This window comes from Achroia grisella, unplaced genomic scaffold, assembly GCF_030625045.1.
Source record: "Achroia grisella isolate CSIRO2021 unplaced genomic scaffold, CSIRO_AGI_Agris_v1 utg676, whole genome shotgun sequence".
In the NCBI taxonomy this organism is placed as follows: domain Eukaryota; kingdom Metazoa; phylum Arthropoda; class Insecta; order Lepidoptera; family Pyralidae; genus Achroia; species Achroia grisella.
Genome location: NW_026712992.1, coordinates 546914 through 619002, shown reverse-complemented (window position 1 = coordinate 619002; position 72089 = coordinate 546914). Strand labels below are relative to the sequence as shown.

At 35.9% G+C, this 72089-nt stretch overlaps 4 protein-coding genes across 4 annotated transcripts; 3 read left to right on the top strand and 1 right to left on the bottom strand.

Moving 5' to 3' along the window:
- Window positions 1-16505: 16505 nt before the first annotated feature.
- On the bottom strand, window positions 16506-35774 carry LOC131849981 (uncharacterized). The gene is made up of 11 exons (XM_059200118.1): window positions 35720-35774; window positions 33295-33419; window positions 32787-32838; window positions 30310-32470; window positions 29311-29470; window positions 27962-28052; window positions 27250-27411; window positions 26112-26320; window positions 25439-25590; window positions 24601-24820; window positions 16506-23168 (listed from the first exon to the last, which is right to left on the bottom strand). The coding sequence occupies exons 1-11, from the start codon at window positions 35772-35774 to the stop codon at window positions 22836-22838; spliced, it is 3720 nt and encodes a 1239-aa protein (XP_059056101.1). The 3' UTR covers window positions 16506-22835.
- A 549-nt stretch (window positions 35775-36323) lies between these two features.
- LOC131850034 (uncharacterized) lies at window positions 36324-38054 on the top strand. The gene is made up of 3 exons (XM_059200185.1): window positions 36324-36430; window positions 36730-36944; window positions 37972-38054. Exons 1-3 carry the CDS (start codon window positions 36324-36326, stop codon window positions 38052-38054), a joined length of 405 nt encoding a protein of 134 aa, XP_059056168.1.
- A 7593-nt stretch (window positions 38055-45647) lies between these two features.
- On the top strand, window positions 45648-48917 carry LOC131850011 (uncharacterized). The gene is made up of 2 exons (XM_059200157.1): window positions 45648-45909; window positions 47831-48917. Exons 1-2 carry the CDS (start codon window positions 45694-45696, stop codon window positions 47969-47971), a joined length of 357 nt encoding a protein of 118 aa, XP_059056140.1. The 5' UTR covers window positions 45648-45693; the 3' UTR covers window positions 47972-48917.
- Window positions 48918-63124: 14207 nt separating this feature from the next.
- LOC131850018 (uncharacterized) lies at window positions 63125-70935 on the top strand. Its single transcript, XM_059200165.1, has 2 exons — window positions 63125-68503; window positions 70798-70935. Exons 1-2 carry the CDS (start codon window positions 63125-63127, stop codon window positions 70933-70935), a joined length of 5517 nt encoding a protein of 1838 aa, XP_059056148.1.
- The last annotated feature ends 1154 nt before the right edge of the window (window positions 70936-72089 follow it).

Genomic DNA, 72089 nt, shown 5'->3' with positions numbered 1-72089 from the left:
TTCGCTCGACGTCGAACAAATCACGCTGCCCAGGAAGCGAGGGTTGCAAGCGGAAAAAATACAGACACATTCCCATACAGTTATAAATGTCACTTAAATATAATTAACTTATATTTACAATATTTTTGAAATTATTCTACAACAATATACATATAAGATGTGCTACAGGTGCTACACATCTGACAATAGCCCAAACAACCCAATAAAAAAAAAAATACATATAAGATAATAGATCGTTATAACAGTCTGATGAATAAAGTAAATTAATTTAGTAACTATCAATCGAAACCTAAATCTAAACAAATAAATATTTCTTCACTAAAGTACATATTGTACTTATATCAATTTTTTTCTGTCTGTTTGTTCTTGCTAATTTCTTAAAGGGTTGAACAGATTTTGACATTTACTCGCTCATAGCTAATGTTGTGAAGAGTAACATGGCTACATTTACATTTTATTTATTTACTTATTTGAACAAAACGTATATTAATTCTTATTTTATAGGTAACTTCGCCCGGCTTCGCCCGGGTGTGCATGTACTATGCATATAAACCTTCCTCTTGAATTACTCTATCTATTAAAAAAAACCGCTTCAAAATCCGTTGCGTAGCTTTAAAGATTTAAGCATACATAGGGACGAACAGACAGCGACAACGACTTTGTTTTGTATTATGTAATGATGAAAGTTCGGTTTTGTGCCGTAGGAATCGAACCCGCGACCTTCGAAAGTAAGGCGGCGTATCAGCCACTAGATTACAGAGACCTTCAATCGTTCAATTACAACCTACATTATAAGAAGTCAATTATATTTATTTGCATTAAAAAAATATCCGCGGTCTAACAGTTTAACAAAAACAGACAATTTCCTGGTTCCTAGCGGTGTATTGGGGGAATTAACGCGTTGGAAATCCCACGGGATCGTATTCACTAACTACAGGCGGAGTCGTTTTGTTTAATTACGTTAATTTAACCTGATTAGTAGTTCTATTTCCAAAACCGTAAATTGTTTTACTGTAAATTAATGTTGACTAGCTCTTACTCGCGACTTCATCTGTACAAAGTTTCATCCTTCATTTCAACCCCTTTTTACATATTTTATTTGACTGGAGACAAAGTCGTGACAGATTTTTTATAAATAATGCAGATCTCAGAGCTGTCTCACAAACCGGCACAACTTAAAAAATATAGGAAAGTCAAGTAATAGGTAAACGTATTTCTATAACTTTTTGCTTCCATAAACAAACATTGATGTTGGTATAAGTTATATAAGAATCGTTTAGGTATCCTTATAGATTGACCTCTTCATTATATGTAGTCATGTAAAACGTAGAGATCTTCATTAATTGGTTTATATACAGATTATAAACACACATTTTTTTTAAGAATGCAGGTACCTTGAACATTTCCTTTCATAAAAAAATAATAACCTAAGGAAACTCCCCTATATTCAGCAAAGGACAAGAAATTACTGGATTGGACTTTATAAAAATACCAGCTGAAACCGTAAATGTTGTTTTGCATATAGGTTAAAATCGCTATTAAAAAATAGGGGTTGGTGGAAAGGAGGGCGAAAAAAAAATTGTATAAAAAAAAGTTAGGGCAGGACAACCCTTATCACTTAGGTTAGGGGTATGAAAAATATATATTTTACATACTACCTACATATCCGTATAAAATTTCATAAGAATCTGTCAAGCCGTTTTGGAGGAGTATGGCAACTAACATTGTGACACGTGAATTTTATATACTAGCTACTCGTCCCGACTTCGCCCGGACGTAAATATAAATCTTCTGCTTGAATCACTCTATCTATTAAAAAAACCACTTCAAAATCCGTTGCGTAGTTTTAAAGATTTAAGCATACATAGGGACGGACAGACAGCGATAGCGATTTTATTTTATACTAAGTAATGAAGATAATAATATCTAGGTATATTATGATTATACATATAATTTACATCACGTTAGCAGACACCCTGTACATATACAAAAATGGGACATACTAAAAATATGCGGTGCATTCACATATGGTTCCGCCCCTACGAATTCTTACCTTTTTGCCTGCATTCCTCTCCTTTCCTTACATCGTATTGAAAATTGCAATCTCAATAATTAATAAATAATTATATGCATTCTCTCATAGTTATATTCCTTTCTACCTAATACTTTATGAATGTGAAAGTTAATAATCATTAATAATGGAGACCAGTGAACTAATTACTAGTAATATTATTATATACATATATAATTTATGCACATAGTGGATATATAGTTTGACGGCCGCGGTGGTCTAGTGGTTTAGCACACCGCTTTATTTCTGATGGTCGCGGGTTCGATTCCTCGCACGGTGCAAACATCTGTATTCATGAGTATGATGGTTTGTGTCGGTCTGGATGATTTCTATGTATATGTATTATGTAAGTATTTACAAAAAAATAGAAATATATTTAATTGTATTTCTATCAGTTGTGTAGTCCTCATAAAACAAACCCTGCTTAACTTGGCACTAGATGGCGCTGTGTGAATTGTCAAAAAAAAAAGATGTCAATATTGTTCTAATATCAAATTGCCTAATATCAAAAATATTATATTGTAGGTATTTATCTACTAAAAATAGTTCTAAAACAAAGTAAACCCTGGGGCATCTACATGTAATGAGAATAAGACCCCAAATTGTGTCAAGAGTCCCTAAAAAAATTTCTTAAATTAACACTACGAGAATCGAACCTCTCGATTATGCAAAGTAGTGCCGTTACAATGCTGTAAGGAGTTTAGATTACAAGATTGCCTCCCATCTATGTTTGTTGAACGACGGGTATTAAGATTAGGGATTAGGAGGGGTAAGGTAAGATAGGGGATTAGCTATGTCCTCACATAAGGACCGGCGCTCAATGAAATTTACAATACCTTAGTGAAAGTAAAAAAAACTAACCCTAACATGAAAAAGTTTGTTGTTTTGATTTCAAGACTTAAAATATTGAAACCATTTTGATGAAAATTAAATTATAGGTAATTAATTAATTACATTACTATACCTCAGAACTCGATCATATAGTAATAATTTACAATCATATTATATACAGATTAATATATAATATGTTAGATATAAACATATTGCATACAGACATAACACTAAATAAACAGTAACATATGTTATAAATATAAATTATGTATAAACATAACATGATATGATCATACATATATGAAACAATTAAATAAAAAAGGCAAATGAAATTAAAACCCAAACATTCTATTTTTTTTATAGCATAGTAGACTGACAAGCTTGCGGCTCACCTGATTGTAACATTTTTGTTTACCGCCGCCCATGAGCACCCGCAACACCAATGGAATTGCAAGTGCCTTGTCGGCCTTTTAACAAAGAATAATCTCGAAGGTTTCAATATCGTATCGGTTCAAAAATATCATTGCTGGAAAGTAAGTTTACAATATTTGCAGTGTTTGGCAAAAACTTGATAACTAAAGTCTGGAACAAAAAAATCCAAAATGATCATACTTATTTTGAAATCGGATAATAAATGTAATAAAGGAAACAGCCGTTTGCAGATTATCGTAATCTCTAACTAAATATACAAACGCGCGATGATATTCGTGTCGTCTTTTAAGAGGGAATATACTCACTTCTTGAACTTCAATATACCATTGCTGGAAGGTGTACCTACAATATGGCTGTGCTTAGTAAAAACTTGATAACTGAATTGTGGTCAGAACATTATAAACCCAAAATCCTTCTACAAATGTTAGAATTCACATCATTATTGTAGAAAAAATCCGATATTTTAAAAATATATTAAAAGAAGGTAGTTTGTTTTTAGTACTAATGAAGTACCCAATGTAAGGATTATTACGAATATTGTAAATAGCGCCATCTTGTATTTATATACCAACCTACTACACTGACTTTGGTCTATAAATACGGAGGTCGGTAGTTGAATAATCCTCTTTTCGTTGCGTGAGCCGCGGCATTCAGTCGACGAGCGCAGACCGTGTCAGTTGTGTTTTGGATATTAAAGTGAATTGTATTAGCAATGGGTTTATCCCGGTCTAAAGTTAAGCCTGGGGGGAAGCTGCAAGTAGTGAAGGTGAGTGTTAATGCATTCTAAAAGGGCCTTTTAAACCTACACCCGTGTCACAAGTCACGGGCGCTACTTGGGGTTTCCCTTGCGGTAGCCGGCTTCAAAGCCTAAGTCATCATCTTATACAAGTGCTTCTTCTACGAAGGTTTTCTGTGGTTTTTACTTCTTTGAAGTCGGTTAATAAATACAACAAAGGAAACAGCCGTTTGCAGATTATCGTAATCTCTAACCAAATGCAAACGCGCGACGAAATTCGTTTCAATCCCATTGGCACCCTTCGCGTGCGATCTGATGCGATTTTCTACCACTTAGCGAGTTGACGATTCGATTCGTAATCGAGAACCGATATTTAAATACCCTCCCTAACTCTCTCTTGCTGTAAGCCATGGATGTTATCACACACTAGCTATATCCCACGACTCTGTCCTCATAGCCGAAATAATAATAATAATTATTATTATTGCGGCGAGGCGGCCTCCGTGGTCTAGTGATTTAGCACGCTGCTTTACTTCCGATGGTCGCGGGTTCAATTCCTGGTACAGCACATTTGTATTTCTGAGTATGATTGTTTGTATCGATCTGGGTGATTTCTTTGTAAAATATGTATTTCTTTGTAAAATATGTTTAGCTGATTCTAGTCTGTGATAGTCCTGAGATTATTATTAACAACGTTTATCTATTAAAACCTATTCCATTCTATAAGTATTTTAACTATAAGAACTTTGTACAAAGTTACTACGGTAAATAGTCAGTTAATAAGTCAATATTTGTACAAGAACTATTCCACTGCTAATTTGTAACATAGCAAATAATAAACGTGTCATGGAGTTTGTATTAATTATTCCCCCAAACGAGCATTCAATGATTAATATGAATATTATGTATGTATGTATGTACAGTTTAATTTGTAACCACTGCTATTATGAAGGGCGACTGATAAAACTGTGGAGTTAGGTAAGTAAGAATAATTATAAAATTAAAATGCATCGCTGGCTTCGTTGTAGCAATTTTGATTAGGATTTTTTGAATATGGAACCTTTACGTTTAGATAAAAGCATTTTGAGTTTTAAAGTGAGGTGTTTTTTTTACATTATTTTTTTATTTCCACAGACCTTGTCAATTTGAATGTTACGGTAACCGGACTATGTGTATTACAATAGAAATTAAATTAAAACTTAATAAATTAGATGGAATAATTAATACTAAATTCGATCATTATGTCAGTAAATGAAACTTAAGTCTTAACTGTTATGGGTAGTGATTTTTAATAAATCTTTTCCAATGAATACCCTATTATCTTTTTTATTGAAAGAAATTATTTAATAAACCTATTTTAGTTATATAACTGTTATTGTTTTCTTTAAGTTATTTTCTTCATTAGAAATAATCTTCAATAGTTAAAACAGATTTAACTATTGCATTGCTTGTCTAAATGTAATATTTTTTTATAATCAAACTATAATTATGTCATTTGTACAGCACTAAATCAACTGTTAATTTTTCTAAAATTAATACAAGTTCACATTGTATTTAGTTTAATTACGTCGTTTGTACTAAATCAAATGTTAATTTTTCTAAAATTATAAGTTCATATTGTACGTAGTTGCAATACTCAGTTTGTTTGTAGTACACGGATAGGTTTGTCTACTAATTTAGCAGGATTTGCGGTTCAATCCCGATAATTAACTGCCCTCGGCCGTCTGTTTAGATGTATATGCCGGTAACATAATCTCTACAAAGGGTGCCCCAAACTGAATACTAAACACCTACGAAACTGAACCAGTTGACGACCTCGCTGGTCTAGTGGTTCAACACACCGAGCGACATATTAAAACGGCCGTTTTAATTAATATACGAGTATAACAGAATTACTGATATGCAAGAAACTGAATAACTTTCCAAAAGGAAGGAAACTGAAGATAAAAGCATTTTTCAAAACCTTCCTAATAACAGATCTTGTGATATATTCATATAAAAATTTGAATTTTATTCTCAGATCTCCACTGTGTTTCTTGTTTGAAATAATAATAATAACTTCAGGATAATTCACACAGCGCCATCTAGACCCAAGTTAATCTAGCTAAAGCTTGTGTTATGGGTACTAGATAGCTGATACAAATACATAGATATATATTTTTTGTAAAAATATGACAAAAAATTATAAATTTAAGTTAATAATTATAAATAGAAAATAACCAGACCAATATAAACAATCATGAATACAAATGTTTGTGCCGTGAGAGGAATCGAACCCACGACCATTGGAAGTAAGGCGGTGTGTTTAGCCACAAGACCACCGAGGCCGTCAAAGTCATATATTTATAAATATAACATACCTATATAATCTGTATCACAGTGGAATAACGCATATTTTAAGCAATGATAGAATATTTCAAGTCGTTGCAATTTTTTGGTTTTGAAATTTCTTTATACTCAATTTCGCTATCTTGTTATTAGTACCAATTTTGTTTGGCGTACACAAATTAAGAACATCAAAAACTTTTAATATTCTGTAAAGTCACATCAAACACTATGCGTACAAAAGTCCCAGTGCCACCCCTCTAGTGGCGCCCTCATTACCGGCCTGAAAGCAGCTCGGTAAACGATGCACTGCTTTGATCTCGCCGACCCGTACAGATTGCATATTCCACGAGATCATCATAATATATCTGACTAATATCTATGTAATATTATCTTATCTGTGTTAATATTATAAACGTGGGGGGAGGGAATTGTTAGTAATGTGGACTCATGACATCACTCACAATGTTCCATGTCAGGTTGATCTCCACGCGGTTCCCCCTGGAAACCATCGTGATAAATTCCTGGTGAATTTGTCACGATGGGCTAACTGACCTGATCTCATGTTCATCTTATCATCCTCCACTGGTGCCCCGCCAGCGTAAACCGTTAGCGCAGGCGGGTGCACCATTCCATTATCATCCATAAAAAAAAATATTGTACACGCGAAAGTTTGTATGTATGAATGGACGGATATTTGTAACTTTTTCACGCAATATATATCTTTATTTTATACTAGCTAACCCTACGAACTCTGTTCCGTCTCAGAATTAAAGAAGTTTTGAAGTTTATTTACGCAATAGATTTCTGAATGCCGAATAAATTTCAGTTTGACAGTTTGTATGGGAAAATAATATTATTTTTACTATCTCCATGCAATTTCTTCCTATTTTATCATCTAAACCTTCCCTGGACTTCCACGAATATTTCAAGACTAAAATTAGCCAAATCAGTTCAGCCGTTCTCGAGTTTTAGCAAGATTAACGAACAACAATTTATTTTTATATATAGGTATGGAAGAAGATATAGATAAAATTCAATAAAATTCATATGTATGTTATTTTATAAAGTAAAATCTAATATAATACGGATCATTAGTAGTCTGAAATTAATAAATGAATAAAAGAAAATATAGTATTCCATGGATGTTGGGTCCAGTGATGTTTTTAGGCCAAATTCACTAGGAATTTATCACGATGGCTTCCAAGGGGAACCGCGTGGAGGCCACACCTGACTTGGTACTTTCCTAACGAGCTCCTGACAATCCCTATCCCCCAGGGAATTAAACATTGTTTACTGTCACTGTTATGAAAGTAACACATGCATACATACATAGGTGGGGACAAACATAGATTAATTTGGTTTGTTAACGGTGTTTCCAACAACGGAGAGTAAAATTAAATTGGCACATAATTTTTTTTGTGTCGGTCAATTACACATATTTGGGACTAATTATATTTTAATAATATATTATATTATAATATAATTAGTTATATTATAATATATTATATTATACACACACTATACCTATCACATTAAAAGTGTTGCCAGCTGAATAAACAATAAGATGACTTCCATTTATCCACACACTACTCTCGGCACAGACTCCGCAAGAAATCTTGTCGAGTGCGTCCTGAAACTGAAAATCAATACGTGAGCGGTCCCCCCCCTCGCTCCTCTCCACCCCCTGACGTTTTTGTCTACCTTACTTCAACGTGTTTGGGTCCGAAAGATATTCCAGTTTATTCTTCATACACAAACCGAAATATCGTTCTTTCTCTAGAAATTTCTGTACACTTATGATATGTCAAATCTACCTTTAGTTAGGATTGTAGCTTGGGCAGAGAAGAACTGATTTCAGAGTATATATGTACTCCTATCAAAATATGATTATTTAAAGAAAAAATGAAAGATAACCATTTTTGACAACCATTCATGTATTACAGCTAAACATTAAGTATACTCTTTCACGCAAAAACTACTGAACGGATTGCGATGAAACTTTACAATAATATAGCATACGAAAAACACATGGCTATATTTTTTTATTGAAATAAAACGCGGGTAAAACCGCTGGCACAGCTAGTATACATATATAGGTATAGGTATACTCATATTACACTTTTTATAATAGATAATAGTAATATTTCTGTAGATATTTTGAAGACATAAGATAGTCAAAGAGGAGGATCCGCGTGGAGGTCAACCTGTTATGGTACATTGCTAGCAACATGATCGTTAATTCTAACTAACAATCTCCTTTCCCCCTTTTTTTTTTTATGGATGATAATGAAATGGTGCTCCCGCCTACGCTAACGGTTTACGCTGGCGGGGCACCAGTGGAGGATGATAAGATGAGCATGAGGTCAGGTCAGTTAGCCCATCGTGACAAATTTATCACGATGGTTCCCAGGGGGAACCGCGTGGAGGTCAACCTGACATGGCACATTGTTAGTAATGGGGTCATGAGTCCACATTACTAACAATGCCTTCCCCCCCCCCCCTTCCCCCTATAGGCGATGGTTACAACATTGCATCAAGTAGGACGTCTTAAGATACTAAAATATTCCCTTTAATCTTGAAGGGTTAAAAAAAAATATTATCTTCCGTTTTCCTCTTAGGTGTTAGTAGTGTAAAACACCATGATTTACTTTTTTGTCAACATGGAATCAAATTTACAATTTTACGTTGCAAGCAGAACAGAGAGATTATTTATTTAGTCTAATAAAATTAATATAGAACAATGAACTATTTGCATAATCATAGTTACCTATAGTTATATTTTATTCTATTTTTTGGAAATGTATATTCCTACTTCCTACAAAAAGACCTAGGTATAGGAGAATAATAAAAAAATAAAGATAATTTTAAGTAACTGGGTTCCAGCTTAACTTATGACATCCATGCTAACAACCGACAGACTGTTTTTTTTAATACGCATTGGCGCGTCAAAGACTTCGTATTATTTACGTAATTACTGAGCGTGAGGTGCGAGGGCGGCACGACGTGTCATTGGCGGGGTCACGACCCCGCGGCGCGCTACCATTGGTCGAGTTATCCACCCACTACGTTCTAAATACGAAATTCGATGAGTTATCAAGTGTTGCAAACTTTTCAATTGAATCTGGAACACCGTATTTGTTTATGGTAGGTATTTTTTTTAATTTACACTCTTGGACTTAGGCACGGGTCACTAAGTTGTACTTAACTTTTCATATTTGAAATGTATATTTACAACTTTTTAGCATTGCATATTTCGAAACAAATTTATAGTATAGACTAATTTTGATATCTGCGCCTATAGATATACGTAGGTCGGCGTCTCTGAGAATAGGTAAAGCATAAAGCAATTACTGTATTAAATAGTTTTTTTTAATAACATTTCAACGTTTAATAGTGTTTACATTAAATTTAGCTCCATTCTCAAAAAAATATAGATTTATTTATGTACAATGTTTGTTTTTAAACAATTAACATGATAGTATCTAATTTTTATAGACAGCCATTAGATAAAGAACCCAGATAGGTATAAGTACCTAAGTAACTTGGAATGAAATCATTTTTATACGAAACTATTGAAACAATTATTGAACACAACATAAGTATTTGCAAGGAATTATGTGCTATATAGAAGGCTATTAATTTCATACAAAAATCGTATATCTAACTATTGCAGGTTACGTTCAATTTTAATTTCTAATAATTTAATTATCTACTCTGTGCTATAATAGACGTAAAGAAATGGCGGCTAAAGTTATTTTTAGACGTTTCCACAGATATCGAAACGTGACAGTAGATAAGCGAGAGGGGGGAATTAGTTTTTTTTTATTGGTAATAATGGAATGGATAATGAAGTGGAGTAGGAGATAAACATGAGGTCAGATTTGTTAGCCCATCGTGACAGATTCACCAGGAATTTATCACGATGGTTTCCAGGGAGAACCGTGTGGAGCTCAAACTGACATAGTACCTACATTGTTAGTAATGGAGTTATTAGTCCACAATTGGTAAATTGCCATTTGCAAAGATGGGCTAACTCTCTGATCTGACTTCATGATAATTTTATCATCCTCCACTGGTGCCCTGTTAGCAAAAACTGTTACCGCAAGCGGATGCATCATTCCATTATCCTTACTTCCTTACTTAATATTATAAACGCGAAAGTAACTCGCGTCTGTATCGCTTTCACGCCAAAACTACTGAACCGATTTAAATGAAATTCGGTACACAGATATTCTAGACCCTGAAAAAGAACATAGGATACTTTTTAACGTAAAAAACCCTGAGTAGGATACTTTTTAATGTGAAAAAGGGGTTGTAAGGGGGTGAAAGCGCGATGAAAGGTTGTATCTTTGGATTTTTATAATTAAAAATGCTATCCACGCGGACCAAGACGCGGACACAGCTAGTCATCCATAAAAAAAACAATGAGTAAGATACCATGATATCAGATCACATAACTCATACCATAAACTCATATTTATTATCGTAGACTCATATTTTTTACACCCCATCTCGGTCCTCCTCAGCTCCATATCTCGGTAGATAAGGAGCGAGTAATCTCGTGGGAGGTTTTTCTCGGACGATTGTTTTTTAGGGTCCATCGAAAAGACATTGGTTCCGTATCTACTAGTTATAGTCTCTCATAACCGTACTATAAAGTATTTTTTTCTTTTAATCTCTACCTAAAAATAAATAATATCGAAGTGCCTGTTTTTTTTTCAAAAAATGGAAAATGAAAGTATATACTGTAGGTACTTATAGGTTTATTAAAAAAATTGTCTGTCTGTTTGTCGGTTCGTTTTTGCAAATCTCTGAAATGGCTGGACCGATTTTGACGGGACCGCCACTCGCAGATAGTTGATGTTATAATTAGTAACTTGGGTTATATTTACTGTAGAAATTAGATATATTTTAATAAATATATCTAATTTCTAATTAATAGTTTTTGTCTAGTCATGATTTTCCATTTTCTTTTACATCTATACATATAAATAAAATTGGAGTGTCTGTTTGTAATATTGAAATAACCGTTGTTTACTACAAGCATTAGAATATAAATACGGTAGAGATACACCAAAATAACATTATTTACAATTTTTGTCTGTCTGTTTGTTCCAGCTAATATCTGAAATGGCCGGACCGATTTTGACGGGACTTTTTTTGCAGGTAGCTGACGTAATAAGGAGTAACTTAGGCTACTTTTATTTTAGAAAAATAAAGTTATATTCCAGGCGGACGAAGTCGCAGTTACAGCTAGTAATAAATATATAAAATAAATGTATTGCGTGTAAACATTATTCTTAAAGAATATTCATATAAATAGTTTTACCATATAAATTCAACTCGCCTTACGTGTATGATCTTAAAGTGTAGGTACCTACTCGCGTTATCAGTAAAGATAAGAAGACGTAAACAGCCCACCATTTATAACGTTCATTAATATTATCTACTGTCCTTTGCTACAGTAATAATATGGTTGAATAACTTTATAAACAGTACATTATTATTGTAAGAGCCTATACATTTAAGAAGAATTATATATGTAGGTATAGTAGGGGAAAGGGGATTGTTAGGGATTTGGACTGATGACCATATCTTAGCTGGTCTGGCTGGCTGCTGGATCTGGAAACCATTGTGTTCCTAGAAACCACCTGCATACCTGGATAGGGTAACTGACCTGACCTGATGTTCTTTCTATCATCCCTCACTGGTGTTCCGCCAGCGTAGACTGTTAAGGTAGGGCATCATTCCATAATCGTCCATAAAAAATGTTATTTAATTAAGATTATTTATCTTAATTAAATTAAATTTTGAATACTTAGTCATATTTTTATTTTACCACTCATTCGGAACACAGACTCATCACAACTAAAATATATATGGTATTTTTTGCTGACAATTTGCGCATTCCTTGTCCCTCTCTAATCCATTTCCGATCAATTCAAACGAGGATTGAAATTACGACGGCCTGAGCCGAGGTTCGAACCCATGCAGGTGCCCTCAGACTAAAGTCGTATCTGTCAGGCAGGAGTTAGCCTTCAGCCGCTCCATAAGTCCTTCCGCGGGTTTGCAGTGCCATCTGCACTCGCCCCCTATCGTTCAGTGAAGTTGTAAAGGCTAGCTTCGGTCGATAGCGTTAAAATAGTTATATTATTTTGAAAAGTTAGAAATGACATATAAGAAGGGGTCTTATATGTCATTTCTAACTTTTTTATTTTATTACCAGTTCTTTGAGATTACAATATAATCTCAAAGTACTGGTAATAAGGTTCATATGTTTGGACCTAATCGATTGATTTTTCATTACTGCTAAATTATTGCTAAATCATGAGCCAATATACCCCTACTGCAGGTCACATATAACTCTATGAGTTGTATTTATTATAAATAATATTAAATACTATAATATTTTGTGCACAAGTTGCACCTACAAAAGGGAGCCAACTAAAAACGAAATTCAAAATATGGGGTTAACTAAAATAGTACAAAAAATATACACTCATTGATATGCTATAAGGAGACAACTATAAAAATTCAATATTAAGATGCAACCCTTTATTAAAATCCAAGAATCTTGATATTTATCATATCCAACTGTAACTAACGTTCATACATCTATACAAAAAAACTTCTGCAAAGCACAGGGACTTGGCAATCAGTTTTTTGCCTTTCCTGTAAAATGAGTTTTTTTGAGTTAATACCTGTTTAGATCTAGAGGTGCGATATCTACATATAAACTATTTCTGTTTTTTTTTTTAATATTGTTTTCATCTTGGTCCAGTCACAATATTTATTTTGACCACTAATAGGGAAGATCTTGACGCTTCCACTTGCTAATTATAACGGAATTAAACATAACAATATTATTAAGTAATATAATGGACTTCCGCAAAATGACACTTATTAGATAAAGTTTATTATAGATGTTTATATAATTATTACAGGCTTATTAGTGGAATTCTACCAAAGTAGTTGATACATTGTAGTAAGTAGTTATTTAACCAATTACGTACATATTTGTTATTATAACGTCTCCTACTTCAATATTTCATCAGACATGACTGACAAGTTTAATAGGCTATTTAAAAATATAGATAAACTTTATTGAAGTAGGTATTTGATATTTCGTATGTTATAGGTAACTATATTGTTTTTCACTATTCTAATGCTGTTGGTTGTAGCTGATCTCTACAGCTTCACCGGACGATAGGGGGCGAGTGCAGATGGCACTCCAAATCCGCGGAGGACTTATGGAGCGGCTGAAGGCCAACTCCCGCCTGACGGATACGAGTACCTGTATACTGAGGACACCGCTAGGGGTTCGAGCTTCGGCTAGGGCCGGTGTAAATGCCGTAGTCAAATCAAATCAAATAAAAATCATTTATTCATGTAGGACATTTTAATCGCTTATGAACCTAAAATTTCTTGTATTTTCATTTCTTCCCTACCGTTCAGTTCAGTACTTAGACATATTCAATTGAGAAGAACAGGCAAGAAACTCATGATTGATTTTATTTATTTTGTCATTAATCGCAATAGTTAGCCTCGGTGGTTTAGCAGTTTAGCATACCGCCTTCCTTGTCATGGCCGTGGGTTCGATTCCTCACACGTGATGTTATATTAGCTGTCTAGTACAGTACGTGACTAATACATGATTCTGTGTATTAGTCCTGATATAATATATTATTATATACCAGCCTTTAGACTAAGACATGTATAGGCATTTAAATGTAAAATGAAGTGAACCTCTCTTTTGATATTTTTTAGGGGAGATAATGAAATAGTGCCCCCGTCCACTAGCGGTGCAACACTAGTAGAGGATGACAAGATGAGCGTGAAGTCAGGTCAGTTAGCCTATCAAGGTGAATTCACGCTCATGAATTTCAGAGGCGACCGCGAGGAGGTCCACTGGGTACAATGCAGCCACTAATTCCTAATATCATCCTGTGAATCTGTAATCACTCATGATTAGTCTCTCCTGTAGAAATCACTGCAATCCATCATCATCGGAGTACAAACGATCACTTTCGAGCAAAACCTTGAACGACCGAACATTCTGGTAATAAATACGAAACTGGCTTTACTTATAATTATAGTGTTGCTTTTATATAGGTAACCTTTAAACCTGGCCCTATGTTATTGGCCTAGGGTTAAATGATACACTTTTGTATCCCGTCGACGTTCCTATCGTTCACCCCCAGGTCATACATTCAGTGAATGTATTGTTGAACGATAAATATTACGACGTTTACGTATTTTTATATGCAATTAGCATTTTGGCAGCCATTGTTTGTTAATTAGCTGCTTGATTTGAATTTTTCCAATATTTGAATTTCGAATACAATGAGAATATTTTTTTAATAATACCCAATGAGCTAATGCATAACAATCATACAGCCACGCAATACGCAGGCCAGCGTTACTTAAAATAAATTTTGTATGAAACTGTGCAAACGCTTTATTATCATTGCATTTTAAGCAGTTTGTTTGGTTGCATAGTTTCATTTTGAAATGTTCGTCATCAAAGGGCAGGATTGATTTGTAGTAACAATAAGCAATTTCTTTGATTAAGCTATTTTTTTGTAATTTTTTCATTTCGTCCAGACATTATATTTTCATGCATTATTACTATTCTAAACCATATGACTCGACTTTTATAGTCGGTAAGTAGTACTTACATGTACTATAGATACCTTCCTATGAAAGGAACATCTGTATTCTGGTAAGTGTTCTTATATTCTATTATAAACGGAGGTAGATACTAACTGCTTACTATAATTCCTACTATAATAGGCATATATGTAGGTATGATAGTTTTTTAAATTAGACAATTACTTTGCAAATTTTAATGTTAGACTGTTAATTTTTTAATCAGTTTGTTATCTATAGAATAATGATAATAAGTGACCAGTAACAAATCATGTTTATCTAATTTAAACAATATCATGAGACAAGTAGGTCAATAGATCAGTAATTACTTAAATATGAAGTAAAAGGGTAATTTTAACTTCGCGTCTCTTGGTCTTTTCATATTAACCTTATTAATCGTTATCAAAAACGTATTTAAAAAATGTAATAACCAGATTCAATACACGTTGTGCCATCTATCGTGTTATTTTATTACTATTTCTCGTTTATCTGTGTCCACAAAAATTCTAATTGATATAGTGTACGTATAGTCCGATAGATGGCTCTGTGCCCAATTTTATAACAGCAGAATTTACTGTGCTTTTTCAATGAATATTAAATTCAACTTCTGTCTTACCTAATATTATATATTCTTAATTATATTACAGAGGCAAAAGTTGGTAAGGGTGTATGTATAAATATTTAATATACATTAATAATTACATATTTTTAATGTAAGAAGAATGATAAACAAGTAGGGCCCTTTTATAAAGAAATAGTGTCTACAGGTCACACAACTTTCTTTATTTAATTAGAAATTATAATTACTACGTTAAATTTTTTTTTTCATTCTTTTTAACCTGCAATCGGCTCACCAAGCCTTTAACAGATTGGTTGTGGAATTGTTGACGGGAGAGAACTATACCTCCAGTGAGGAAACTGTCTCATCGGTGAAGAAGATCCCATGCATGGAGTCTCTTAAGCCTTCTGCATTGCAATGGGTCTTATAGTGCTGTTGCAAGGATATTGGTATGCGCCCCTATACGATCTCTGTATATTCTTGTTCTGTGCCCTATTTCTTCTAAAAGTTAAGTTAAAATATAGATAAAGAATAAAGAAAATCGGTACTCAGCATTCATACAGTAGCCATAAGGGTAGGGATTTTTTTCTAATGAGGACTAGTGGTGCTATCTCAATTTCGATACCGTACACCCTGGAAACAATCACGTTGATTCCTGATGAGTTCACTATTATTGGATCTGACTTTATGCTCATTCTGTTATCCTCAATTGATACCTTCAATGCGTAGCCGTACAAAGGTATACCTACGTATCTTATACTAAAATCCACCGCCAAATCACATTTCCAACACAAACGTAAAACAAAAAAACTTGCTTACGGGCTGAAACAAAACTTACAATGATGCAAACGAATTTATCGAGTCTCCTTGGTAAGAAAAAAATTCAACAATTATTTCCATCATTTTATTTATACACATTACATTTCTACTTGACTCAATTACAACGAATATATCTAGAGCAACAAAAACAATACATGAAATATGTCGCCACAAATGTAATATCCATGTTCATATCATATCATTCAACGACGGAAATAAAGTAGCTATTGGGGGCTTAAGAAAAATAAATAGCAGTCCGTAGTCCTATATAGTATAGCAAAGTTAACATTTCACATTACGACACTTGATGTATAATTCTCTAGCGATTAAATTAACCTGCACCGATTAATGTAGCCTTCTATAAGTTGCCTTTATACGACTGTTTTTCAATCGTGGTCAAGTTCTCTCGTCATTTTGCACGTCATTTAGAGCACGCGCGTAATCCCGAGTGATTATTTTTCTCTATTCTTTATCTCACTCTTTCGCGCCTGATTGTGTATGTTTCATATCATTTAACATTTTGTTTAATACAGAGTTAATTTTTCAAAGACATGTTTAAAATGTATAAATTATCACTAACTCTGTCTTTGCTCAAAATGTCCGACATTTTGCAATGATTAATAAATTATTATAAAATGGCGCTAAAGCACGCACCATTGAATGACGCTGAAAAGTGCGTGCAGGCGGCGCGCGCGGTCTTTCTCATTCTCTGTGTCTACTTTAACATGCACATTCTTTCCTGCGTGAAAGCTTATTCGCGCGTAAAAACAGTCCATATAAAGGCAACTATTAGGTTTGTTTTTAAATGTCGACTAAATAATATCAAAAAGGATTAGAAGCCCCCATTACGACGCGAGAAAAAGTGAGGAAGGGATAGAAGCGCAACCTCTATACCTCTCTTTCTTCAATTTTGGAATACCTAAGCAGTAATTAAAAAAACCCTAATTTATACACAACAAATTCTTGAATACTGATTTACAAGTCACTTTCAATCTATTTGCACAACAAAAAATTACATTAAAATGACAAACTATGCATGATTATCTAATTATATTAAGCACATGTTATATACAATAATAATTGTCATATTATTAGACTATTTGTAAAAGTAATGTTTCATCAAATAGTGTAGTCAACATTTGTATAATGATTACAATACTAGATAATTTACACAATTTTATAATTACCAATGTATACATAAAAATTAATATTTACAATACAGATTATACATTAATTTAGTTTGTAACACCATGCAGTAAATTTCAAAAACACGCCTGCATCTTTAAGATATGATTGTAATTGTCATTTTGAAAAATCAAGATACAAAAGTTGCCTAGTACAGAGATCATAATCTTAAACTATGTATAAAATAGATAAATATGACTAAATATACATATACACTTTAGTTATACAATTAGAATATTAATACAGTACACTTAGCACTACTTAGTATACGCTTTGTGAAAATGTAAATAAAAAAGAATACTGCAAAACAAATACTTGCATCATAGACAATAGAAGCAGTGGCTTATAACCTGTTGCTCGCCCGGTGCCAACCAGAAATTAGTCGACTTCTAATTATTATTAAAAAAAAATGTCATATCAAATCAGCTTTAATTTTATTATTAAATAATAAAGTAATGCATATTCATGTATTTTCTAGTTTGATTTAAAAAAGTTACGTTGCTAGCTATCCGCCCTCCTGTAGCCCTTCTGCAACCTCAACGCCACTGCTTAAAAGTTAATGAAAAAAAATACATGATAATACCAAAACATTAAAATATAATGATGAATAATAATAACATACATATAAATTATCAGTTGTTCCTAAATATAGAAAATATTTTTTTTATATGTAAATTTTGGTTTCAACATTTGAGATTGATTTGGGACAAATACATAATTAAAGTAAATGCATTATTTACATGCAAACTTGTCATCTTCACTTAAATATGATGTTATAATTAAGTATAATAAAAATTGCAAAAGCGTGAGTAGAAATTGAAATTTAAAACAATTCGAGTTTCGGTTCATAAAACTGAATTATATCAAATATAGTATAGAGTCTATTATTAGAATTAATACTCGAACCGAAATGTAGAAAATATTGTAAAGAAAAGATGTTTATTTTGTACTATTGTATATCTGTTTGATTCTCAAATTGCACAAAATAACTATTTTACTGCAAACATTTCTAAACCAATAGCCAACTAAATTCAAAATAATAATAAAATTGGTTTTAATAACATAAATTCTAAATCGAACTTAGTCATACTGCACGTATATGTGTACGTTAGTCAAACCCAATACACACATAATTAACTTTTTAACGAAACCCTTAAACATTACTTACCTATTTAGTTCTTGGCTTTAGCCGTCAGTTTTATACAAAATACTTATAACTAAATGAGACCACAATAAAATTGATAGCAACATAAGAAATGACTGGGTATAAAGTTGTATTGGTAGCGACAAACCCTATTAACAATACTAAAAAAATAACTAATGTTTACTATTTAGATACTCTTAATAAAAGAAAAAGTCAATGCTAAAATAACTCTGTAATGATTTTAGGGTTATTAGACTGCTGATATACAGTTAATGAATCATCAGATTACAGGAAAACTATTGATGTTGTTCTAATGGACTCCGATTAAGGCATTTTTATTGCTACACCATCCAATTGCAAACAGTGCATCAACCTGAGGACTAACCGACTGTACATCAGCTGCCTATGGAAGTGACTGTAATAAAACAACAGTCATTAGCTGCAAATGGTTTAGAGGCCTGCATAGTACACTATGATTGATTCCTGGTTTGCAATTAATATATATTTGGTCTGTGGAAACTATATCGCACTATAGGACATGACAAAAGACATGGCTGTACCTTTATATCACAAAAATTACTTATATTGACATTTTAAATTCAAATAGCACTTTTCAAAATGAACTAAATAATGATGGATTTGTGAACAAATTACTCTTTTCTAGTTCGCAGTCTACACACGATTATTTTTATTAACATATTATGCCAATTTAAATTTCTCAGTGCATACTTTGAATATTAATAAATCGTTCATATAAAATCCAAACTGCATCGGAGAAATTTTCATGATATAAATGTACATTATCAGTTTTTGGTATTTAGACATCAAATATTATCTATTCTCCAATATATAGAAAAATAAAAATAGAAACTGGGCCCATAACAGCATAATACTCATATAATAATTAAGATAGCGTTTAAATACACTCATATCTATTAACAAGTGGCCGCGACCGACGAATGTTTATTTGTTTATGTATGTTTAAAAAAATAACATACATTGATGTTATAGTTAATTAATGATAGATAAATGCATAGATATAAAGGAAATATTTATCATAATTATATTGTATGAGCTACTCCATTTTAACGCTGTATGAAACGTCCTAATCACGACTGGACAATTGTGGTGGATATAAATTATTACGAACAGACAAATACGTCTACCCGCTTTATAACTATAGAACAAATTATTACATCAGAGACTACATATGCAATAAGTATTAGAAACTCAGAAACCAAATAATCACGGTAAACATCTCGTTTATATAATGTATAAAACTGTAAACAACCACTGAAACAAATAAATGCGTTTAACACAAAAACAACTATAACAAAAATAATTTGAACTTAGTTACGTTTACAATAAGATCGATTATTAACATCAACAAAAATTAATCATGATTTTATCATAATATAGAAAAAATAACAGCCGTTCCATCTGACTATCATCATTTATTTGGCCATAGACATTGTCAATTATCAAACTAGACATGTCTGTATGCTTGCCATACAACTTACATATATATACATATTAAGTCCACGCCCCCCCTCATACGTCAAATTAAATTAAGATCCATTAAACCCTTAAATGATCCTCACACGGCACTAAAATTAGGCGCAATATCGGAGAAGTGTGGGAATAGGCTTACAAATGTTTATTTTTAAAACTTCGCATTCAATACACATTATTAATGTAGTTAAACGGGTTTTAATACGAATAATTTTATAGTAAATAAGGTAAATAGAGACTATATAAATATAGAAATACCCCCAATTTTAACAGAAGTGTGAGGGAATAAATAGCCTTAGAAATGATTATTTTTAAACTTTCGCGTTCAGTACACGTTATTAATACAGTTAAAAGTGTTTTAACACGCATCATTTTATAGTAAATAAGGTAGAGGCTATAGAAGTACCCCAATTTTAATAGGGAAGCTGGTTTAAAGTTTTCATCTGCGTGTATTACAGTGATTAATAAATTCAAAGTTTGGTAGCATCGGTCAATATGTGTACGGATACAGTGAGTACTGTATCGTGATTTTTCATCGGACAATCAAATGACGGTAGTTGAATAAACTGCCGGCACCTATCAATATCCGCTGTTACTCCATTCAACTTGTGACCACTGCTAGTGCAACCTAATCGAATCGCCGAGAGGTAAATACTTTTATTTACCACAAAATTATTCTTGTTCAAACATTTAACTATATTAACATAACCATCTATGTGATTTTAAGTAATGTGCCTGCTAACAAACCTTTGTAACTACTGCCATTGTTTTTTCCGACTACTCTAATGCTGTTGGCGGCAGCTGGAAGGATTTATGGAGCGGCTGAAGGCCAACTCCCGCCTGACGGATACGACTAATCTGAGGGCACCGCTAGATGTCCGAACCTCAGGTCGTCGTAATTTCGATCCCCAATTGAATTGGACGGGGGATCTATCACAGGGGTCTGCCATTGCTTCGATAGTGATTTTAGTGCCGTATTTTGATCCAATCGGACGTGAAAGATGTCCAACGTATACACACGTTAACGATTATCATATTAGTATGAATTAACTCATTAAATTATTAAGACAATTCCTTACACAGAGAAATAAATCACTTATATACGATATCACTTTCAGATCATTTTTTAAAATTATGATTGATTTCTTTTACAACTCTAATAATTGAACACAATTTATAGGCCAAATGCATTGTTTTGGAATAACGAGAAAATTATTAGATTGTATTGTTATTAATTGAAATTGTAGGGTTATATATAGTTATAACTAACGTGACCAGATATACCATTTTGAACGAAACTGTCCTTTTTATAATTACGAGTCCCAGTGTACCCGAAATTAACTCTGGGACGCAATATTGTACCATTGTTAGTAACGTGCGAATATTTAAGTAGTAGCCAAACTTCACCAGCTATATTAAAGCAAATTGTTTTATTTGTTACATATTATAAATCTTTGAATTTAACTATTTCTGAATAACTTTTGTTCCAAAGAATAAATGGTCACGTTAAACATAACACTGGTTCTTAAGAATCATAGGCATCACCTGATGACATATCTGTAGCGCTATTCTTTAATACCACAATATTGGCTAACAAGCATACGTCTCACCTGATGTCACTTTAGGTGTCACGAGTTGGCAACTCTTAAAAAACCTTCAGATACCCTTGAAAAAACCCTTTTCATAGAGAAAATCTCATATGCTGGATAGTTCCCATTATTAAAAAGTGGACAATCAGCCTACTTACCATTCACATTAAAAAATCTACTAATACAATCATAATATCCTTGGTTTTACTTAAATTTGATACATCAATATTATTATCTATTAACATTTAATAAACATTAATTTTATAGAAATTGTAATTTATATCTGTTGTACAGGAATTACACAGGCTAATCAAGAAAATAAGAATTTTATTAATAGTAGTATATTTTATCCAAAAGTGGGAATGCAAAGGTATAAGACCATACAGCCAAATCTAACATATAGAAGATTTGACTGTAAAGTCTGAATTCGACAAGGCAGAATAGCCTTATTTTTTTATTAAAATGAAATAATATTTCAGATATTTTCATGTCAATACACAAATTATAATAGAGTTTAATGTGTAGGTAGTAAATCACATTTTTCATTAAATAAATTACAATACATGACATTAAACAATAATAAAAAATATAATCATTACATTGCATGTTCATGTAAAGAAATAATTTAAATAATCAAATAATTATTAATAAACCAATGTAAATTAACGCTTATTTTCTTGAATAACAACACATTAAATACTAAATATAATATACATTGAAAAATTTCAGTCAAGATATTCCACAATTCAACAGCTTAATTACGAGTTCATCAGAGTTCAATTTCAAATATCTATTTCGAAACACTAAGGAGACACTACACAGTGTTCGACACTAAATTAAAATCGCTCAAAGGCGATAATTCCTTGATACACCACGTGTCTGTTATCACATCACTTATTAAACACTAAAACGTCACTCCCGTCCGTCCTCGTAAAGTGTCAATATTCACGTATTATGAGGATCCTCCGGAAGTCCCAGGATCATTCTGGCTCCGTATACATAAACGAAAACTTGTCGTGACCGTCAGTGGGCAGGATCTTGCCTTCGATGAGGCACTGCTTCACCCAGTGCGGCGAGACTAGCGGGATCAAATCTTGGTTAGCCTTATTCTGGACTTCATGTGGACAGTCCCAGTCGGTGACTAGAGCGTGCGCACTGTTTGTGTTTAAGTTCTCCTCGTTCACAACCCGTGTGGTCGCCCCAGCTAGGGTGCACACACGGTCCCAGAATTTCATGAAGTTGTCCTGATCGTGGCATATGAGAATTACTTTGTCTTTGAAAATGGCTGTATTTCGTTTATCTGATGGTGGATTCTGGAATTGATTAATTATTTATTTACGATTTCATTTTATTTTATGTCTATATTGTTAGTCATTATTGACTTAGTAAATACCTACAAATAACCCCATTGCTAGCAATCTACCATATCAGATTAGCTCTGGAAACTATCATGTTAAATTCCTGTTGAATTTGTCACGATGGCCTATCTAACCTGACCTCATGTTCATCTTATCATCCTCCACTGGTGCCCCGCCAGCTATACCGTTAGCGCAGGCGGGTGCACCATTCCATTATCATATTTTTTTTTGTAGGTTTAAACATAAACATAAATATGCCATTGCTAGCCCAATTGAATGGGAATTAAATTGACAAGAAAAAATATATATATAAGTTGATTGTTAAATGTAAAGAAATAATAATATATTTTTTTTGATGTTTTAAAACATCATATATACAACTAATTAAATTATATTCACCTAACTATATTTTTAGAAATATGTATTTAATTTGAATGTAGTTCCTAACAATTAAATAAAAATCAATGACTTGAACTTTCCTTCATACTTTTCTCAGGCTTAGGACTGACTGCATTACTAAATCAGAATAATAAGGTAACGACCAATATACTAATATAATGAAGAAATCGATATCTGACATGATTTAATATTACTACAGCTATGTTTATTCTGTGTGCATATACAATAGCACTTGTATGTAATGCAGGCGTATTTAAAAATTCATCAAAACTGGAGAAATCCTCAATTTAAAAAAGAATTCAGTATAGATAACTAGACCGAAGTGTGGTCGCCGAACAGTCAATACTAAGGCTTCTCAACTCTATTCATTGCCTGATGACGCCTCGTTTAGAGGTCTCACACATGCTAACGGTAGCGGAATTAACAAAAAAAAAAAGAGATAAGTTATGATGGTTATTACACACGAGGCGTAATTTCAGCTCGAGCCGAGTGTTAAATACGTATATCGTGCGACTTACAATACACTTAGTTTTAAATAAACTCAATCATAAAACTGTGATGCACAAAACGGCGAGAAAGCTACAGGCTTTCCCACCATTTTACTTTATAAATGAGCGCTGCCTACTGGCAGACGCCGCGCGGCAGTCAGTTCGAAATTTGATTAAAAAAAAATAGAAAATAGAGTGGAATGACTTCACTATTTGCGTTCATAACGCGTGTTTAACAGCTACTTTATATATCGAAAATAGGTGAAATTATATCCACTTTAGAGTAAGCGTGTTGATATCTAATATTTAGGTCTCGTCTATCGTCTAATTAGCGCTGGAAACTATGTTTGCAGCATCACGTTGAGTTGTGGCCCACATTTACTCTGTTTTTAATGCGTGTAAATTATTGCTTGTATTTTACTGTCATTATTGTGTCAAAACGAGTCAATACACTTATATTCTATTCTATATTCTAATTACATAAAATTATTGTAACATACCCAATTGATGTGTTTTTTCTTGATAAGCGACCAGCCGGCCGGTAGTACGTAAGAGTCGATATCCATAAGCCTATTATTGATGCAGCTGTATATGATCCATGCGTGGGACACCGCCCTGATGTCCACACTCAGACATTGGATGTACTTGGCAGTGGTGCACGGCCGCGGTGCTATCAGTTTGCAGACGCTGTACTTCGTTTTTGGCACGTCATCGAAATGGCTGTTGGAAATATTTTCCCTTGTTAGATTAAGAAAATAAATTATAATTAATATTTCTTTTAAATCTTGATTTTCATTAAATTTCTTCAGGATAACATGGCGTTGATTTTATTTTTTATAAAAATCATATCTCTAAAATAAAAGTAGTCTAAGTTACTCCTTATAACATTAGCTGTCTGCAAGTGAAAGTGCCGTCGAAATCGGTCCAGGCGATTTATTAGCCTGAGTACATCGAATTAATTTTTGGTGTACGTGTATACTTTTAAATGCAATTAGTGAAAAGCTGTGAATTTGAAATTATAAGTAGACACTTCTATTTTATTCATGATTATATTAAGAAATGAAACAAAAACTGTATAGCCCTTTTTACGAATATTGCGCGGACGGAGATCTATGCAAGTATGAAAACTTATAGATTGTATAAAGAAGGAGGGAATATTTTCAAAAATTATGCAAAAATACATTAAATTAATACAAAAAATATTACACACAGTCCGATAAACATATGTATATAGCCTTTTACAATAGAACCTCAATAATGTTCGAAATAAAATTAATTATGGTCGAATTTCGACCATAGGGCCAATATAGTATATATATATTTTATTACATATATTACCTGTAGACAACACCGCCTCCAGCCTCTATCTGCTCCTTAAGCCGTTCCTTGTTGAAGGGCCTGTTGCAGAACTCCAGATCTTCCGTGTCCGTAGCAATAGTAGATGTGGTGTCGCCATCTTCTTCTGATGAGTAATGTCGGGTATCCTGACTCTGTGTGAAATATAGAAACGAGCTTAAGACCACATGTTAAAAGTAAAAACTTTATGAAGGAGAGATCTATTATAGGTATCTTATCCTCACCTGTATCCATTATTTACATTGTATATTTTATCTGACATATTTTCCGCAAGCTATAAAATATGTAGAAAAAGTAAAAGAAAAGTTTTCTGCACCAATGTTTTTCTTTCTTTCTTTGAAATGAGTGTCATTTGAAAGAAAAACATTTATTGACAACCATTGCATTCACATATTGATATAACAACAACTAAACAACATATATGCATATATATGTATATATTTGTTTAATCGTCGCATACACACTCATATATACATAAAAATTACGAAAAAACATAGTAACATTAAAAAGTACGGTATTATATATATTTTTCTGATGTTATTAGTATTAGTTCTTATTAGTATTACACTATTCTTTGTGTATATGGACCTCTGCCTTGTGCTATACTGTTAAGACTACCTAGGCCGGCTAATATAATAAAATAATATTGATTTACCTTTCCAGTATACTTCTCATCTCCGTCCCTTATGCGTGGCGCCTCGTTGCACGTCAGCAGGAAGTGCAGACCGGAGAATATGGTGCAGTCACCGCTCGGTATCGGCCCGAGCAGCGACACTGTGTCTTCATCGTTCTCGAACTTTGTCAGCTTAGAGTTCTTTTTGCCAATGTTCTGTTTGGCCGCACCTTTAAGTTGCAATGGCCCCGCTATTAAATATAAAAAATGTTCCTAAATTTAATACACAATTTTATTAAGATTTTCACTTTTTAACACCTTCAAGAAGTTAAAACCTAGAAGAGAACGTAGGTAATTTTTTTATTGGGTTTAAATGAGATAGTCGCCCGTCAGCGCTAGCGGTTTATGCTTGCGGGGCACCAGTGGAGGATAATAAGATGAGCATGAAATCAAGGCAGCCCATCATGACAAATTCATTAGGAATTTATCACGATGATGGTTTCCAGGGGGACGTGGAGATCAACCTGACATGGTACATTGCTAACTATGAGGTCATCAATCCACATTATTGACAATTCCCTTCAACTGAAGAGAGTGAGTGTTAGGGGCCCTGATAAAGCATAATGAACTAATGATCATTATCGAAAGAATGAAGGAAAGGGGAAGACCAAGACATAGATACATCAAGGAGATCAATGTAAAACTAGTTGCATTAACTTTCAAAGTGCATAACGGAAAAACCGAACAATAAGAATAGGGCTCTTAAATTATGTACGAATAAGTACTTCCAAAGCGTTCACAAATTAAATTCAAATATGCTATGGTGTTATTCAATCTAACCTCCAATTACTAGTCTACCCTTATAATAGTCCTACTAGTATCTAGGTATGAGTATACAGGTGCAATAATTGTACTATTTATTGTACATTAGTAAGTTTATTCAGTAGTGTGCTACATGGCGGGATGTAGACTGACTGTAGACTGAACTTAAATATATGTTATCTCGAGATGTCCAAATATCATCTATTAAAAAACAAATCACAATGCAATTCGATATATTGACCTGTATTATATTGTCGAGATCCAGTTCGGTGTGATGAAGTGGGCGTGGGGTGGTGGGGTGGGGCACGGGGTGAGACTGCGGTTTCTATTAGCAAGGATTAAAACAAGATTGACATACCCTTGACGCCGTCGATCTTGCGCGGCGTCCGCTGCACTTCGGGTTCGACTCCAGCGACGTCTTCTATACGAGCGGGCGGCGCAGAGTTGCTGCTTTCACTCATCTCGCTACTCTCGCTCGCTAGACGTTTGCGGCTTACTGCCGTGCTTTTTGACTTCACGCCTATAGTAGGCCAGTAAAATAAATTATTTATATGCTTTTACTTGTACCCTCTTTCACGAGCGAATGAGCTTTCACACAGGAAAGAATGATCATGTACGTAGCTACCTTTACACGTACGATCTTTCACGCGCGCATGGCCTTTCACGCAGGTATGAATGGCCATGTAAATCTTATCACTACGACTGATTTAATCTTATTGTATATTTATATTTGACCCAAAAAATTTGTGCTGGTTGGTAGTTTGTATTCACATGTTTCGACTTGTAAATGTAAACTTACAAGGATTATTTAAAAGAGCAACACACAAGTTTCTTGCTCGTTCTTCTTGTGATGAGACAGCTTTCCGAACGAGTGGTAGATAAAAAACAAATTACTATTCAAAAATGCTTAAATTAAGTCTCTTTGAATAAATGATTTTCTATTCTATTCTATTCGTGCGTGTTTTCCATCATCCATTCAGGAGTTCTTGCATAAAAGTGTAACATCCATCCATCCATCCACTGACAAACTTCCACGTTTATAATATTACTCAGATTGCCTATTGGCATACCTGAAGTTGATGCTTTAGGACTCTTCGGTGACGCAAGCCGTTTCCTTGCGCTCGAACTACCCTTGTCCCGAGTTCGAGCGCTACGCGGACCCTGTAATGAAAGTAATTCATTATATATTGGTAGTTTGTATTCACGAGATCGCTTTAGATGATAATAATAATAATATGTATATTAATAATCAAAATCAAATCAAAATATCTTTATTCATGTATATATTCAATGTTTTGCCCTTTATTCTGTAATTTCACCCTTCAACCGAAGCATAGGTTATATATAAAGCAAACAGCTTAGGCGACTAAAATAGGTAGGTATATGGTATTCACGCAGATTACTTTTTAGAAAGTAATATAATATTAATAACTCAAGACAATTCACACAGCGCTACCTAGTCCCAAGCTAAGCAGAGCTACAGATACACATTTTTTGTAAATATATATGTCGAAAACACGCAGACTGAGTGCTAAAACGTTAGACGACCAAGTCAGTCTCTGTGAAGTTCCATTGTAGCGCGATGTTTATCACCACACTACTAGCGTTATACATGATTTTTATTTTATTTATTTAACTTTAATGCACAAAATCAATGTTTACATATGGCGGACTTAATATCATGCGGCGTTATCTACCAGTCAACCATGAGTGGTGCAGAGAAAGATTGTTGACGGTGCACTAATATAAATGAGAAAAGTCAACAAAAATATATAAATATAAAGCAAAATATTTTTAATATAAATTTCAATAAAAAAATAAAATAATAAACATACATAAATATATATAGAAATAAAAACATAAATGATGATGATGATCACATGATGTGATGAGATGTCGCTACTTAATTTATTGTTGCTAACTGTGCCTGCTGCTTCATCCGCGTGAAATTTATAGCCTATATGTTATTCTGATGTATAAGCTATAATATTGTAAAGTTTCATCAAAATCCGTTCAGTAGTTTTTGCGTGAAAGAGTAAACATGCATCCATACTCACAAACTTTCGCGTTTATAATATAATAAGATTGTAGTATCTAGATAGTTAATGTACAGGTGTAATAATTGTACTATTTATTGTACATTAGTTAGTTTAGTGTGCTACATGGCGGGACGTAGACTGACTTTAGACTGAACTTAAATATGAGCTATCTGGAGAGGTCCAAGCATCATCTATAATAATGTTTTTTTTTTACTACGATGGTGACAATCAAGTATACGGCCCATCTGATGGTAAATGGTTACCGTAGCCTATGAACGTCTGAAACACCAGGGGTATCACGTGCGCGTTGCCGACCCTTAAAAACCTTAATATAACCTTCTTGAATTAAATTAAATTCCGATTGAATTCAGTATATTGACCTGTATTATATTGTCGAGATCCAGCTCGGTGTGATGACGTCGGCGCGGGGTGGTGGGGTGCGGCACGGGGGGTGAGCGCGGTCGTGAAGAGTCCTTCAGAGCTCGAGCCTGGTCCTCCGTCAGGTATAGTTCGCTCGCAGTCACACACACCTGCGTTTCTCTGTCACACACAGATAAACGCATAAGTATAATACTACCCTTAAGGAAATGGGGTAGGTGCTCAGATATAACGTCCAATAGGGATCAGTGGAAGAGGATGACATACTGCGCTGACCCCAAATAATGGGCAAGGAAATTTAATAATTTATTATATGTATTATTCTTACATACGTTAGTACCCTGAAATAAATATATATGATGCATTGTTAGTAATGAGATTGGTTTGTGTATTTTCCGGGGGCGGCAGTGTGCACTCGCCCTTATTAAGAGTAGCTTGATGATATTTGCTTTTAAAAAAATAACTGGCATTTAGAGGTTATTCGTCTACGTTATCTCTTATGTTACCTGTAAAATTAAAACTAACTTAGTTTTAGTGATCCGCCCCATGATGCTGTTAACCTAGTTAATCGGGGGTTGTTGCTCCCAGAGTCAATCATGGGGTGTGGATGACTAATTCAGTGAGATAATCGCGTATAAGTTAAGAAGTGGTCAACGCCAAAGTCTCGTTTCTATCAATCTATGAAGGGTGTACATATTGAAGGATTATTAAAAAAAACTATACTGAAAAGTGTAAGTATGGCAAGTCGGGATCCAAAAGCCTATGATAGAATTTTCTTAGATATATTGTACAAACATGATATACAAGTGGCCGGCTTTCACTTTGAGATATGGGAAAAATCGTCCCCATGACTTAAAAATATACAGATACTCAGAAAATAGTAAGACTACAAAGAAGTTAAACCTATGCGAGGTTTTAGACAACATTACAGAGTATGTTACAATATCAGTTTCACAAGATTATACTTTTTTAAATTGGCAAACAATATAAAAGAGACTCACCCATCAGTAATGCAGCGATATGTCACGGTACCGCTCGCATTCTCCTCCACATCTAGCACCAGGCCAGGCTCGTAGTTCTGTTCATCATCTACCATTGCGTAAACTGAACATCCCCGCAACGGTAAACTTTTCATATCTCCAAATATTATGAAGTCATCTAGAAGAACTTTGGAATGTCCGTCATCGAATTTAATTAAATATTTGTTTGGTTCGGTGATTTCTAGAACTTTTCCAGAATAATAACGCTTATCTGCCCACTTGGCTAGCACCACCGTATCAGGAGGAAACCCTGGATATTCAGTTTTGACTATAACTTTCTCGACAGGAGTGGCAGGTCTAGGCGATGTTGGACGACGTTTCTGTTTCAGTTTAGTGACTGATTTTGGTGTACCCACAATAGAAGCTAAGGGCTTCTCTTCTTTAGGTGACTTGACTGGAGACATTTTACCGTTTTCGCCATTTGATGGCAGCCTTTCAGGCGATTTGGCAACTTGAGCCTCTTCCGCTTCCTCGTGCTGCGTTGGCAAAATAGCACGCTTTGTTTTGCCGGCTAGGGGTCTACGACCCCTTACCCGAGACTTCTTGAGTGAACTCTTTGGAGTGGTCTTATCACATTTACTGACTTCATCAGGACTAGCATTGCCATTACTCAGTGAAGCCGAATCACTTGAAAGTGACGTTTGAATCCCAATTGATATTTTATCGTCACTTAATGATCGATTTCCTTCGTCCATAGATGTTTCTCTTATATGCGAAAATATATCTTGTAACTTCTTCATTAAAGCATCATATCCTTTAACAGTAGTTGATGGGTTCGACACAGATTTTCTTGGTGGCTGTGGTACTACAAAAGCTCCGTCGCTTGTGCGATTGCTGCTGGTAGTAGAAGTCGAGCTGACAGTTGATGCAAACGAGGTTCTATTGGGTAGATTTATCATGCCTCCACTAGTAACACTGGATGGAGAGTTGCTAACAGAGACATCTGCCATATAAGGATCAATGGTAAATCTTTTTGAAATCCTCTGAAATTCTTTGCATATATCCATACCTAAATCATTATCAGTTCTCACAACATATAGGGATAGAAACTCACAATCCTCATTTTGGCTAATGTGAATATCAAAAATGGGTATTTGAGGAGTGTTGATGGGCAGTGAGTGACCGTTCTGCAATGGTGAAATTGTTGATGGTGTTGTTGTATTACTCGCACGGAATGACTCATTTTTAAGCCTTTTACCTTTGTTGCCATTTAATTTGATCAGATCAGGAGTGCTATCGCTATCTTCTGTCAAGCCATGTTTTCCTGGAATGGATATTTCGGTTGGAGTTGAAGAATTGCCATTGGATAATTTGGAGATCATCTTTGAAGCAACACTAGGGACATGGTCAGGACTTTCAAGATTTATAGAGGCAACACTATCAGTACTTTCTTGATCAGTTGTTTTACCCTTATTATAATCTTTTAGCATTGATTGAGATAAGTTGCTACTTTGATCTGAATAATTATAACCTTCACTGTGTGTTTTATAAATTTTGCCGGGATCCAATATTTCTTTTCTATCTTTAACTGTGACTGGGTCACTGCTATAATATGGCTTTGATTTATCATTGCTAACATCTTCATCGGGAGAAGGTGATAAGACTAGATGTAAATTTTGTGAGTCATTTAATTCTGAATTGGATTCCTCTGCTGTTATTTCCACAGGGTTCACTTTTGGTGGTGGTATTTCTTTAACAAATACCACACTAGCTCGAGAGTTTTTGTCTGATCCATTTGTTTCTTCTGAGATTACATGCTCTTCAATTTGATCTAACTGTAGAGGTTGTCGACGTGGTGTTTTCGGTGCTTTCGTGATGTCCACGCTGGCTGATCGAGATTTTGGAGTCTTTGGTGTTTTCGGTTTAGTTACGTCAGCACTATTGCTTCGCTTTGTTATTTTTCTCGGGCTTGATTTGACAGGTGTTCGTACACGTGATGTAGATGGCAATTGAATATCCAATTTTCTTTTAGATGCGGCGCCAATTATTTCTGACACCTCGTCATCTAAGTTTTGCGTGGAAACACCACAGTCGCCACTGGTGAGATCAATTTTTTGCATCTTTGCATCACTCTGCAAAGCTTCATCGCTCAATTTTCTTTTTACTTGCGTTGGAGTGCCTTCTGTAAAAATTATTATTATACTGTCTATATCATATTGTAATGTAATATAACATAATTCGAAATTAGGAGCAGAGAATAAAAATGTTATTTATCTGAGACCGATGAATGTATGATAGCAATAGTTTAGAGACAGAAAGTGAGACGTACACATTAAACTAATGCAATATAAAGTTTTCTACAATTTACAGTTGTATGTCTTTATCAACTCTATTTGGTTCATGTATAGAAACCAACTGTATGACTACTTCTAAAGCAATTTAACTCTTATGTCAGGCATTGCATATCAAAGAGGTAATAAATAAATTCAGTTACATACCTTTAACTTCCAGTTGTTCATCAGCCTTCATTTCTGTTGTAGAGGTGACATGCTGAAAATATGAATATGTTAGATTTTGCATATATTTTTTTACAACTGAAAAATTAATAATAATAAGTAAAGTATAAAAAACTGACTCTCAAGAACAATTACAAAAATAAACTGAAACATTTCCTGAAAAAGATTTATTTTATATTATTTCATAAACCACGCAGCTCCATTTAGTCCTAAGCTAAGGTTGTGTTATGGGTACTAGACAACTTTCATAATACTTAAATTCAAATATTTTTGTAAGTACATACATAATATAGAAAACAATCATGTTCAGGAATACATAGGTTTGCATTGTGTAAGGAATCTAAACTGCAACTCTGTGTGCAAAACAGACCTATGAGGTTTTCAAATAGGAACTGATTTGAATGAATGATTCTATTTCCAATGAACATTGACCATTTGCTCTTTAGTCTCATACTATTTATATATAATAAGTTAATAATTTGAGAGAAACCTCATCAGGTTGTTGAATTTCTTCCATGTCTTCAGGTTCATAGACAGGACTCTCCGGGAACAGAATCTGAGAGGTGTCACCAGGTTTAGTTGGAGTGTTCTCTATGGTGTCAGAATTCGGTGAAGCTGAAACATATAGTATTTACATATTTATTTCTTTTATGTAGTTAGAATTGCAAATATTCTAACTGATTGTAAGTGGTATACTACCATTACCTATATATGTATACATGTCAAATCAAATTAAAATATCATTGTCATGTAAGTCTATTAATATGAATTAAATAATATCTTGAAACAGCTTGTCTTAGTTTGCAAAAACATCTGAGGTTCAGTATTTCAATGCTGAATACTGTATCCAAAGAGATGTAGCACTGCTGCTCCAAATACAAGACATAGCTAGTAAATCTGGACAATCAAAATACTAGACGGTAGGAAAAAAAATATTAATACAAAAAAAAAATATGTTCATAATCAGCTAAAATGTCCTACATGAATCAATTTTTTTTTTATTTACTTTGATTTAAATCATCTAAATGTACTAGCCAACCAAATGATAGTCTGGGACAACATGTGTCCCCTAATGGTAAAATAAGATAAAAGACTAGTCCTTTTATTTCATGTTGTCCTGATTAGCCATCAGGTTATGATGGCTAATCAGGAACACCTAAAGTGATGATGATTCTTTTGGCGAACACTTTCCCCGCATTTACATTAATAAAAGAAATGTAGGTCTATTACAGATGATATGTTAAATTTACAGCTAAGAAGGACTAACTCAGCATTTATATTTTTCGAATGAGCTTTTTTGAGCACAAATTACAATATTGACATCTTTTATCAGTTGTTTACTATTAGCACAGAAAAGTGCACTATTGCATAAAATCAATCTAAAAAAAATACATCTTGTTAAAAAAAATATTATAATCTATTTTTAGACAAACAACTCATGTAGTTCAAGGTTGTACAAATGACCATAAATTATGTAACCAATAGATGCTACCCATTCTAAGTTATTAATGAAAACAAAAAAGTTTAAAGCTTTACTTAAAAACATTAGGGTCTATTTTGCTTTGAAAGTATGTGGTCAACATGTTCAGACATGTTACTAGTAGACGGGTTATTTTTTGTTATGAGGTGAATGAGGTCTCAAATATGAAGTAACAGATTGTTCGATTATGTAGCAGAAATTATACATTTGAATACAGATTTTATTTCATTTTATATACTCTATTACATTATAAAACATGTTGAATAAAAGATACATGATTTTGCCAAATTTATGAATCTCATGACATTTTTTTTATATTAATATAACATTTTATAATCCATACTAATATTATAACTGTACAGTTTGTATTTTAGTTAACTTTTCATAATAGTGTAATTTTGTGCAGAATTGTTGTAATTTTATAAATTAACATTATTAGTTGTCAAACATGTCATTATTCTTACTTTCTAAGGAAAAATGTAACAATATCATTTGTGTCTATTGCTTATTACTTCAAAATGCACATATAAACAATATACAATAGTAAAGTACATCCTAAAAACAGCAATCATGAGAATTAGGTTTGTTTCGCTATCAACCCCACTAATATTGTACCATAAATTAATTAAAATATGCTATTCGAAACTTGAATGCACCTATTTCACACCTTATACTATAACTAGTATATATAGGTAGTGCAACCGCTCCATTAATAGAAAACCCATAATCTAAAACTTTAAAAATTATTTATATCCTATTTTTCTGATTCAAATGGGTCATAATAGACAGACTTTTGTTCTGACAAAAGTAACTTCGAATACATTGGAATGATATGAGAAGTTCTTTCACTATTTGAAAATCTTATTCCACACTAACATAGCTATATATTATGTTAATATATACATGACTAACAAAGATACATTCATCCGGGCGAACCCGATTTCAACCACTAATTAACCAATAAGTTTTAAAATTTCTAGGAATGAAATAAATGTAATCGGTAAGATGTCAATAATTTAAATGTCTACAAACTATGAAATGTGGTAAAATACAAGTAGAATCTCCTCTTAAATCGTATCATAAAGCAAGAAACATTTAATATAATTTATAAAAGCTTCGAAACGAATATAATTGACGTTCAGATTATAAACCGACCACTAGAAAATGCTTTGTAGACTGTAATATTTCTATCAAATCACTATTACATTGTTTTACGAAACAAAACTCTGTAATATTTTGTAGATTTTATAACAATAAGTGGAAAAATAAGATAATGTAATAATAAAAGACATTTGCTTATAAAAATGTAATTGTAAACGAATTTTTTGCAACAAGGTGTACGAAAGCATTTTTAATTTGGTCGGTTGTTGAAAATGAACGTCAATTAGGATTTTACAATTTCAATTTATAAATGTATAGAACTTTAATGACTTACCTATTTCTTGAGAAGAAGAGACTTTGTCATTATTATTTCTATTAGATTCTTCCATTTTTGTCACAAAATTCACTTAATCGGCGGCTAAAAACTGGCGCGAGTTATCACTGTAACATCTGTCAGTTCCGACAAGGCAAATAATAAAAGAGCATTACTAAGCAATTGATGTGGTTTATGAAGAAAATAATAAATAATAAAGTTTTAGGGAATTAAATTATACCACTACTCAATCAAAACCATTTAACAAAATATAAATTTCAATAAATTCACCGATAAACAGAGACAAGCAAAACCGCTTGTTGATTTCGTCTGTGTTGCCAGTTTGCTACACTGAACTTTGAGCAAATAATCACAATGCTTCAGTTTGCTGGAAATGGAATAATAATATAGTCATAGCATCATTGATTTGTTCAGGAACCGGTTACGTTTTTTCGAATAAATTATAATTTAGTAGGTTTATTGCTCAGGTTTCTGTATAACTATATAACTACCAATTCTTTTTTGTTACTTAGGTACCAACAATATTTAATCTTTTTGTATTTATTCTAATATCACTACCCGCACGGCTAATGTGATAATGTGATCTATCTAAACTTTGTTTACAATGTACGAGAACGATGTTTTTATTTTTGGTTCAAAAACGCTTCTTGCAACGTTCACACGTGATATAGTGTCATTGTTACCTCTGGAATTGTCTTGGGAAATTTTCTCGTGAGTTGCTTAGTTCAGTATAGACAAATTTACACATGCATTTATTAGGTATATAATAACCATCATTTAATTAAATTTATTGGTGTTTATATAACATAAAATAAAACAGATTTTAAACTATTATTCAACTGTCGTGTCTTCATGGGTAGGTAGGTATTATTAGAATAGAATAGAGTAGAAATTCTTTATTCAAATAAGCTTAAATTTAAGCACTATTGAAATGATAATAAGCGATAATATTACGATTTTAGTATTAGGTAGTTTTTTTTGTAATATTTACCGATAACACTTTATTTCAGTTATCTAGACGACACTTCACTGCGCAATGCTACGAAAGCATATGAAACGTGGTACAGGATAATAATAGCAAATAAAAAGTTACGGTATAGACTAAACTTCTTCGAATTGGTGATTAAAACTGGCTCTGAGAATCTGGCAAAGTTTTATAGAAGAAACAAACGGTTATTGAACAAGAAGAAATCTAGAAATTATTTAGCATCTGGTGAATGCGCAGGTAGACATTATCATTGTCAGAGGTACACTGTAAAAACTGGTCTGAGTTAGTTTCACCTATTTCAGGCGCCAAACAGCTTTCTTTGTAAGCTGTTTTTTTCTATTTTAAGGTGCGATTAGACAATAAAATTGCAGTATAAGAAGCGTGAAATCTTAGTCCTCTCGAATGGCAATACATGAATCGTGTCGCTAATATCACATGACTATGTGATGTCTGTATTGGTGTTGTATATGGACGAGGTTACCATTTTTTTTTTTAGAGAATGATAATGGAATGGTGTACCCGCCTGCGCTAACGGTTTACGCTGGCGGGGCACCAGTGGAGGATAATAAGATGAACATGAAGTCAGATCAGTTAGCCCAACGTGACAAATTCACCAGGAATTTATCACGATGGTTTCCAGGGGGAACCGCGTGGAGGTCGACCTGACATGATACATTGCTAGCAATGAGATCATTAGTCCACAGTACTAACAATCCCCTCCCCCCGAGGTTACCATTTACCATCAGATAGGGATGAGTTTGTTTGCAATTACAATTATATATAAAAATTAAGTAGTGGAGAATGATAAGATGAGTATGAGGTCAGATAAATTACTCAATCCTAACAAATTCTTCCGGACAGATCCGGATATTATTACAGTGCAACCTCGAAAACTACTAAAAATCGGAAGCGAACAAGAAAATATTCGGTATATCAAGTAATTCGTTCAATTGAAGTTTATGTTAGGGTTATGTTGTTCTAAAATTCGTTACAAAGAGGTAAAAAAGTTTTTGAGCCATTTCAACATAATCTTTGACAATAGTGACGAGCAGTAGTGTTTGCATTACTTACCTACTATCAAACAATAATAATTGTTGTTGAGTTTATTAATCTGACTTCTGACCTTGTTGTGGAGCTGGTACCACATTGCTTGTGTACCATATATTACTAGCAATGGTACCTACTCCCCCATTACCAAAAACCCCTTTTCCCCATTTCGTTAGATTTTTATGTGGGTAGGTAGAAAAGATTTTTTTTTTTTCAGTTCAGACAACAAAATCAACAATCTATAGAAAAAGAAGTGGGGATGAATTGGTAATATATACAAAGCGATATAAATTGTTTTGATATGACTTTGTACAATTAAAATATTTTTTATTTATATATATTGTATTACTATTCCTTTAGGATGAAAGTATAAAATATAAAGTAATAAATATAAAATATTTAAGGTTGGTCATTTAAAATTTTTAATTATGTTATCTCGAAGGGTTTAGAACATTATATAAATTAATATAAAACGGTCGAGATATTAGAAAGAGAGGGGAGGAGTATGCTCTTTAGATAATTAGTAAGGTAACTGTCGAACCCTTGTCAACTGGGTAACTAACCCTAATTTACGACAAGACAAAATAGTCCAGAGCAGTACAAACAAATAGAAAAATATGCGTCATGTATTCTAGTTTTCACTAGACTTTGCACGAAGTCGCCTGTCTCGCCTATTTTAGCCGACAAGCAGCTGTTTGTAAGCTGTGTTTTAAATGTTGAGATATGGCAGTAACCTTACAGGATTTGGACGCATGGATATTTTAGGCTTTAGGATTATTATTATGGGTTCCACAAATATCATATCACGTTGCAATGTCCGCTGGGTTGTACATATATTGTAATATGTTGGCGATAGTTGCCACTTTTCAATAGGTGGCTTGTTTGGTAATCTAGTAGTAATGTTTGGTAATCAGAAAAACGCGCTTATACGCTAAGTTAGGCTAATCTGCAAAAAATGTGAGCGGAAATGTTGACAATAACTTATTCTAAAAAATAATGCATGAAGGAAAGGAAGAATATAGTTTATTTAATAGACAAAATATTTGTATATTTTATGTCAAAAAGTATTTTATTAAATACCATTTGGGTTATTAATTGTAGTACCAAATAGGTCTCCGCTTAACATATGCCGTGACGAGGTGCCACGACACTGGTATTCTGTATATATATATATATATATAATATATACAGCCTAATCTTTCACCACTGTCATGCCATATGCCACTCTGTCAATTGTCAGGAATCACGTCATCGAAGTCACAGTAAACGTGAGATTGGACATTTCAATGGAAAATTAGTAAGGAATATAAATTAACTAAGATTTACTTTGATAGTCTAGCATCGAACTCAGGACCTATCTAAGTGGCAGTTTAAGAAACCACTAAAGCCAATGCTCACTAGCTTTGTTTTATCTGAAAGTATATATAGGTATAAAGATTAAGTTTCACCCAAAAAAGACATTCCGAATCTACACACTGGCAACATCTTCAAGATTGTGTCTTCAAATTGACACATCCGGCGGCTGCTTTGACACGACCTCTTACAGGAAGTGCACTTACAGCCTTCTGATACCCACTCGAGTAAGAGCACGCTTCCTGAAAAAAGTATCTTGTGACAACGACATCCCATCTTCGTTGCTCGTCTGATAATTTTTTCCTTTGCCTTTCTATCTTGGCATTAAAAAGTTTCGCTTTGTTTGCACACAAATAAAAAGTTTATTTACTATGTTATTTTGTAACAAGTCAGATACGTAATTTATGAAAGTATACTTATTTAGATACTAAATTAAATACTTAATATATTTATCTATCAATTTTTGATTAAAGACTATTGGTGACTGTTCCTTCATACGGTTATAGGTAGCTCGTTTTGATGATCATCAACAATCTATATTGTTACAATGTTGGCTACATTGCAACAGTAGGTAGTTTGTGCTAATCGTGTTCAACAGGCGCTTTTTTATTATATTTTTTGATTATACCTTCAAATTGATATACATTTTTACTGATTCAATAGTTAGAGGGCTAGGATCCATTGACAATATTAATCTTTGTGAAACGCAAAGGAGAAATTATATATGTTGTTAACTAGTACATCAGCGTTTGTTATTACCAAATTCCATTGTGTCCACTACGAGACTATCTACTAATATTGTAAAGAGGGCAATTTCTGTATCTACTGAATTGGTTTTGGATATTGTTTTAGTGTTGGATGGCCCGTTTATATAGAAAGGCTATAGGCTATATAACAAGACGCTTCAACCAATTCGGACCTGGAACGAAGTGTTGTAAAAGTAGGAAAAATGTTACGTAGGCGAAGTTCCGCAGATAATATTAATTTATAAAGCATCTATTTCAAGCTATCTATAATTCTATTAATTATATATTAGGTGATCCATTAAAACTATTCACAAAATTAATTTATATTCCTTTGGGGATTCTCTCGACTTTCTACGGACTGTATTTATGAACATATTTTGTGAAAATATCGTTCTAATGATTCCAAACGAGATTCTTTACGAGATACCTTGCTGGTAGTTAGTTTAGGTATGTTACAGGTAGAAAGTTGACCAAACAAGCAGACAGTGTTTGGCTCATTACGATTATATTATAATATCATGTAAAGATAAATAAATACAATACATTTCATATTATTAATTATTATACTATATTTTTTTTTCAGAATGATTAGATAGATAGATTGATAGATAAGTTCTTTATTCGACAATTACAAACACATAGCACACATGAGATACATTTTATAAATAGAAATAAAGTTTACAAATTAAATAATACCGAAATATAATATTACAAAATAAAATAAAAATGGAGGTGGCTTTATGTGTCGCCATGATGAAGAGGCAACCAACTCAGCATGAAGCTACAGATAAGTTTGCAGCGCTGATATTCTGTTGGCTCCTATAATTAAATACATACTTACATACATATATACGTGAATGTTTATATATTACACTTCGAGCTCTTAAACAATTATACAATTACAAAACATTATACAATACATAAATAGATTAAAAATGATATACATATGTATATTGTTAACCTATACATACTACGTACATAAATAATAGGTGTTGTTAGCATATACATATAAGGTCGCTGGCTAAACGCTCCGTGAGTCAGACATTATTGCTCCTGACCAAGCTTACATACTTAGGTCGTTGAAAAAGACTCCTCAGGTAAAGGACCTCCTATTTTAAAGTCAGTTGTTCAGACAATAAGTGTTTTTTTAAAAGGTTTTTAAAATTCAATTTAGTTTTGATATTGCGAATGAGAGGAGGTAAGTTATTCTAACACTTAGAGGCCATATATCTGAAACTGCCTCTGAAAGCAGTAGTCCGATGTGCTGGAGTCACTAGTCGATACAATGAAGCCTTGGTTTTAAAAGCATGTTGATTGCCAGACCACACAAGTTTTCTATAAAGATAATCAGGCATTTTAGATTCAATGACATCAAACAATAAAGTCGCAAAATAAAGGTTGTAACGTGAAGACATATTTAGTAGTTTAGCATTATTATGATAAGGAGAGACATGACTATGCCGTGGTGTACGGAAGCAAAAAAGCAAAAATATTAATTGATAGATAAATAGGTATTTATTAACAGACAGATAGGTGGTTTATATTCCAAATTCATTCAACAGTGCACTAGAGAGAGAACTTCCTAGCATTCCATAGATTCACTGTGCCGGTTGCTGAGCGAGCCTGGTCCATCGTGTGGCACAGAGGGAAACTTCGAGCAGTCCCCGGTACTTGTGACCCAGGTTTATTTTTAAGGGTTAGCATCCATAGAGTACCGGTTGCTGGTTGAGCCGGGTTCATCGTGTGGCAGTGAGGGCAACTCCGAGCTGTTACTGCGACTTGTGACCCAGGGCTAGTTTTAAGTGGGCTCGTTGTCGATGTGCAACACTCACCTTCAACGCGTGTTTCTCTCTCTGTCCAACCAAATTTGGCAGGAGCCTACTAGTGCTGCTTTAGATACAAGTTCTCATATGGAATGTGTATATTAGAATCTATGAAATATGACGATGATGACATACTACACAACAATATCTCGTGGGTTTTGTATATGTGATATGTGTTATATGTTCGCCATTTTTTGTTATGGTAATTTTAGTAAGCGCCCAAGAAAATATAACTCATTGCCTGTTTAAGTAATGAATATGTATGAGTCGGTTTGTAAAATGTGGAATAAATGTACTTAAATTTTTTTATTTTTAGTTATTTTCGTCAAGTTAGGAAATCGCTTGAGAATGGATATATATGTAGCCTTATTTAAAACCCCCTACAATTATCTAATTTTCAAAAAAAGCTTTATTTGATAGAGAAAAAATGAATTTTATTTCTCCATGCGACAAGGCTAATACGGCGCTCTAACTGTTTTGAGTGATAACTATACAGATTTTATTGGAATTGCGAAAGTGACAAGCCACAGAACGTATGCTGTACTTATGTGTCGACAATTCCCAACAAATTATTTGAAAATATTATTTATTATTATTAAACAAATATTCCCAACAATTTGCATTATGCATTTTAATATAGCCTAACTCCATTTCGTGAAACTTTAGACAACACAAATTGAAATATTTGAGCGATTTTTCTCAGCAAACTATTAGAACAAATTACATAAGATTGCTTAACAACGTTTTGTTTATTGAATTTTGACGTCATACGATGTTCAATCATAGCCGCTCCATGTCAACCACAGATAAAAAAAACTCAGATTTATTTTCCAAACATAAAATATTAATAATGTTTTTTAATGCAAAAAACATATTGTATGCTTACTGTTTACTAAGAAGCTACCATAGAAAATAGTTTTCATATTTTATTTCTACAACGGTCATATAGCCAATTCTACCGCAACACCGGCGGAAGGACCACCACACACAAGGATGCGACAACGCAGTCGAATCCTTGTGGTTACGACGTTCTCAAACTAAAACGTTCAACGTCCTTAATGGTATAATTTAAATAAAAAAATAATAATCAGATTCTGATAATATTCCCGTGTCTTACATATACATATATACCTACACGTCTCTACATGAAAATTTATATGTAGGTACATATTAATTAATTTAAGAATGATTACATACACGCTTCTATTGTTGATTTCTCAGAGCTGGGTAATAGTTTTTTTTTTAATTTGTGAAGCCAGTTAGGAGATCTGTGTTAAAAAATATCAACATTATTATCCACAACGGTTCGTGTTAAAATTTATGTACATATTTTACGCGTTCCGTTATTTGTGTATCAGGCAGCACAAAATGGCGGTGAAAAGGACAAATATGGCGTCGTCGCGGCTTCCTGATTTATACGTGACTTTTGTACATCCGCCGCCCGTGACGTACCGAGTGAAAATTGTACATACGTAATGGATGGAAAGAACATGTTACACGATATTTTAATGGACTTACAACTACCCTCATTAAATGGACTGTGTAAATGATATATTACTGTTTTAAATTAACATTTTAATAGTGTTTATTTCTATAAATTCTCGGTTTATAACATTTTAAATTGGAATATTAAGGAAGATAGACACTTTCCGGGTAAATAGTAATAAATTGATTATATATGCACTTGTATACCATATAATTGTATAAAAATCATTTCACATTCCATAGTTCACAAGATTTCTTTTTTGTTCACTTTTCAAACATTCTGCCTACTACCACTAAATTCTATTACTTGATAAGACAACTCAATCATCAGTATGCTGCATGGGTGAAATATATAACTTTCTATTTAGAAATGCATGATGAGGAGGTACCATGGGAGTCATGGTGACAAATAAACTCAAGAGAGTTTCTTGCTATTTCATTCTTCTCCATTTAATCTGTATACTGAACTGGACTGTAGGGAAAAATAATGTTAAGACAAATAACTTAAAGTTCAAAAGCGGCTAAAATGGCCTACATGAATAAATTATATTTGATTTGGACTAACTGACCTATTTTATTCATTTTCATCTTATCATCCCTCTTCAGGACACATACCTACCGTTAACGCGGGCGAGCGCATATTACTATGTAATGTTATGTTATCTGTGACGTTACCATTGAATTATCATACATTAAAAAAATATATACTTATTTGCTAGTATTGTGGCATAAAAAAGTTGATCATCTGCTATATTTTATACAAGAAGTTAATGTTTGTGATATAAAAACTAGTCTTCTTCGTTTCAACGGCAACCAAATACATATATTTAAATATATTTTCCCCAGAACGCCGCGACAACCCTTGCGCACTCCGTCGCATGCCTTAGGTCCCCCTTTGTGCAGGATGCTGGGCACAAATGACAAGCCAGCAGGTGTGCCATAGTCTGGGATGGCGCTCCGCAGTCACAAGCCTCCCTAGAAGCGGCACCCCACGTTACCAAGTTGTACCTGCAGCGGCCCATCTGGGTTCGTAGTCTGTTGAGCGATTTCCAAATGGGCCATTGCAGGTCGCTACCTGGGGGCAGGTGCTCGACTGGGTGAATAAAGTCCAAAGGAGCAGGATGATTTAACTGGTGACCGGTGATTAGTAGACTTATTTTGTTCCCTGCAGCATTATTGAAGTATTTGTTTATTTGTTTTATTATTCCCGAAATTCGTTGGTTGTTCTGTTTTTTGTTCCTGTTGTTTTAATTCTGTGTTACGCGGGCATTGATGTACATTGTACGTTGTTGTTACGGTATTTTTAATTTGTAATGTATATATATAAGAAAATAAGGAATTCTGCATCATGAGGCTTTATATTCTACGATGCGGTAGAATTTAAATTCAGTATTCAAAAGGGATAAAACTAATTTTAGTAAAGATAGTCATCTTACTAATATTATAAACACGAAAGTTTGTGAGTATGGATGGACGTTTGTTACTCTTTCACGCGTAAACTACTGAAGGAATTATAATGAAATTTTACAGTAATATACTTTATCCATCAGAATAACACATAAGCCTTAAATTTCATGCCGGTGAAGCCTAGCATAGCTAGTAAAAAATACTTTTAAAAACGTTTAATTAATAATCATGAAATGATAATCAGCTTAAGTACATATAATAAATTTATTTGACCAATTATTACTTCCCTTCCATTGTAATGTTTTTGCTGGCTTGAATTCCGTAACTACAAATTTTCATGCTGAATTTCAGTCACATACCTCAGCACATATATTTTAAAGCCATGAAATATTCGAGCGACCGCAACGGTGGGAATCCTACGAGAATTCTGTGTATGACAAAATCGTTGGCCATTTCAAAAGATCTATACAGCTTCAATATCTTTACATACATAATATTAAACGAAGTCGCTTCCGCTGTCTGTACGTTTAGATCTTTTAAACTATGCAACGAATTTTTAAAGCAATTTTTACTATAGATAGATTGATTCAGGAGGATTTATATGTGTAATACATGTACACCCGTGTAAAGCCGGGGCGCGGAGCCCGATACAAATAATTATACTCATGAATACAAATGTTTGCACCGTGCAAGGAATCGAACCCGCGACCATCGGAAGTATAGCGGTGTGCTAAACCGATAAACCACTGAGGCCATCAGATATATAATATATTTTAGTACATGTAGTATAGTATTATTATTGTATTAATTAAATTTGCTATTATTTTGAGTTGTAATATTTTTAATTAGTTCTTATCAATAACAGTGATAGGATAAGCGTCAAACAGAAAGATCGTTACCTTAATGGGCATGTTTCGAGTCCATAATTAATTTGAACGAGCAAATAGCAGTTAAAAATTAATTGTATAGATATATTTTCTAAATAAAAATATTATATGACCATTATGATTTGAAATTATCTCCACCACAGAGTATATAATGTCAGGTCAATAAAGATTCCATTTCATTTCTCGTGAAAAGTTCGGGTGAACAGGAAATTATAAAAAAAATTGTTTCGTTGTAAAAATGAAGATATATAACATATTTTTCATTTTGTCCACTGTTGTATTAATAGCAGTGGTAGTGGTAGAATGTGGGCATACATTCCTTGGTACGAATATTCAGAGACCATTAGTTCAACATCACCGTGCGAAATACAATTCTAATATTTTCCGTAAGAGAGTTGAATATTACAATTTCACACTGCCAAGAAATTATATTATTGTTGGAGGATCAATTAAGGTATGTTTTTTTAAGTCCCATAGCTCAGTTACTAAACAAAGTCAGTCACAAAATGCACACACGTTTACCCGCGTGTAGGCGCGTTTGTTAACATCGCGACTCTCAAACTATTTAACTTATATACTTAGTATATACAGGACAAAGTTTATTTACTTTAAATACTAAAACCGATAAATGAATAAGTACATTTATCGGTTACTTACCTTACTCCTTACTAATATTATAAATGCGAAAGTAACTCTACTGAACCGATTTAAATGAAATTTGGTACACAGATAGTCTAGACCCTGAGAAAGGACATAGTGTACTTTTTAACGCGAATAACAGTTTGTAAGGGGTTGAAAAGGGAGATGAAGGGTTGTATGCAAGTATCGTCATTTTTAAAACTAGAATGTTGAAACTTATTTTTAGGCTGTTCATTAAATACTATAAATAAAAATACGACTAAGTTTGTAAAATTGTTACCCTTAAGGAGGTAAAAATAGGGGATGAAAGTTTGTATAGAAAATCGTCATTTTTGAATTTATAACGAGGAATGTTTTTTCTTTGCCTTTTTTGGGTTAGATTATTAAATATTTTTTTTATATTTGGTCAAGGTCACTTACACGCGCGCAAAGTCGCGGGCACAGCTAGTTTTGATATAAATAAGTTTAATACTGTACATTATTCATTTTTATTAAAGTATCGTAATTAAACAGATATATTTATGTTACACTAAATTGACTATAACAGCTTCCACATAAAAGGTATATAATCCAATTGTGTACTTTTATACAGTTTTATATTCATTTATATATTTTTATACATTACTATGATGTAATACATATAACTCTAACAATTTATACAGCGTAGACCAAAATAGCTCTCAAAAGAAAAAAAATCTTGACTTACTTTTCATTTTCATTAACATAATTAAAATAACTTTTAATTATACATTTTGTACAATACGTAGATCTGATAAGATGTTACTAAAAGTTTCATTAAGATTCGTTGAGTAGTTTTTGCGTGAAATAAGAACAAACATCCATCCGTCGATCCATCTATGCATTCATTCATTAACCTCATTCTGCTATTTAATTGTTTTTAATTTATACTTGCAACTTTTTTTTTATATTGAGTACAAACACGGTTATTCTGCTTGTTAAAATATTGCTCAATAGTAAAAATTTTCTCATTCGTAAAAAGAATATATCTAGAGCCTCCCTTTGCGTACCGCTTATTATTATTACTATTTAGTTATTTTGATTATTAGTAGTTGTTTTGATTTTACCACCCTACAAGTCCTAAGTAATCTTTTAAAACATGCAACATGGTTGTAGGAGCTATCTTCATCTCGCGAGATAGAATCTTTTATCGCGCGATAGAATATTTTATCTGACAGGATTTCTTCGATTTTTTTCCATTACTGCTTTGATTGCCATTTTCGTATGACCAGATCTTACCATGGACGGCCAGATTTAGCGATTCGGTTCTCGTAATCACCGCATTGCGTTTTAATATCAAAAATATTTGACAAATGATTGGCACGAAAAAGAGAAAACACAATCAACATTTTTTTTTGGTTCTGATGACGCACAATGAACATTCATATAATATTGACAGATTCCAAATTCCACCAAAATCCAAATCCAAATCTTGTTTTATTTTTAATTGTAACAGTCTTTAAGGCCAGCCTATATATATTAATACACTTACACATGACATGACTCACAAAACTTCAATTTTTATTTCTTAACATTCATTTCAAAACACTATTAAATATGTTAGATACATATTGAATACCTGTTATGAACTAAACCAAATAGGAAAGAGTTTAATTAAAATCCTTTCAGTAGTTTCTAGGTAAAAGAGTGACAAACATCAATCCATACATCTTTGTTTGCAATATTAGTAAGATTTAATAATTTATTTTTGTATTCAGGGTATCCTGGCATACGACTTGACTTATAGCGAGGCATCCGCGAATGTAACACAGGGGGGCGTCGGATACAACTATGTAACACTACGTATGAAGAGCGAACGCGGAAAAGAATTAAATTACAACATCTACATTTATGCTTGAAATTAAACGTCATTCATTACTTCCTTGTATCTACTTTATTACTTACTTGTACTTATTTAAGGCTCTCAAAGCACAATATTTTTATCAATAGCGATTGGTGATATTTTGATTTAATTATAATGAGTTAATTTGTCAGTTTTTAAGTAGAGCACTCTATTGGATCATGTGTGGTTTTGCAGCAGGAATTGTCACTGTCTTTCTATCTGTCCGAATACTGGCGTTAATGTTTTCGTATTTCGCATTGTGAATCAATCTTCCTCCATCATACCCCTTTCAGGCATTAGGCCTTCCTCTCCAACCCCTTCTTAAAAAGCCGGGAATTACCTTGCAATTTACCATCAAGTTCGTAGTAAGTTCATTTGCCTCCTGGTACAAAAAAAATTGTGTTTATTTTTACCTAGGTAGTTTTTGAAGTTTAGTATATAGTCCTTGTGTCTGCTACCACATGTATTACGCTTGCTTGTCTGTCATTTTCTTCCAAATATTTAAATGCTTTTGGCAATAGCTGGCCTTTACAACTTCATCGGACAAAAAATTGCAAGTACTAAATGATGCAGCTGAAGGTCAAACCCCGCCTGATGGATACAAGTATAGCCTCGCCTCGCTAGGGTTTCGAATCTGGACTCAGCTCGTCGTAATTTTGATATACATATGATAGAGGATAGATCTAAGAGAAGGTGTCGAATTACTAAATTTTGGCCAACAACAACTTTTGTAACAGGATCCATTCATTAGTCCAGTAACTCGGGGGCAGTTGCTCCAAAAATCGAGGAATAACAGATGATGTAACTAAGATGATCGGTGAAAAAGAATATTATTAAATGCATCGATTGTAGTTGAATCGCTGTTTTGATAAAAGTATCACTGTGTGTAAGTCTTTAAGGCTTTTAAGTAATATAGAAATTATTGTGTTTTATTTCGTGCTTTGAAGGATCCATAATAAAGAACATATATGTATAACAGTATTTTCTTTATTTCACTGTAATTCTGGCAGTAAGTAATCATAATAAGGTGTTAGGCCCGCCATGTGCATGTGTATTATTAGTTATATAAAATTTACCATAGTCTATTTAAACAGTATTATAGTGTAGTACAATTAATCTAATTTATCTGGTATATAATGAGTTATCTAAATTTAAGGAGACTGTAAATGAGGAAAATATAAAGGTTCGTTTCAGAAACATAATGAAATCAGCCCCCAAAGTTGTATTGAAATATAATGTCTAAATTATTAAAATAAAAACAAGGAAACTTCATTGGAATTCAACGTGCTCTTCTCAATTCAATAATTAGCTATTTATCATTCTTGTTTATACTTATTTCCAAATAATATAATCTTGGAGGCTTTGGTTATTTGTAAGAAATTGGCTCTTGTTAAATTGGTACAAATTTAGATCAGTGATTTCTTTTATTTTTAAATAATAATAATAATAATAATCTCAGGACAATTCACACAGCGCCATCTAGATCCAAGTTAAGCTAGCTAGAGCTTGTGTTATGGGTACTAGATAACTGATACATATACATAGATATTTTTTTTTGTAAATACATACATATTAACATAGAAAACACCCAGACCGACACAAACAATCATATTCATGAATACAAATGTTTGTACCGTGCGAGGAATCGAACCCGCGACCATCGGTCGTAAAGAGGTGTGCTTGACATCTAGACCACCGAGGTCGTCAAAATGAAAGGGCAAATAAACTGACGGCTTACCTAATGGAAAATGGTAGCCATTGCTATTATACATGAACATCCGTTGCTATTTTAGAGTACCTACTATGTTATCACACCTACAGATAGCTTACTGTATTTCATCTATCATATAATCTTCCAAGAGGGATTAAAGAACTGGGATCTCATACGTTATTCAAACGCAAATTAAAGAATTGGCTGTCACTTGGTAATTTTTACAGTGTCCAAGAATATTTAAGTAACACAAACACCTACATGTAATTTGCATGCCTTTATGGTAAATATTGCTGATCAATCAATTTCATGTAAGATCATATTAATTAAAGAAGAAGAATTTAAAGAATTTATTTAAACCAAAAACAAAGTTATAACAATAACATATTAAACGTAAACAACTACATTAGTTTACAAAAAAAACTGTGTTGCAGTTATTTGCGCCCATCTCCAGAGCATTGTATACAATTTAAATAAAAACAAATGAAAATAAATGAATTATAATACTATACTAATATTTCGCAAATACATTATTTCATATTTCACTTATAGGTTACGATTAGATAGTGGAATTACAGGATAAGAGGCATGACATCTTAATTGTATCACTGATGTTATATAGTAACCGGATAACGTGATGTTTATATGTTCCTGAATATAGGCGACTTTTATCATTTACCATCAGGTTGTCCGTCAGCTTGTTTGCCATACAAATAACGTAAGATATTAAAGGCGGGAGTTGACCTTAAGTTACTCCCATAAGTCCTTCCGCGGGTTTGGAGTGCCATATGCACTCGCCCATTATTCTCCGGTGAAGCTGCAAAGGCCAGCTGCGGCCAACAGCATTAGTAGTACAGTAGTCCGAAAAACAAAAAAAACCTTCAAGACAAGTGCTTATTCTTTATTGAAAGGCCTGCAACGCACTTGTAATTCCCCTGATATTATGGGTGCTTATGGGCGCCGGAAATCACTTTCCATAAGGTAATCCGTGATCTTGTTTGTTGTTTTTTTATAGCTTCTAAAAACATAATTAATAAGCTACCTAATAGAATATTTATCATTAAAAATTAGAATATAATAGGAACGTAATGAAGATCAGAGAATACATATTTCATACATATTTCAATTTATTCTATTCTATTTTATTACTTCCACTTCAGTTAACGTTTTTGTGTTAGTAATTACACTGTATGGTTTCCAAGTGAAACTTTTACGGCGACATTTTGTGTTCAAGCGAAACTACTTTCCACATTGTACCTGCTCATTGCACTTCAACTTTTATTTGTATTCAGCATGCTTAAAATTTTAATTAGTCTGAAAAAGAGCATGGACCTAATTATATAATGTTGGTGGAGTAGGGCGATAGCAGTATCTGAATAGTTAAAGACTAGTGGTCTCAATACCCAATGTAAAACATATTACGCCGACGCCAAATAAATGGGATAAAGATGAAGCAGATGATGATGATGATAACGATGATTACACAATGTCATGTCAGACGATCAATCGTCATTTGATTTGCCGGATTCTGTGCCGGATTCTAACCACATTTATAATTATTAATTTCGCTCCGCTAACCACTGCAGTTGCAAAACCACCGCGTGGGGACGCCATCTTATATATAGTGCATACTGGTATATAAGTGGTATATTAACTTTACGGACAAATAAGTGCACAGAGTGTTTCGGTGACTATCGGCCAGATATTTACCTTGCTTGAATAGCAAGAGATCCATCAGTTCGCTGCTGAAGACCAGCAGTAAATTCAAGGTCACTGGACGTCGCTCCGCCTCTTCTCCTAATTCCCTATATTTTCCTTAATACTCATAATTATGCTAGGTCCTTCGAATTAAATTAAATCAGCATCTTATTTACAGACACAGTTCTAATATCAAAAAAAGAGTATTTTACACCAGCCGCCCCAGATTTATATTATTTTGCGGCAACTAAACAACATTGGGATTACAAGCTCTACTCAATGCCCGACGATGCCTCGTACACTCAATAATGCTCGTAACGTTTCCAGTAGCGGTGGTCAGGTTTCCGCACTGAATATTTGTGGTCTCACACATGTTAGTGGTAGCGGAATTAAACAAAATAATATCCATTGGGTAATGAAGTGGAATTCCGCAACACATATTTCAATAGAATATGTAGTTGATATATATTTATGAGTCGACATAGAACTAGAAAACAGACCATATTTTCTAGTACTATATCTACTCGATCGATCTCCACGTGATCTCTTTTTTAAACCCTCGTGACTGTGTCTGTTAAATTTGTCTTTTAATATTTCCTAGCAATGCATAGATGCTTCAGGTAAAGTCTGAAAGCACATAAAATCCGCTCTTTCTTTATTCTTTATAATATTAGTACAAATTTCTATAGTTTTATATATATATATATATGTCATAGATATAAGGAGATGTAAAATATAATGAAGGTTCAATATTTCTAGAAAAAATGTTAGCTTCACAAAAACTACGGTTAAAAATTTGTTCGGTAGCGATTGGAAATGAACAAAAAGTAAAAAGCTGACTTCACCTGATAGCGCGTGACAGACCGATAGACACGACGACGGCTAGCGGCACATATGACACCGTAGTCATGATATTATTTATTTATTTCATCTTATAACCACTAAGTTATAAATAAATATAAATAATTTTGATGCCTTCGGTAGTCTAGCAGTTGAACACATCGCAAGGTGCAAACAATTGTATTCATGAGTATGATTGTTTGCATCGGTCTGGATTTTTTCTATGTATTTACAAAAAAAGTATTTACGTATTTATATTAGTTATAGGTACTAGTATAACAAAAACTCTGCTTACCGTAGACTAGATGGATAGTTTTAATTGTCCAGAGATATTTATTTATTTAATATCAAAATATTACATATTAACTGAAAATAGACTCTGAATTTACAACCTACATTCGCTACTCTTCTTGGAAACAACAATAATTTATTTCTATATTAATAATGGATCTGACTACATCTTAACGCTTTACCAAAGTATATTTTGTGGAATATCATCTGAATAGGTACCTACAATTTAGTCACAAAGCAGATTGCTTTGTAGGGTATGTTATGGTAGAAAATAGGTATGAAATAAAATAGCAACTCATGAGAGGTGTACCAGAATTTTCTGACGTCAATAGTGCTGTTCAGGTAGAGACAGTAAATTTATATTATATAATATATACAACACTCACAAAGTTATGAGCGTATAAATATATATTACTACTTTTAAACTGTTATAAAAATGTATGTTGTAAAATATGTTGTAAATCAGTTTATTTGATGGATAAATCTTTTAATGGTAACAGTAGATAAGAATCGTAGATAGTAAGGTGACATATATAAAGTATTTATTTATTTTATTTATACTTTTTATTACACCAAATACAGAATAAAAAATAAAAAAAATAATTTACATTAACTGATACCTAAGGAGGTCTTATCGCTAAACAATCTCTTCCAGACTCCTTTGGGTGGATAGAGAAAGTGAAACGGGCTCTACCTGCGTAGAATATCTATTATATCTAATCTATTAATAGGTGAAAGAATATATATGATTATATGCATTTTGAGAATATCTTAGTTATTAGGAATTATATATTATATAACAAGTGATCCACCCCGGCTTCGCACAGATGGATTCAATTTTTTTTTATTTCTCACCTTATACTATATAAACTATAACACACAAGTATTATATATGTAACCTATTGAGTCACTCTATCTATAGCTGAAAATAGCATTAAAATCCGTTGCGTAATTTAAAAGATATGCGAACAGACAGTGTCGACGACTTTATTTTATACTATGTAAAGATAAAAGCTATTAGGAAATTCAGTCTCCATTACAATTGTTCCTGTATGTGTTACGTGACGGTGTGAGAGTATGTCTGTGATATTTTGCCCACAGAAAATAAAACCCACCTGTCTCTCTACCGGAGGTTTCGGAAAAGCGTTTTGCTAAAACCAGGTTTGTGGGTTTTGCCCGTTGAGATTTTTTTTGACCGTTGATAAATGTTTATGTAGCTCTCTATCTGTTGGACTATTTTGATTTGTAATTGGATACTGCATGTTGTTTGCCAGCGCACTTTGGCTTTGTTCCCTATTCATTTTATCTTTTAACTAGATTCTATCTATTCACCATAAGAGTAGTTTAAAAGTTTCTGCAGCCCGAATACTGAGTATAGGGGCGAGGGGATTGTTAGTATTGAGTATTAGTACCCCATTTGCCAGAAATATAGGTATATATGTACCCTTTGGTCGACCTCTACACGGTCCCCTTGGAAACCATCGTGATTAAGTAATGGTGAATGGAATAGACTGAGATGACTTCATCCTCATTGTATCGTCTTTCATTAATTTTCTGCGCTCCACCATGTTAATTTGATCAAAGATTATTTCAATTCTATTTAATACTTGCAAATCGTTTATTAATACATATCATTTATATATAAACGATTTGTAAGCATTACATTGTATTATAGCCAGCTCCTCCAATACGTGGCTTGTTTGAATTAAGTTGCCAAGTTAAATTGACTCGACTATCACTTCCCGAGGAGAATAGGTTGGTTCATGACTGTAACGTTTGTTGTATTGGATTTAGTTTATTTACAAGAACGAGGTTCAATTTCAACACAGTTTATTTATTTATTTATTTAATTAACACAATATAAAAGAAGAAGATTCTCAATTAGTGTATATTTATTTAAGTATGTTTTGAAGTTTTTTATTTGAAAAATTGGTGATTCTCGTTTAATTTTTAATGATCACTTATAATATTGATCAAGATAGAAACAGATCTACTGTTTCTATATTGAGTTATATTTAGTAATGCCAATGAAGTCGGAATTTTTTGGGGATAAAATACAGTACTAACGTCATATTTGAATATTTTCGTAATGGTTTAATTTTTTTTCCGAATTTACAGGTAGATGCGTATAGGGACAATAAAATGTTTAATATCTAACAGCATAGCATAATAACATTCTTTTTGCAATCAATAGTGCTTATCATTTGTAAAGTTTTATTTAAATATAAATTATTCTATATTTTTTTTCCAAAATGTTATAAAATGTTACCATAAATTTTTGTTGTTATATATGTCTTATATAATCGAAATTATTTGAGAGTTATTTCATGGTTTGCAGAAGAGGAAACGACTTAGGATGTGTTCCTATGGTTATAGTCCACTCATGCATAAACTTAATAACTCCTTTGGAAAGTATACATTCTATCTTGAGGAGATCAACACCATAGCTCCTAAGGATATCCTTCAATTCTTGTCGCTGACAGGTCTAGGTAGCGAACGTTGAAAACGGGCGAGCATAGATCTACGTAACTCGTAGTACTACAGGTCTTAGCCCCTGACTGTAGCCTAATCTTTTTTTTATTTTTTATTGGGAGATTTACCAAATAAAAAAATATATATCATGTAATTTACACGTGCAAGTCATAGACACTCAAAAATACATTATTTGGGTTAATTTCTTTTCATTATTGAAGTGAGTTAAAAATACTTAAAGCATGGGCGAAACTTATTACGTGAAGAGTAATCCAAGGCGATTTGTTCTATTTGCTAAGTTCAGTTTGAATGCAACTTTACGTAGCATCTAGTCAACGTTCGATGTAGCTAGGGACAAAACTTGTTTCAATGTTGCTTTGTATAAGAGAAGCAACTAAATGTTAAACACAGCTTGGCCCATACATACAATTTTGTTGTAGTCTGTGGTTACTTCGGGTATACCTCTGTGGTCTGTATGATGGTGAAGTAAGAATAGAATAGAATAGAAATCATTTTTTCAAATAACTTTAAACCTTTTTGTAGTCACAGTTACCTTTTTAAGCTACTGCTCTTTCGGGAAGCTGGCTCATCACAAGAAGAACGAACAAGAAACTTAAGAATGAGAAGAACGAGTAAGAACACAATATATCGTAAGTTATTTTCATTCCAATATTGCAGTGACTGAAGGTACAAAATAAACAAACAATCTGACGGCCCGACTTATTTTAATTGGTATCTAACGCCTATATACATGAACATCACCAAGACATTGCGTCATCATGTACATAGTCTCCGAGCCAGAGTCTAATTTCGTCAGGAATTTGCTCTTTTCGAAAACTTTTAAAATAGTTAAGATGTATTTTAACGTCAGCTTCCGAGGGTGTTCTTTTTTTTGGATGATAATGGAATGTTGCACCCGCCTGCGCTAACGGTTTACGCAGGCGGGGCACCAGTGGAGGATGGTAAGATGAACATAAGGTCAGGTCAGTTAGCCCATTTATAGGGGCAGGACTAGATCGTTATGTTGATCATAAACAACGTTCATTGGGCTTCAAAATTGACGGCCTCGGTGGTCTAGCGGTATTGCACACCGCCTTACTTCCTATGATTGCGGGTTAGATTTCTCGCGCGTGAAAATTTAGGGTTGTATGTTAATGCTACATTATGAAAAAAAATTGTTCTAAAAATAAATGTTGGAGGTAGACAACCCTTATTACTTAGGGTATGAAAAATATATAGTACTCGATTTTTAGACTTAATGAATATGCATATAAAATTTCATAAAAATCGGTCAAGCCGTTTCGGATGAGTATGGTAACTGATATTGACACGAGAATTTTATATATAAGTCTATAGCACATCACACTTTGTACAGTCATTATAAATGAAGGTATTCATATAATACTATCGGCTATCACGAAATTTGAGACTGCATTTTAGTATCTTCGTAACCACATGCCAAAATACAGTTTTTAACTTAATTTTGTTAGCACAGTGATCTTGGCAAGCGAGGCTGGGACACATCGCTTTTACTAAGATAAGTTACATGGAAAAGAACAGACATCGGAAGCAATCTCATTAAAGTAAAATTTATGGTTTCATTTCTTCCGTCGGCATTAGTATTAAATGAATTTTGTCCTCAAAAATACTATCAATCCAGACATAATTCATATTTTTTTTTTTATACTACTATGGTGGCAAACAAGCATACGGCCCATCTGATGGTAAATGGTTACCGTAGTATTTGATTATTATATGTATACAATGTATTAATTTGTTCAGTATCCTTACTAATTACAAATGCGAAAGTAATTCTGTCTGTCTGTCTGTCTCATTTTCACGTCAAAACTACTGAACCGATTTAAATGAAATTTGGTACACAGATAATCTAGACCCTGAGAAAGTACATAGGACACTTTTTAATGTGAAAAAGGGTTGCAGGTTGAAAGGGTAGATTCAAGGTTATATGGTTATATCGTCATTCGCATCGTTATTTTTTAAACTGATTGAATTGTATGGAATTATGTATCGTCATTATTGACTTTTTTATTTGACTTATATTGAGTTAGATCATTAAATTTTCTTCATTATTTACGCGTACGAAGTCGCGGGTACATTCATTCATTCATAATTTAAGAGCTACGCTCTTGTCGGTGGAGCTCTTGCCACTTTCCGCGATCTTCCATCATGCTCTTTAATTCTTGATACGACACGACTCCCATTTTGTCCTCAATTTGTTTGATGTAGCTATTCCTTGGTCTTCCCCTCCCCCTCTTTCCTTCTATTTTCCCCTCAATAATAATTTTCATGAAATCATCGTGCCGCATCAAGCCCTAACATTTTTCCTCGTCTATTTTCTATGGTGTTCAATATTTGTCTTTTTTCTTTTACTAATATAATAATATTAACTAGTAGTAGTTAATATTATTATATTTAAAATATGTATAATACAAATATAAAGTACTAGTTGGGCCCGCGGTTTCACTCGCGTGAAATTTTGTAGCCTACATGCCTACATGTCAGATGTATAAGCTAAGCTATTCAGTGGCTATTGCGTAAAAGAGTAGTAAACATCCATCCATACTCACAAACTTCTACGTTTAATTATAATAAGATGTATTTATATATCTTATGTAGGTGTACAGATACGTATGCAATTTACAAATAATAAATAGTAATTATGACACAATTTTTTGTTGTTACAGACCCAAATCGCTTTTTTGTTTGGACGTAAATGCTTCTCATTTAGTTGTTTTATTACGAAATAAGAAAATAAATTTGGTCGAACACAAGACTAAATATTAACCTAACGTTAAGGCTTCCTATGTACAGTGACGACCAATAAATATATGTAAACATTTTAGTACTTTGTCACAACGAAACCAATTTACAAATCCAAATATTTTAAAGGGTACCAATATATCGTTATTGTGACAATGTATTTAAGTGTCTCTGCATATATATATATTACTCATAATTTTGCTTGATCTATAGAAAGAAAATATGCTTGGAAATTGTTGTGTACTTGTTTCTCACGTTAAAGCTTCTAAACCTACCAATTTGATTTGGATTTCACAGTCATTTCGAGAATTTCTCTCTGAAAGTACTTATGATACATATAATACTGTACTTATAATAGATGTACATACAAACACAACAAAAATGTAGTACAAAGTTGGTATTGGTCGCTAATCTACCATATACTAATTTCAGGTATAGATGTTTTATTAGGTCAAGATTTGATCTTATTCTGAAAATTCTTCTAGTATTGGGGAGCCCATATATCGAGGAAGGGAGAACCTATGAAAGCAATACAAATAAATTTAATTTTATATTCTCTGATCAAAATATGAAAGAAAATACTTTATATATGTCACCCTACTGTCTACGATTCTCTTCTACTATTACTATAAAAAATTATTCAAGTAATAAATTGTTTTACAACATATTCATCACGCTGTGGCTAATAGGAATGGATCTGCGAAAAACATCATACGAGTAAAACGTAAAAATGTGACGCAGACGAAGTCGCGTGGGTCAACTAGTTAATAGGTAAATAAAGGTATTCGAGACGTATTTTTTTTTTAATGTAACATCCAATCGATTTCGCGAATGAACCTCGATCCCTGAAATTATTAATATTTTGAAACAACAATATCCGTTTTGGAATTTCCAGTTAATTCATCAAGTGCCTAACAAGTTCAGGACTGGAATTAACTTTTGTACATTTCGTAACGTCTGTTAATTGTAGATAACTTGTGAAAAGTTTTCCATGTTGATTGTTTCTTGATGAAAACTCGTTTGGGAGTTTATCACTCACTTTGACTTTGTTGACTTCGTAAAGTTACAGAAGAGAGCGTATTCATTCGTTCCTTCTAGTTTTACAATGCTATTCTACTTCTTTTGTATTGCCGTCTCTCCATTAAATTAAAGTTATTTATGTCTTAACAATGTAAAGAAATATGTAGGTCACCTTCATATATAGGTATAAAAGGCTGTACGAAAGTATTTTCATCCGTTTCATATATACAACAAGTGTACTTATAATAAAATGCAATATAATATTAATGTTGTTATTATTGGGAGAATTTCTCGAATACTATTTTATGACATCCTTTACGCCATTCAGTAGTATACCATAACACTTGTTTGACAGAAAGTTTATTTACAATTTCAATTACATTTGTCGGGAGTGATTCAATTTTTTACGCTGGATGGCGCTAGATGGCGCTGCCAGTAGTCTTCAATACAGTTTCGGTGATGTTGATGATTGGTGGTGTTTTAATTTAAGTAAAAAAACAGTAATTAGGTAGTTATACTGGTCCTTCGAGAGGAGAAAAATATGAAAATACTCTGATAAATATTTTGAAGACGTTCTTCCTTAAGAATTTAAATATTCCTTTAGATATATACTATTTTAAAGAACATAGAAAACAAAATGGGTCCTCAACTACATTCAATTTTCTATACTCCGCTGTCTGTACGTGGAACATTATTCTCGATAACGCTTGCCCACACAAACTATGGTAAATATTCTATATTTCCACACAGTTTTTTTCCCAGCCAGATTGATTGTGTTCTATGATATTATATTATCAACTTACAATAAGTACTTTAAAGATCCCTTTAGATATTATTTTAAAAGAACATTGAAAACGAATCTGGCTGGCAAAAAAACTGTGTGTCAATTTATATTTTTAACTAACTCTCTGGTGAGGAAAACACTAATTATATACTAGATAATTCGAGAGACGACGGTAGGATGTCACTCTGCCACGTTAGATCAAAATATACGGAGCGTAATGTCAGTGTGTCAGAAGTTGAGTTCACCACAACGTCTGTTGCGGACCACGAGTCGGCATCGAAAATATGTAAATAAATTTTGTGTATAAATTTGTATTTTTCCAGTGTTTTGACTATTGTTTAGGTTAGACTATTGTTTGTACCATATACCCTTTGTAGCGGCATAGATACTGTGAATTCTATGTCCGCCCATTGTGTAAATTCTTAGGGATCACAGCTTTAGTGTAGCCTGAACATGTGGCATTTAGTCGCACGTGGTTTTTTGTAGTTTTTTGTATTGTTACTATTGTATTTAATTTTAAATGTGTGCGTATTCGCTGTTCCGGCCCGTCGGTCACCGACATGTGCAGGAATTGTCGGGAGGGTGGGACGGCCGACGCGCACAGCTCGGCGGGAGTGGGGAAGGACGCGCTCGGGCGCCCGTAAAAGGCGGGTTGGTTCTCGATCGCGCTCCTAGTCCGACCCGACAACACTATAGCCTTCTTCGACGAAGACAAGGCTGAGTGTCTAGCGTCCAACTTAGAAGCCCAATGCTCCCCCAGCACGCTCCCAGTCGAGGCAGGTCATCTCGAGAAGATAGACACCGAAGTCGAACGCATCGCGTCCACCCCGCCCACAGAATCCCTCTCACCAGTCACGCTTGATGAGGTCAAAACGCTAGTTAAACAACTACCTATCAAAAAATCACCCGGCTCAGACGGCATATCGAATAGATTAGTCAAAAGTCTGCCATCCCAACTTTTGTTATTACTCGTCGCTATTAAAAATAGCGACGAGTAATAACAAAAACGCGGCGCTGTCCAACGCTATATTTCCAGACAGCTGGAAAGAAGCCGTGGTCATTGGCATCCCCAAGCCCGGTAAAAATAAATCCGACCCGTCCAGTTATCGTCCTATCAGCCTCCTCAAGGCTATAGGCAAGCTGTACGAGCGAATCCTCCTCGCCCGCCTAAAGGAGTTTATATACTCCAAAGGCCTGCTCATCAATGAGCAGTTTGGCTTCCGAGCCAAACACTCATGCGTCCATCAAGTGCACCGCATCACGGAGCACATTCACAAAAACACTCTGTACTTCGCCACCAAGTCCCCCAAAGGCGGTACAGGCGTCCTATTTTTCGATGTGGCTAAGGCTTTCGATAAAGTCTGGCACAACGGCTTGATTTACAAGCTTCATCAGTTAGGTGTCCCCGACAGGCTAGTACTCATTGTACGAGATTTCCTGTCGAATCGCTCTTATCGCTACCGTATAAACGGAGCGTTATCCGACCCGCACCCCATACGAGCCGGCGTCCCTCAGGGCGCCGTCCTCTCTCCGATGCTCTACTCGTTGTACACCAACGACATCCCCAAATTCTCCGACTTAAAAGTCGAAATATCGCTGTTTGCCGATGACACGGCTCTCTTTACATCCGCCAAGTCCCGTGCGACAATAGCCAGACGGCTTCAGAAAGCCGTAACGATACTAGGCGAATGGTTCCGTCGGTGGCGCATAGAAGTCAATCCCGAAAAAAGTGCAGCAGTGTACTTTAGCAGGGAATTCGACTCTATGAATCACCCGATCGAACTATTCGGCCAAAACATCCCGTGGGTTTCGAAAACGAAATATCTCGGCGTCACCCTAGATAGGAAACTAACGTTTCGTCCTCACATCAAGCGTGTCCGCGACCGAGCCGCCTTTATACTAGGGCGACTCTATCCTTTTATTAACAAGCACAGTAAAATGTCGCTTCGCAACAAGCTGACATTATACAAGGCTTGCATCCGTCCCATCATGACCTACGCTAGTCCCGTATTCGCCCACATACCCTACTGCTTAATCAACAGACTGCAGGTCATTCAGAATAGGTTTCTGCGTCGAGCCACCGGTGCGCCGTGGTTCGTTCGCAGCGTAGATCTCCACCGCGATCTTAATCTGCCCTCCATCAAGCAGTTTATGAAGGAAGCGTCTCGACGCTACTTCGACTCTGCCCAATCCCACCCTAATCCGCTTATAGTCAGTGCGGTCGACTACGCACCGAGGAGTAATATCCGACATACGCGACAACGTCGCCCGAGGCACGTTCTCATTGACCCCGATGACCCCATAACGGCAGGTAACCTCCCCACGGGCCCACCCGTTCCACCCCGACCTCACTTTTACACACACACACGACACCGTCCTCGCCGGCGAAGACGACGACCTCAAACACACAATATCGCGCATTCAACCGGGCGCCTGCGCGCGCTCGGGCGCTCCACACCGGCGCCCCCGGGCGCCCCTCCGATCGATCCCCCGTCCAATTCAAACGGGGATCGAAATTACGACGGCCTGAGCCGAGGTTCGAACCCCTAGTGATGCCCTCAGACTAAAGTCGTATCCGTCGGGCAGGAGTTGGCCTTCAGCCGCTCCATAAGTCCTTCCGCGGGTTTGGAGTGCCATCTGCACTCGCCCCATAACGTCCGGTGAAGCTGTAAAGGCCAGCTACGGCCAACAGCATTAGAGTAGTCCGAAAAAAAAAAAAAAAAAAACGATCGCGCTCTCTTACGCATACGCCACCGACGAAGAACCACCGCCGGCGCAACGACCAAGAAAACCCCACTCCGGCCGGCCGACCCATAGAATAAGAAACAAATTGAAATACCGTCCACATATTTAGAAAATCGAAGACCTTTTAATTGTGTACCCCACAATTTTGTGGTCCATCGCAGCCGCATATCAAGACCGAAGATCACCCAACGGTGCGACGAATCGCCGTGGAAGATCACCCAACGGTGCGACGAATCGCCGTGGAAGATCACCCAACGGTGCGACGAATCGCCGCGGAAGATCACCCAACGGTGCGACGTACCTCGCCGAGGAAGATCACCCAACGGCGCGACGCTAGCAGCTTACCGAATTTAGCTGCCGTCGTAAGGTGAAAACTTGAGGGTGCAGCGAGGATAGGATAAATAACGTCTACATATATAACGTCTACGCCATATAGGATAGATAACGTCTAAGCGGTGTGTCCGCGGCTCACATCTCTTACCACCTAACGGTGTCAAACGGTCGGAGTGTGGGTTAACGCCATTGAGCGGTGCAGTGAGTGGTGTGTCACTGCCGGTTGTTGCTTGTTACCGTGGCGCAACCGAATAGCACTATTACGCCTGTACGTGTGTATCGTATAGCGGGGGCCGGACTGTAGGCACTGCCAAAGGGGTCGGAAAGTCCGAACCGGCCCTGAGCGCCCCGTCTGTACATACGCACCACTGCGGGGTAATTCCTACCCTCCTATCCCCATAGTCCATCCCCTCGGGTGTTATCCTGAGGGATTGTTAGGGACGGTTAGGTAGGTAGGGACCGGTAGGTTAGGGGCTTGCAAGTGCCAGAACACGATGCCGACTACGAGAAGCCAAGCCCCGGGAGCAGAGAAAAAGACCACGCGGGAAAATGAACAGACAGAAGCGTCCCCTTCAGAAACCACGCAGATGTCCGCGTCCGCCGCGCCGTCGAGCGCGCCACAGGCACAAGCCGCCCGCGCCGCGTTTACCTCGGACTCCGCACCGGCGCCACCGTCGCAGCCGCCGACGACAGATGTACGTCCGGCCCGGGCCGCGTCGGTGCGATCGCGCCGGTCTACCGCTAGCGGTATAGCTAAATTAAAGAGGCTGGAGTACGAGGCAGCGCTACAGATGGCGAAATTACAGGCTGATTTAATTAGAAAGAAGTTGGCAGGCGATGTCGCCGCGGTACATGAAGAGACCGATAGAGATAGCGTGTGCTCCGAGGAAGGTGCCGGCCTGCAACGTATAACGGATTGGTTTCAACGTACCGAAGTACGGGGGGAGCAGAGAATTAATTCCCCACCGCCTACGCAGAAAGAGCCAACAGAAAGGCAAGCTTCACCGCCGAGGACGCCGAAGCAAAGACGGAGGTCCCCCGCTCCTGAAGCCGGGATGCAAGAAGGATTCACCCGGCTGGCCAAAGCTATTGAACGAGCTGTGGACGAACGAGCGGATAGGGTAGCGCCGAGGCAAGCCCAAGATCTCCCGACCTTCAGCGGCGAAGCAAGTGAATGGCTAGCGTTTAAGGCGGCCGTAGACCAGTCTACAAAGACGTACAGGATCACACCAGCGGAGAACCTGGCCAGGCTGAGGGCCTGCTTACGTGGAAAAGCGAGAGAGACAGTCGCAGCGTTACTCGTATCCGCTACAGAACCGTCGCAGATCATGAGGACGTTGGAGCAGCGGTACGGCCGGACAGAGGCCATCATCGACCGCGCCCTCAAAGATCTGAGAAGGATGCCGGTAATAGGAACATCGACAACAGAGGTGATTGACTTCGCCATTAAACTACAGAACATCACCACCATCGTCGCGGATATCGACAGGGGGGCGAGATTCCTACATAATCCCGCGCTTGAGAGTGAAGTGTCAGAGAAGCTGACCCCTCACTTACAGGTCCACTGGTGTCACTACGCTGAAAAAAACAAGGAGGACACTAGACCTACGATCATCAAGATGGCAGAGTTTTTAATGAGCGAAGCCGATCTCATGACCCGACATCTGCGAATAGCATCACCAACGAGACGAACGAGCGCGCTACCCACGAAGCAGCCCACGAAGCAACCCACTAGGCAACCCATACCGAAAGCAACGATGTCGGCACCTCGGCGACAGATGACGGATCGTGGCGCAGCCGTATACGCCGCCGTAGAAAGGAGCGAACAGAGTACCGAATGTCTCTGTTGCGGCGCCGCACACGTAACGCCGAAGTGTAAGAAGCTGAACGACATGTCGTTATCGGACAGATGGGAGTGGGCGAAAACAAATAAGATGTGCTTCCAATGCATGAACAGCACGCACAGAAGGTTCAAGTGTAAGGCACGCAAATGTGGTGTGAGAGAGTGTCGTAAGCCACACCACGCCCTGCTGCACCCTCCAGAAGAGCCGCCGAAGCGACAAGAGGACACCGCGATTACAGCCGCAGCACGCTTGCCAGAGAACAGCCAAGTGTTGTTAAAGGTGTGTCCCATCATCGTGAAAGGCAAGACGGGATGCGAAGTAGAGACGTACGCGATGCTAGATGAAGGCTCGACGGTTACACTCATCGATGCGGAGATCGCAGAACAGATCGGAGCCGAAGGTCCGACGCGATCTCTGAGAATTCAGGGAGCGGCCTCGAGCTGGCACGAAGCCTCAAGCCGAGTGGCTGATGTCATCATCAGAGGGCGACACCATACGGACGAAGAACACTCGGTGAGGGCGCGTACGATCCGGGATCTCACCCTAGGAACGCAGCGAGTGAACCCGGAAATACTCGCGTACGGACACCTGCGACAACTCACTTGCGAGCAAGTGTGCTACGAAGATGCCAGACCCAAGGTCTTGATCGGGTCAGACAACTGGCATCTGATTGTTACGCGGAAGCTGCTCACAGGAAGGCACAATCAACCCGCAGCGTCGCTGACACGACTGGGATGGGTCATCCACGGAACGGTACCCAGAAGTGTCGTGGAAGACGAGGAACATGTCCTCCACGTGCGGTTGACACAGCGCAACGCCGAGCCAGACATGCGGCATATAGAGGGCATAATAAAAGCGCATTACGACATCGACGCGTTGGGTATATCGTCGAAGAGATTACCCATTGCTAAGGAGGAGCGCGCCGTCGCCACATTCAACCGCACAGCGACGAGAGTGGATGGGCGATACGTCGTAGGATTGCCGTGGGAGAGAGATAACGTCGCTCTACCTCCCAGCTACGACATGGCAGCGAGCCGACTGAGGGGAATAGAGCGGCGGATGGATCGCTCTACGGAATTCCGGCTGGCGTATACCGCGGAGATAAACAAGTTGTTGGACAAGGGTTACGCCGAGGAAGTAACCGACGACCGGTTCAACAACGACCGCGCGTGGTACCTTCCCCATTTCGGAGTGACGAATCCGAATAAACCCGGAAAGCTGCGACTCGTATTCGACGCCGCGGCCCGTTCGAAGGGAATGTGCTTGAACGACGTACTGCTGGATGGGCCAGATATGCTACGGTCGCTTAACGGTGTGTTATACCGTTTCCGCGAGAGGCCCGTAGCTATCACGGCGGACATACGAGAGATGTTCCTGCAGATTAAGATACGGGAAGAAGATAGAGCAGCACAACAGTTTCTGTGGCGAGGAGATGACAGGATTAACCCGCCGCAGAAATACGTAATGACCTCAATGATTTTCGGGGCGAGGAGCTCACCGTTCATCGCACACAGCGTTCGAGACAGGAACGCGGCAGAGCACCGAGAGTCGCACCCGTCAGCGTACACCGCCATAACAAGGAACCACTACATGGACGACTGGGTCGATAGCTTTGACTCCGAAGAGGAAGCAGCCCGCGCCATACGAGAGGTAGTAGAGGTTCATGGCGGGATAGGATTCACGCTGGCGGGTTGGAATACAAACCGACCGAGCCTGCTAGAGAATGTGAGTGAGGACCAGCGAGCGAGGACGCCGAAGGAACTGGGAGCCAACGCACATCCATACGGAAAGACATTGGGGTTATTGTGGATGTCAGCCGAAGACCAGCTGGCGTTCAACACCGGCATGCCACGCGTCCTACGAGAAGTGAAGCACGGCACGCGGATACCGACGAAAAGGGAAGCCTTAGGAGCGGTGATGTCATTGTTCGACCCGCTCGGGCTGCTGAGCCCTTACACCATCACGGCAAAAATCATCTTGCAGGCGCTGTGGGTGCAGAAGGTCGAATGGGATGGCCCTCTGCCCGCCGAGGAAGCGCGGACGTTCCAGGAACGGAGAGACGACCTAGCGTATATAGAGGAACTAAGATTGCCGCAATGGTATGGCACGAACGACAGCCAACGGTCGCAACTGCACGTATTCACGGACGCAAGCGAACAGGCATATGCCACAGCCGCGTATTGGAGGACGGAACGCGAGGATCGTAGCGTTAACGTCGTCCTGGTAGCAGCCAAAGCGAGGGTAGCGCCCATGAAAGCGCAGAGTATACCCCGGATGGAGCTTCAGGCGAGCCTGATAGGAGCCCGACTGGCCGCTGACATATTGAAAGAACATAGTCGCGAGGCCGAAGTCTTCCTATGGACGGACTCGAAAACGGTGCTACACTGGATAAGGAACGACACCGTCAGATATACTCCATACGTGGCTCATCGTTTGGCAGAAATCGCCGAACTGACGAAACCGACACAGTGGCGCTGGGTACCGACTGCCCACAACGTAGCCGACGACGCGACCCGCGCGGGATACACACAAATGACCGCTGCCGACAGATGGTTTGTCGGGCCGGCATTTCTGTACGCTCCGGAGCAAGAATGGCCTCATGAGAGCGAGCCCGTCCCAGCAGAGATGGTAGCACACGTCCGGGAGGAGACAGAACCCGTGATCGACATTGCACGGTTCTCTTCATATGACCGAGTGAGGAGGACCATGGCGCAAGTGCTACTGTTCGCAGATAAATGCAGGCGACGGGCACAGAAGCTAGGCACAGAGCATTTCGCCAAAGCGGAGCAACTAATAATACGGCAGGCGCAACAGGACAGTTTCCCGAAGGAAACGCGGTGTCTACGCGAAGGAAAGACCGTAGACAGGACAAGTCGTCTGTTCCGCCTGGATCCCGTTTACAAGGATGGCATAATACGCTTGAACGGACGTATAAACGCAGCACAGGTGCCGCTAGAAATGAAGAATCCACCCATACTGGACGGAGCGCACCCGTTGGCGCAGATGATGATTAAGAGAGAACACGAGTTACATCATCATGCCGGCAGAGAACAGACGGTGAACACCCTGCGCCAATACGTGTGGATGCTGCGTTTAAGGCCGACCGTCAAGACCGTATTAGGCAAATGCACAACATGCGCCGTACGCCGGAGGAACCCCGACATCCCAGTGAAAGGGAACTTGCCAAAGGAGCGACTCGACGCATACGCCCGGCCGTTTTCAAGATGCGGTATGGATTGTTTCGGGCCTATGTGGGTGACGATAGGTCGCAGGCGAGAGAAGCGATGGGGGCTCCTATTCACGTGTATGGTCACCCGGGCCGTGCATATAGAACTCATAGCGGGGTTATCGACCGACTCTGCTATAATGGCGATACGACGCATGGCAGCGCGTCGCGGCTGGCCACGAACCTTTATGTCGGACAACGGAACGAACTTTCGCGGAGCCGACGTGGAGCTTACGACTGCGTTTAAGGAATGGCTCCCTGAACTGGAAAAGTACGTCAGCAACAAGAGGATAAACTGGCGGTACAGCGACCCGGGCGCACCGAACCAAGGAGGAGCGTGGGAGCGACTGATAAGGAGCGTGAAGAGAGCGCTAGCAGTGGTACTGCACGAGCGGGCGCCGAGAGAAGAGGTGCTCGCAACGCTAATGACGGAAGCAGAACACACCGTCAATTCACGCCCCTTAACCCACGTCTCAGTGCGACCCGAGGACGAAGAGGCGCTGACCCCCAACCATTTTCTGATGGGCTCAGCCGTCGGCCTACCGTACGTAGGTACCACCGACGTTGCCGACCGCAGAACGTGGCGCGCAGCACAGGCGCTCGCGGATAGATTCTGGCAGCGGTGGTTACGAGAATACCTACCGACGCTGACGCCCAGAGACGACGTACGACGGAGCACGGCAAACATCAAGCCGGGCGACATGGTTTTAATAGTGGACGGCCTGCTACCTCGCAATCTGTGGCCGCGCGGGCAAGTGGAGCGCACCTATGAGGGGCCCGACGGCGTGGTGCGAAGTGCGGACGTGAGGACGCGAGGGGGAATTTTTCGAAGGCCGACCCGAAGGCTAGTGGTCCTCCCTAGGGATAAGGGCTGCGAAGATCTGCGCCGGGGGAGGCTGTTGCGGACCACGAGTCGGCATCGAAAATATGTAAATAAATTTTGTGTATAAATTTGTATTTTTCCAGTGTTTTGACTATTGTTTAGGTTAGACTATTGTTTGTACCATATACCCTTTGTAGCGGCATAGATACTGTGAATTCTATGTCCGCCCATTGTGTAAATTCTTAGGGATCACAGCTTTAGTGTAGCCTGAACATGTGGCATTTAGTCGCACGTGGTTTTTTGTAGTTTTTTGTATTGTTACTATTGTATTTAATTTTAAATGTGTGCGTATTCGCTGTTCCGGCCCGTCGGTCACCGACATGTGCAGGAATTGTCGGGAGGGTGGGACGGCCGACGCGCACAGCTCGGCGGGAGTGGGGAAGGACGCGCTCGGGCGCCCGTAAAAGGCGGGTTGGTTCTCGATCGCGCTCTCTTACGCATACGCCACCGACGAAGAACCACCGCCGGCGCAACGACCAAGAAAACCCCACTCCGGCCGGCCGACCCATAGAATAAGAAACAAATTGAAATACAGTCCACATATTTAGAAAATCGAAGACCTTTTAATTGTGTACCCCACAACGTCAATAACTGAAACTGCCTCTGATTATCCCATTTGGGATAACAGTCGTGTAGATATGTTATTTATTGCAATCGATATAGATAGATATGATTTTTATTTGTATCTTAATAGACAAATATAGGACAAGTATACGTCACAGAATATTAAAAAAAATGTACGTTTAATAACAAGTAGTAAATATTACGGAATATTTAAACCAATGCAATAGAATATGGGTAAACCTGCATATGTGTGCCACAGCAATACAAAAACATCTTATCAATTTCATCGCATTAAAAGTAGATATTCTGTTTTTCTTCTTCTTTCGTCAAAAAAGAGTTTATTAATGTTATTATTATTATATTAATATTCCACTTTACATTAAATTACAAAATTAATTAACAATTGTTAATAAAAAAGTGTTTTTCAATTATAAGTTCTGAGTTTTGTTCTCATCCGCTGCCGCATATATCTTGGACCGTATTGTAAATACGGAGCTTTTGGTTGGGAATGTTAATTATGTACTGCGCTATATACCGTTGTTCGGGATTTAATTACCCGATTATTCGAAGGTAAAGGGGATTAACTATATTTCTGGAGTGTTTATCATCGTATTATCTATACTTGGTTTTATTGTGGCTGCTTAATAGACATTTAATACAAAATACAATGCAATTTTTAGAAATTCTTGGTACCATCCAATTTTTCAATAATTGCCGGTCCGGATAATGCCTTTTACGGTTGTCTGACTGAATATTAAAGTTGATTTATTGAGTATTGTTGACTGAGGTGTTTTGAAATACTAAATGTACGAATTAGTAGCTTATTTTTGTAAAGATTACAAAAAACATTGAATTTTACTAATACATCCTTTTTTTATATGTATGCATATGTAATAATAGATCTACAAGTAATAGTATCAATGTTCATAAAAAATTGGTTATGCCGTACAAAAACAAAATAAATAAAATGAATTCTACTATTCAAAAGTATAGAATTAATAAACGCATGGTAAGCACTTATATAAATGTTATAGATAGTATGAAAACTGAAAAGAAGTTTTGAGATATTTCCTGCCTTTATACGTTCACGTTACATACGTTCTTTCAGGCAAGAAAGAGTGTGTATGTAAAGGGTAAAGGTATACAAAGGCGCGCGTGCTATACGCTCAATAGTGTACAGGGAGTACTTTTTGTAAAAATTAATTTTCACTGCAAAATGGCGGACTTCTAACTATGAAGAAACGGCCTAATTACAGATTTGTTTATAATTAGATCCTAAAAATTGTATATGGATAATAAGAATTACGTAACATAAAAATGAATTTTAAAAATTCATACATCACGCGAAAAATTTTGAACGCAAAAATTAAATACAATCAATCACTCATCCATTCGGAGCTCTCAAGCTATCCCACGTGTTGTGTAAATTTATGATAATTTATATGATTAAATATATTTATTATTAAATTAATAATAGTCTAATCATTTCTCATACAAGTATTCTTTCCATTTCCTTTTAAATTCTCTAAAATACAAGTCTGCATTATATTTTTTAACTTCCGATTATACCGTTTCACAAACAAGGTTGAATTCTGTTTTTGAAGAGAATTTATCCTTCACAGGTCTTAATTCTATTTTCGAATCAAACAGTGCGACTTGAAAAAGAACCATTTTGTATTAGAGGAAAAATTGCGACCCCCATTTACGTACAAAGAAATAAACATAACAATAAAAGCGAAATGGACTGGCAAGATACCCACGGTGAAGTTCCGGCAACGTAATTTTTAACGTAATTAAAACTGTTATTGCTCGGGGACCTTTCTCCTTCTATTACAGCTTATTTCATTAGCTCCCGCAGGGTTTAAGTAATGTATTTAGTTAGATCTTACTTACAATAGTCTAAGTAAAATGTCTTAAGTATTATATGCATTACTCTGAGATATATCTACTTACTATTATATGGCTTATTTTTAAATTTATATATTTAAATTCAATTCAGGTTAGTAATTACTGATAATTATAAAGTAACATATTATATGAAATAATAATGAAATATAAATGTTCTCTGTGTCACGGTAATGTGCTACAGTATTGCCTATACACCACCCCTTCAGCCCCCGGCCAGTGATCCTTCATGAAGATGGATAGCATGTTGTTGGGGACACAGGTTACAAACGCTATAAACTCCTGTTGCGTCACTCACAATGTTATGTTACTCCTGGTCCATATGTCCAACTACATATGTCCATCTGTTTACTATAATATTTAACTACTACTTACAGTAAAGATACTTGCGCCATTAGGTCTGTCCATAATGATGTAATTAGCTTGCTTTTTATGCTGTGTTCCTGTTTAACACTCATCTACGTACCTGAGGGGCAATGAAAGGATACGGAATCATAACAACATAGTAATAGTGATGCATGAGATCTATTAAAAATAGCGAAGAAGTTGAAGGAATATTCTTCATATTTTAATATAAGTTAATACAGGCATTTTTAATAAAAAAATAAATATTTCCCTCACGTTTTCTGGTTATGCATCCATATCCTATAATTTGACTGCCTTATCTCATCTTTCAAACCTGGTGAGGTAATTAAGTAATTAGTTTTAGGGTACAATTTTTAGGGTACTTTTGGATTGTAGGTAAGTCCCTAATATTTTAAAAGAAATAAAAAAAAATCTTTCCATCAAACCATAACTAATAAAGCAAGCTGCTAGGGCTGAAATAGATAAGGCAGAGGTATCTACGCAAACCACTTCGTACAAAGTGTACCTGCATAAAATTCTGAATCGATAATCGATTCTACGCTACAGGGAATACAGAAGTGTTTCGTTGAAATTCACAAATTATAACACAAATTAAATTACCCCCGGGCACAGGGGTTAATGGAATGTCATTTTCCTATATCCTAAGGTACCTGACTTCGAAATTAATTAGT

Coding starts and splice junctions, on each gene's coding strand:
- LOC131850034 (XM_059200185.1), top strand. CDS start 36,324: ATGTACGAGAACGATGTTTTTATTTTTGGTTCAAAAACGCTTCTTGCA. Junction 36,431..36,729: donor TTGTCTTGGGAAATTTTCTC/GTGAGTTGCTTA, acceptor ACTTTATTTCAG/TTATCTAGACGACACTTCAC. Junction 36,945..37,971: donor AGCATCTGGTGAATGCGCAG/GTAGACATTATC, acceptor TTTTTTTTTCAG/TTCAGACAACAAAATCAACA.
- LOC131850011 (XM_059200157.1), top strand. CDS start 45,694: ATGAAGATATATAACATATTTTTCATTTTGTCCACTGTTGTATTAATA. Junction 45,910..47,830: donor TTGTTGGAGGATCAATTAAG/GTATGTTTTTTT, acceptor TTTTGTATTCAG/GGTATCCTGGCATACGACTT.
- LOC131849981 (XM_059200118.1), bottom strand. CDS start 35,774: ATGGAAGAATCTAATAGAAATAATAATGACAAAGTCTCTTCTTCTCAA. Junction 28,053..29,310: donor ATCTCGACAATATAATACAG/GTCAATATACTG, acceptor CTTTCATTACAG/GGTCCGCGTAGCGCTCGAAC. Junction 24,821..25,438: donor GGAGGCGGTGTTGTCTACAG/GTAATATATGTA, acceptor TATTTCCAACAG/CCATTTCGATGACGTGCCAA.
- LOC131850018 (XM_059200165.1), top strand. CDS start 63,125: ATGCCGACTACGAGAAGCCAAGCCCCGGGAGCAGAGAAAAAGACCACG. Junction 68,504..70,797: donor GCGTGGTGCGAAGTGCGGAC/GTGAGGACGCGA, acceptor CGAATCAAACAG/TGCGACTTGAAAAAGAACCA.